Source organism: Neomonachus schauinslandi, chromosome 11 (assembly GCF_002201575.2).
Source record: "Neomonachus schauinslandi chromosome 11, ASM220157v2, whole genome shotgun sequence".
In the NCBI taxonomy this organism is placed as follows: Eukaryota; Metazoa; Chordata; class Mammalia; order Carnivora; family Phocidae; genus Neomonachus; species Neomonachus schauinslandi.
The window spans coordinates 9,321,157-9,392,815 of record NC_058413.1 but is presented as its reverse complement, the minus strand read 5'-3'; the positions used below and the strand labels follow the sequence as shown (position 1 = coordinate 9,392,815).

Genomic DNA, 71,659 nt, shown 5'->3' with positions numbered 1-71,659 from the left:
ATAAGCGATCTGGAAGACAGTATAATAGATAAAAAGGGAAAAGAGGAGGCCAGGGAAAAACAACTCAAAATCCATGAAAATAGAATCAGAGAAATAAGTGACACCATGAGGCGTTCCAATGTCAGAATAATTGGAATCCCGGAGGGAGTGGAGAGAGAGAGAGGGCTAGAAGATGTATTTGAGCAAATCGTAGCTGAGAACTTCCCTAATCTGGGGAATGAAACAAACATTTGAGTCCTAGAGGCAGAGAGGACCCCTCCTAAGATCAAGGAAAACAGGCCAACACCCCGGCATGTAATAGTAAAACTTGCAAATCTTAGAACCAAGGAAACCATCTTAAGGGCAGTTAGGGGGAAGAGATTCCTTACGTACAGAGGGAGGAACATCAGAATAACGTCAGACCTATCCACAGAGACCTGGGAAGTCAGAAAGGCCTGGCAAGACATATTCAGGGTACTAAATGAGAAGAACATGCAGCCAAGAATACTTTATCCAGCAAGGCTTTCATTTAGAATGGATGGAGAGATGCAGAGCTTCCACGACCAGCAGAAGTTGAAAGAATATGTGACCACTAAGCCGGCCCTGCAAGAAATATTAAGGGGAGTTCTATAAAAGGAGAAAGACCCCAAGAGTGATCTACAACAGAAATTTACAGGGACAATCTATAAAAACAACGTCTTCACAGGCAACATGATGACAATTAATTCATCTTTCAATAATCACTCTCAACGTGAATGGCCTAAACGCTCCCATAAAATGGCACAGGGTTGCAGATTGGATAAAAAGACAGGACCCATCCATATGCTGTCTACAAGAGACTCATTTTGAACCTAAAGAGACATCCAGACTGAAAGTGAAGGGATGGAGATCCATCTTCCATGCCAGCGGACCTCAAAAGAAAGCTGGGGTAGCAACTCTTATATCAGACAAATTAGATTTTAAACTAAAGTCTGTAATAAGAGACACGGAAGGACACTATATCATTCTTAAAGGGTCTATCCAACAAGAAGATCTAACAATTGTAAATATCTATGCCCCCAACATGGGAGCAGCCATCTACATAAGCCAACTGTTAACCAAAATAAAGAGTCATATTGATAACAATACGTTAATTGTAGGAGACCTCAATACTCCACTCTCAGCAATGAACAGATCATCGAAGCAGAAAATCAACAAGGAAACAAGAGCTTTGAATGATACATTGGACCAGATGGACCTCATAGATATGTACAGAACATTCCACCCTAAAACAACAGAATACTCATTCTTCTCAAGCGCACATGGAACTTTCTCCAGAATAGACCATATACTGGGTCACAAATCAGGTCTCAACTGATACCAAAAGATTGAGATTATTCCCTGCATATTTTCAGACCACAATGCTCTAAAACTGGAACTCAATCACAAGAAAAAATTTGGCAGAAATTCAAACACTTGGAAGCTAAAGACCACTCTGCTCAAGAATGTTTGGGTCAGGGCGCCTGGGTGGCTCAGTTGGTTAAGCGACTGCCTTCGGCTCAGGTCATGATCCTGGAGTCCCGGGATCGAGTCCCACAGCGGGCTCCCTGCTCAGCGGGGGGTCTGCTTCTCCCTCTGACCCTCCCCCCTCTCATGCTATCTCTATCTCATTCTCTCTCTCAAAAAAAAAAAAAAAAAAAACAGAAAAATCCCGAATTCACCAACTAACTCTACACCTTAAAGAACTAGAGAAAAAGCAACAAACGATGCCTAAGCCACGCATTAGAAGAGAAATAATTAAAATTAGAGCAGAGATCAATGAATTAGAAACCAGAAACGCAGTAGATCAGATCAATGAAACTAGAAGTCGGTTCTTTGAAAGAATTAATAAGATGGATAAACCACTGGCCAGACTTATCCAAAAGAAGAGAGAAAGGACCCAAATTAATAAAATTATGAATGAAAGGGGAGAGATCACAACTAACACCAAGGAAATAGAAACAATTATTAGAAATTATTATCAACAACTATATGCCAATAAACTGAGCAACCTGGATGAAATGGAGGCCTTCCTGGAAACCTATAAGCTGCCAAGACTGAAACAGGAAGAAATTGACAACCTGAATAGGCCAATAACCAGTAACGAGATTGAAGCAGTGATCAAAAACCTCCCAAAATGGCTCAGTTGGTTGAGCGACTGCCTTCGGCTCAGGTCATGATCCCGGAGTCCCGGGATCGAGTCCCGCATCGGGCTCCCTGCTCGGCAGGGAGTCTGCTTCTCCCTCTCCCACTCCCCGTTTGTGTTCCCTCTCTTGTTGTGTCTTTCTCTGTCAAATAAATAAATAAAATCTTTAAAAAAAAAAAAAAAAAAAAAAAAAAAAAACCTCCCAAAAAACAAGAATCCAGGGCCTGATGGGTTCCCTGGGGACTTCTACCAAACATTCAAAGAAGAAATAATACCTATTCTCCTGAAGCTGTTTCAAAAAAGAGAAACAGAAGGAAAACTTCCAAACTCATTCTATGAGGCCAGCATTGCCTTAATCCCCAAACCAGGCAAAGACCCCATCAAAAAGGAGAATTTCAGACCGATATCCCTGATGAATATGGATTCCAAAATCCTCAACAAAATCCTAGCTAATAGGACCCAACAATACATTAAAAGGATCATCCACCACGACCAAGTGGGATTTATCCCCAGGATGCAAGTGTGGTTCAACATTCGCAAATCAATCAATGTGATAGAACACATTAATAAGAAGGGGGAGGAGAACCATATGGTCCTCTCAATTGATGCAGAAAAAACATTTGACAAAATACAACATCCTTTCCTGATTAAAACTCTCCAGAGTATAGGGATAGAGGCAACATTCCTCAAGCTCATAAAATCCATCTATGAGAAACCCACAGCGAATATCATCCTCAATGGGGAAAAGCTGAGAGCCTTTCCCTTAAGATCAGGAACACGTCAAGGGTGCCCACTCTCACCACTGTTGTTCAACATAGTACTAGAAGTCCTAGCAACAGCAATCAGACAACAAAAAGAAATAAAAGGTATTCAAATTGGCAAAGAAGAAGTCAAACTCTCTCTTTTCGCAGACAACATGATACTTTATGTGGAAAACCCAAAAAACTCCACCCCCAAATTACTAGAACTCATACAGCAATTCAGCAATGTGGCAGGATACAAAATCAATGCACAGAAATCAGTTGCTTTCTTATACACTAACAACGCAACTGTAGAAAGAGAAATTAAAGAAACGATTCCATTTACAATAGCACCAAAACCCATAAGATACCTTGGAATAAACCTAACCAAAGAGGTAAAGGATCTATACTCTAGGAACTACAAAACACTCATGAAAGAAATTGAAGAAGACACAAAAAGATGGAAAAATATTCCATGCTCATGGATCGGAAGAATAAACATTGTTAGAATGTCTATGCTACCCAGAGCAATCTATACCTTCAGTGCCATCCCGATCAAAATTCCAATGACATTTTTCAAAGTGCTGGAACAAACAATCCTAAAATTTGTATGGAATCAGAAAAGACCCCGAATCGCCAAGGAAATGTTGAAAAAGAAAAACAAAGCTGGGGGCATCACGTTGCCCGATTCCAAGCTATATTACAAAGCAGTGATCACCAAGACAACATGGTACTGGCACAAAAACAGACATACAGACCAAGGCAACAGAATAGAGAACCCAGATATGGACCCTCAACTCTATGGTCAAATAATCTTTGACAAAGCATGAAAAAACATGCAATGGAAAAAAGACGGTCTCTTCAATAAATGGTGCTGGGAAAATTGGACAGCCACATGCAGAAGAATGAAACTCGACCATTCTCTAACACCACTCACAAAGATAAACTCAAAGTGGATGAAAGACCTCAATGTGAGACAGGAATCCATCAAAATCCTAGAGGAGAACATAGGCAGTAACCTCTTTGACATCGGCCACAGCAACTTCTTTCAAGATACATCTCCAAAAGCTAGTGAAACAAAAGCAAAACTGAACTTTTGGGACTTCATCAAGATAAAAAGCTTCTGCACAGCAAAGGAAACAGTCAACAAAACAAAGAGGCAACCCACAGAATGGGAGAAGATATTTGCAAATGACACTACAGATAAAGGGCTGGTATCCAAAATCTATAAAGAACTTCTCAAGCTCAACACCCAAAAAACAAATAATCAAGTCAAAAAGTGAGCAGAAGAGATGAACAGACACTTCTCCAAAGAAGACATACAAATGGCTAACAGACACATGAAAAAATGTTCATCATCATTAGCCATCAGGGAAATCCAAATCAAAACCACACTGAGATACCACCTTACACCAGTTGGAATGGCAAAAATGGACAAGGCAAGAAACAACAAATGTTGGAGAGGTTGTGGAGAAAGGGGAACCCTCTTACACTATTGGTGGGAATGCAAGTTGGTACAGCCACTTTGGAAAACAGTGTGGAGGTTCCTCAAAAATTTAAAAATAGAGCTACCCTATGACCCAGCAATTGCACTCCTGGGTATTTACCCCAAAGACACAGATGTAGTGAAAAGAAGGGCCATATGCACCCCAATGTTCATAGCAGCAATGTCTGCAATAGCCAAACTGTGGAAAGAGCCGAGATGCCCTTCAACAGATGAATGGATAAAGAAGATGTGGTCCATATATACAATGGAATATTACTCAGCCATCAGAAAAGATGAATACCCAACTTTTACATCAACATGGATGGGACTGGAGGAGATTATGCTAAGTGAAATAAGTCAAGCAGAGAAAGTCAATTATCCTGTGGTTTCACTTATTTGTGGAACATAAGGAATAACATGGAGGACATTAGGAGAAGGAAGGGAAAAATGGGGGGGGGGAATTGGAGGGAGAGATGAACCATGAGAGACTATGGACCTGAGAAACAAACAGGGTTTTAGAGGGGAGGGGGGAAGGGGGATTGGTTAGCCCGGTGATGGGTATTAAGGAGGGCACGTACTGCATGGAGCACTGGGTGTTATATGAAAACAATGGATCGTGGATCACTACATCAAAAACTAATGATGTATTGTATGGTGACTAACATAACATAATAAAATTTTAAAAAAATAAAAATAAAAATAAATAAATGCGCACTTCTTTCTAAATAGACCTAATAATAAAACATGAAATATAATCAGTGAAATCTTTCTATACATTCAAAATCTGTCCTGAAAAGCAGTTACAAAACAATTAAGCACCTACGGTATCACTGCCTTCACACAAAGACCAGAAGTGCACAGGTAGTACACTGTGGGACCATTAACAGGGAGAAAAGACAATGGGAACAGGATCCTGGAGATGTTAGGAGAGAGCTAACACAGAGCCAAGGAGTCTTGGCAAGGGAGATCCCTAGAGATTCAAGTGAAGGAGAGGGGACAAGAAGAGGGCTGCCTTTGATGTCCATTGGGAAGGAATAAGGAGTTTTAACCCAGTGGGACTGAGGCAAGGACAGTGGCAAGGGGAGTCCATAGGATGCAAGGGCCTCAGCAGAAAACTGGTGGGCCTACACAGAAATCAACCTGGAGTTCACATATGGCAATTCTGTGAGTCAAGATCACAAGAATCCATTTGAGCCATAAGATGAAAATCCATAATATTCAAACTAAGGAGGTCAATAGTGTTGAGAGCTATTTCTCAGCCAGAACACTTGGGTCCTTACCCTGGCTGCCACCCACAAGTGTGAGCTGATGGTCAACTTACTTGACCTCTCTTGTCACACTGTCTGAAGCTTGGGAGAAATGATATGCCCACCTCATGGGGAGGTGTTGGGGGAGAGGACATGACCTCCAGTTGACCCATAGCTGGACCCAGGCAATTGGAGGCTCCTCACCACTCTCCCTTTCCTTGGAATGCAGGTTTCACTTGCCTGCTCCACTCCCAGAAGCAGCCCCAAGCACAGTGCCTTGAAAGAGTAATCTGGTGTTGAGACCATCTGAACTGGGTATGTGACTGAACCCATTTAAGGCCTCTCTGTAAACTTTCTGATTCTGGCAGGTGGGTGTGGAGATTTACCCTTTTTGTGACTTCCCAAGACAACCTTCTTATGTAAGATCCCTTGCTCATTAAACCTGCCACATACAACCCAGAGTGGCCAGCCTTTTCTTTGGTTTCTCCCTACACTCTGTGTACTGGGGCTGCCTTCAGATTACACCTGGAAAGCTACAGAAGAGGTTGCAAACCAAGGAAGGGTGACCACACATCTCAGTTTTCTCAGAAGAATCCTGGTTTATGCTGCTCTCCTGGCATGCCATCCATTTTGGGACTTCTTTTGCACTCTAAATTACCCCCTTTGGGCCAAAAAATGTCATCATCCTCCTACGCATTAGGAGCAAAGGATGTTTGCTCCAGTGCCTTCCCTCAAGTGACCATTCTATTATTGTTTGCCATTCATGTTTTACTGAATTTTGAAAACATAAACACCCATTGCTGCTGGGCTTTGAGAAGATTAATACACCACAGTATGTGGAATATGTTTGACAGAGAAGTTCTGTGTAAATTATATCTCAATAAAACTCTTCCAAAAAGAATTCAGAAGAGTACCAAGTAAGCATGGATCAAAATACAGTGCTTTTTGTTCAAACACAGGACTTTTACCTCAGATCTCAACATGACCTTCTCTAGGTCTTTCAGAGAATGTGAAGTTCAACCAAGTTTCCAGTGGTCTTTCATGGCCCTGGTAGTCCTTCAGGGTTTATCATAAAAGCTTTCTCAATTTTATAAAATGAATCACTAGCAGCTGCCATGAACACAGCACCTGTTCTGTGCCCAGCCCTTTTCTGAGGTCTTATGACAATCCCAGGACTATTCCCTGGGTACAAAGAGATGCAGCCTTGAAATCTCCATAGCAGGCTTGGCCCATGGAAAGTAGTGGGCCTGGTCTAGGAATGGCCTAGATACTGTGAACAGCCAACATCTCACTGCCTTCAAGATGTCTCCAAGGCCAGGGCCTTTCCTAATGTTTCTGGGCTGAGTAACTCCATCCTTCCCCAAGTTCTAGACTTTGGCATGATCTTAATGAGGAAGAGGTTCACTTCCAAAGAACATGCCTGAGGTTAATGTCCCAAGCCATGCAGGTGAGGGGCAGAACCAGTTTTACAGAATGAGTGGGAAAAAAATGTGGGTATCATGTCCCCAAATACTGCTAAGTTGATCCATATCAGTAACTCACAATTGAAAAACACTTGTCTGGGCTCTCTATTCTGTTCCATTGATCTATGTGTCTGTTTTTGTTCCAGTACCATGCTGTCTTGGTGATCACAGCTTTGTAATATAGCTTAAAATCAGGCAATGTGATGCCCCCAGCTTTGGTTTTCTTTTTCAATATTTCCTTGGTGATTCAGGGTCTTTTCTGGTTCCATAAAATTGTAGGATTATTTGTGCCAGCACTTTGAAAAATGCCATTGGCATTTTGATCGGGATGGCATTGAAAGTACAGATTGCTCTGGGCAGCATAGACATTCTAACAATGTTTATTCTTCCTATCCATGAACATGGAATGTTTTTCCATCTTTTTGTGTCTTCTTCAATTTCTTTCATAAGTATTCTGTAGTTTCTAGAGTACAGATCCTTTATCTCTTTGGTTAGGTTTATTCCAAGACATCTTATGGTTTTTGGTGCTATTGTAAATGAAATCGATTCCCTAATTTCTCTTTCTACTGTTAAATTGTTAGTGTATAGGAAAGCAACTGATTTCTGTGCATTGATTTTGTATCCTGCCACATCACTGAATTGCTGGATGAGTTCTAGTAATTTGGGGGTGGAGTCTTTTGGGTTTTCCACATAAAGTATCATGTCATCTGCGAAGAGAGAGAGTTTGACTTCTTTTTTGCCCATTTGAATACCTTTTATTTCTTTTTGTTGTCTGATTACTGTTGCTAGGACTTTTAGTACTATGTTGAACAATAGTGATGAGAGTGGGCATCCTTGTTGTGTTCCTGATCTTAAGGGGAAGGCTCTCAGCTTTTCACCATTGAGAATGATATTCATTGTGGGCTTTTCATAGATGGTTTTTATGAACTTGAGGAATGTTCCCTCTATCCCTATACTATGAAGAGTTTTAATCAGGAAAGGATGCTGTATTTTGTCAAATGTTTTTTCTGCATCAATTGAGAGGACCATATGGTTCTTGTCACTTCTCTTAGTAATGTGTTCTAATCACACTGATTGATTTGTGAGTGTTGAACCACCCTTGCATCACAGGGATAAGTCCCACCTGGTCGTGATGGACAATCCTTTTAATGTACTGTTGGATTTTATTAGCTAGGATCTTGTTGAGAATTTTGGCAGACACAGAGATCAATGGAACAGAATAGAGAACCCAGACATGGACCCTCAACTCTACGGTCAACTAAGCTTCGACAAATCAGGAAAAAATATCCAGTGGAAAAAAGACAGTCTCTTCAATAAATGGTCCTGGGAAAATTGGACAGCTATATAGAGAAGAATGAAACTCAACCATTCTCTTACACCATACACAAAGATAAACTGTAAATGGATGAAAGACCTCAATGTGAGACAGGAATCCATCAAATCCTAGAGGAGAACATAGGTGGTTACCTCTTCAACATCGGCCACAGCACTTCTTTCAGCACAAGTCTCTAAAGATAAGGGAAACAAAAGCAAAAATGAACTTTTGGGACTTCATCAAGATAAAAAGCTTCTGCACAGCAAAGTAAACAGTGAACAAAACAAAGAAGAAACCAACAGAATGGGAGAAAATATTTGCAAATGACACTACAGATAAAGGGCTGATATCCAAGATCTGTAAAGAACTTCTCAAACTCAACACACAAAAAACAAATAATCAAGTCACAAAACGGGCAGGAGTCATGAACAGAAACTTCTCCAAAGAAGACATACAAATGGCTAACAGACACATGAAACAATGTTCAACATCATTAGCCATCAGGGAAATTCAAATCAAAACCACCTTATACCAGTTAGAATGGCAAAAATTGACAAGGCAAGAAACAACAAATGTTGGAGAGGTTGTGGAGAAAGGGGAACCCTCTTGCACTGTTGGTGGGAATGCAAGTTGGTACAGCCACTTTGGAAAATAGTATGGAGGTTCCTCAAGATGTTAATAATAGAGCTACCCTATGATCCAACAATTGCACTACTGAGTACTTACCCAAAGACACAGATGTGGTGAAAAGAAGGGCCATATGCACCCTAATGTTCATAGCAGCAATGTCCATGATAACCAAACTGTGGAAGGAGCCAAGATGCCTTTCAACAGATAAATGGGAAGATGTGGTCCATATATACAAGGGACTATTACTCAGCCATCAGAAAGGATGAATACCCAACTTTTGCATCAACATGGATGAAACTGGAGGAAATTATGCTGAGTGAAATAAATCAAGCAGAGAAAGACAATTATCATGTGGTTTCACTTATTTGTGGAACATAAGAAATAGCATGGAGGACATTAGGAGAAGGAAGGGAAAAATGAAGGGGGGAATCGGAGGGGGAGATGAACCATGAGAGACTATGGACTCTGGGAAACAATCTGAGGGTTTTAGAGGGGAGGAGGGTGGGGGATGGATTAGCCCAGCGATGGGTACTAAGAAGGACATGTATTGCTTGGAGCACTGGGTGTTATATGCAAACAAAGAATCATGGATCACTACATCAAAAACTAATGATGTACTGTATGGTGCCTAACATAACATCATAAAAAAATAATAAATAAATAAATAAATAAATAAATAAATAAATACACTTAAAGATCATTTAAATTTTAAGAAACCTCCTTCATAGGCTTTTGGCTGATGCATGAATAGCTGAGAAAAGATGGTTCTCACCAACTGTTATTACTTTTATGAAGTATGGCAAAGTTCAATGACTAAAATCTTGGTGTGAGTATATCTCAGGTCTTCCATGAGCCTGAGGACAGGCCAAATATAACACTCTTGCCTAATACTTTCTCTCTTTCCCATGACACAAGGTATTCAGGGTAAAATCTGTATCTGTACAAATTCACCCATACACCATGGTTTGTCATAATTAAGTGTCACACAAACACCCAAACTGAAGGCTCCTTCATTCCTTTAGTTTCTGAGCATCATTTGGTGACCTGACTTAAAGCCCCTTTTGGGAAGAGAAAACATCAGGCTAGCTACACGTGCATCCTGACCTTTTGGTTTCCTCTATTTCTCCTTGTCAACACTGACTTTCCAATGAGTCCTTTGTGGGCTGAGTTTACTGCTCGTTGATTCACCTGAGAATGATCATCACCTGCTATGGAGAAAACATGAAGGTAAAAAATATATACCTCTTATTGTTGGTACCATATACATGATGTGGGATATTATTTTATTTTATTTCATTTTATTTTATTTTATTTTTTGCTGAATAAGAAGCCTCTACAGGTTCCTGTGTCCCCACAGGTAATAGGGAAAGTCCATAGTATGTGAGGCACCAGGGAGAGTCCACATTAAGACCTAGCCAAAAAGCTTCTCTTTTCATCACTAAAGTCCTTCATTTATTTGCCTTGGAATGGAAATTGGCAGCAATGGTCTACTGGGGGAAAACACACATAAAAGAACATCACCTTCTTCCCTATTTCTAGCTTCTCCCAATTGGTATTGATCTTGGCAACTTATGCTCCAGCTGAATGATGAGAAGAAATGAGTCCCTAATAATCCAAATGGCAAATCCTGCGTTCGTGAGTAATTAATTCATCTCTCTGGCTCTCTCATCAATTTCTTTTTATTTTTGTTAACTTGAGTCTACTTTGTGTCTCTTGTTCCTATTACCCTTCTATTGTACCTGCTTAAACTGATGTGGTTTTTTTATTTCTATAGAATGAGGCTGTCCTGTGTCTCTCTTGCACCAAGAGGTACTCTGTGTTTGCTTTCCTTATCTTGCCAAATACCAAGTGCTCCGGAGCCTCTGTACGTGCTCTTCCCTCTCCTAGAACACACTTTCTCAGATCTTCCCCTTGATATCATTGTCCACTCATCCAGGCTTTAAAGTCTGTCCTCCTGTAGCTGGCCTGGACTTCTGTACAGGACGCTGCCCCTCGTGGTTGTTTTGTTGTTCTGTGCAGTAATCACTTTCTGATGTCACTCATTCGGTTATGGGCATGTTTGTTGCCTCCCTTGTAAGAAGTAAGCTCCACAGGGTCAAAGTCCTGGTCAAACACCTGAATCTGGGGCACACAGCATACGCCCCAGTCATGGGCGAAGCTCACGGTTACTGCCGAACCGTGGGTGGATGGGTGGATGGATGGATGAAATATTTTATTCATTATTACCTTGTTTGAAGCCCTGGAAAAGCTCTTTACAGAGTCTCTGTCATCCTTGCAAAACCCGGCATGGTATTATTCCTGCTCATTTTAGAGATGAGGAAAAGGAAGCTTGAAATGACCAGTAGTTTAAGTTACCCAAGGACACTTCATGATTAGTTGTTGCATCCAAGATCTGAATCCACATCTGCTTGAGCCCAGACCTGGTCACAGTTCCTCCACTCAGCACTGCCTCTGCTGAGCAACCTCTTGCTCTACTGCTTCACATCATCCTTTGAATTGATGGGAAAAAATTCCTAAACAGCTAAAAAAAAAATTCATAGATTTATAATAGACTGGATTTATGAAATTGAGTTGATTAAATGAGATATTCTCTTTTAAGATTTTATTTATTTATTTGAGAGTGAGAGAGAGAACACAAGCAAGGGGGAGAGGCAGAGGGAGAAGCAGGCTCCCCACTGAGCAGGGAGCCCAACACCGGGTTCAACCCCAGGACCCTGAGATCATGACCTGAGCTGAAGGCAGACGCTTAACCGACTGAAGCAGCCAGGTACTCCAAATGAGATATCCTTTGTAAAAACAACCTCAGTGAAAATTAGACGTTGTGAGTATTCCCAAAGGTCAAGCACCTTACTGAAGTGTCTATGGATGAGGAAAATCTGCCCTCCAGAGGAGGTATGTGGTATTCGTCTTTATACCAATGCAGTTTTAAGATACAATATTTAATTGGGTTTTTAAGGAAATTGGCCAAAAGTACCTAAGACACCCAAAAGTCGTAATGAGTCCCTCCCCCCTCCTTCTCCCAAACACCTCAGGGTCTGTGATGCCATTAGGCCCAGGCAAAAGGACCCTTGCCCAGGATCCACATCTTAAAAGATCCCCCCTATTACACACAAACACACACACACACTATTTTTTTTCTTTTATTTATTTGTTTATTTATTTTAATTTCCTTAACCTTTTTATTTTAAAATAATTATAGATTCACAGAAAGTTGCAGCAAACGTGTGCAGAGATGTTCTGTGCATCCTTCAGCCATGGTCCCTCAATGGTAAAATGTTAAATATCTATAGTACAATATCAAAGCCCAGAAATTGTCACTGATACAAAGCACTTACTCAGATTTCTGCAGTTTTACATCTGTTCATTTGTGTGTCTGTACAGTTTTATGCAACTTTATTACATGTGTCCCTTCATGGAATCACCACCATAATCAAGATACAGAGTTATTTCCTCGCCGAAAGTCCACCTTGTGCCACCCCTTTTGTAGTCACACCTGCTCTGTCACCTTCATTCTTAATCCCTGGCAAGCATTATAATGTTGTGATTTTAAGAATGTTCTAGAATCTTGGGCGCCTGGGTGGCTCAGTTGGTTGGGCGACTGCCTTTGGCTCGGGTCATGATCCTGGAGTCCCGGGATCGAGTCCCACAATCGGGCTCCCTGCTCAGCGGGGAGTCTGCTTCTCCCTCTGACCCTCTTCCCTCTCGTGCTCTCTGTCTCTCATTCTCTCTCACAAATAAATAAATAAAATCTTAAAAAAAAAAAGAATATTCTAGAATCTTTTTTTTAAGATTTTTATTTATTTATTTGACAGAGAGAGACACAGTGAGAGAGGGAACACAAGCAGGGGGAGTGGGAGAGGGAGAAGCAGGCTTCCCGCCGAGCAGGGAGCCCGATGCGGGGCTCGATCCCAGGACCCCGGGATCATGACCTGAGCCGAAGGCAGACGCTTAATGACTGAGCCACCTAGGCATCTCCAAGAATATTCTAGAATCTTATGTCGCCTTTTTATAGCATGCAATCTTTTGAAATTGTGGCTTTTTTCACTCAATAGAATTCCTCTCTTGTGTGTATCAATAGTTAGCTCCTTTTTATTACTGAATAGTAGTCCTGAATGTGTTTGCAGTTTGCTTAACTTTTTACCCATTGAAGGACACCTGGGTTATTTCCAGTGTTTGTTGAATTTGAATGAAACTGCTTTGAACATTTGTGAACAGGCTTTCACACAATTATTTAGTAAGAGTACATGGACCATCCTCAGTTCTCAGTGCTCTGGGTGCATCCTCACTGGGGAGGGAGGCTGCACCATCTCTCTCCGCCTCTCAAAAATGGGGACCTTAGTCCAGCCTCTCTCACTTTTGGACCATAAAAGGAGAGGTAAAGGAAGACATTCAGCTGCAGGAACTGGAGATGGACACACAGATATGCAAGAATTTGCATCTGTCGAGATGAGCACTGGCCCATTTGATGAAAGTGTCTACATATTGAACGGAGCAAATTTCATGGAAGAATTGGTAATAGAGGTTTTGAAGGACTGGAGCAGTAAAAAGGGAACATGAAGTATGTCCAATAATTGATTATTTGAAAAGACAGCACTGAGTCTAGAATGGAAGGGGGGAAAAGGATTGTATACTAAAGTAAAATGGAGTAACACATCAACAAAAGTGCCTATGGCTAAAGATACACAGGTGTTCTACTACACATATTATTGCATCATTTCTGTAACTTTGAAGTTATTTTCAAGTACAAAGTTAAAAACTGTATTCCTGAGGCAAAAATGTATTGGGATGAACACAGCCTCTTTGTTCATCTCCCTGGTGATGAGGATGTTGAGCATCTTTTCATGTGTGTATTGGCCATCTGAATGTCTTCTGCCCATTTTTTAATTGGATTATTTGTTTTCTGTGGTGTCCAAGAGAATATTCTCAACAACGTGTTTTCCTCCCTTTTTGTCTTTAATAGGGTTGTGGTTTTTTTTAAGAGTAGTTTTAGGCATATAGCAAAATTGAGCAGAAAGTGCAGAGTTCACACATATCTCCTACTCACACACACACAACCTCCCCCACTATCAACACTATCAACTATCAACATCTCCCACCAGGTTACACAGAATGAACTTCTATGGACACATCCTTATCACCCAAAGCCCAGAGTTTACCTTAGGGTTCATTCTTGGTGTTTTACAGTCTATGCCTTTTGTGAAATCTATAAATGATGTGCACGCCCCCTTATAGTACCGAAGAGTTTCTCTGTCCTTAAAATCATCTGAGCTCTATTCCTTCCTTCCTCTCCCAACCCCTGACAACCACTGCTTTTTTTAATGTCCCCATAGTTTTGACTTTCCCAGAATGTCTGCCACTGAATGCAGAGATCCGGCAGAGCCCTAAACTCCTTAGGGATGCCAGAGCCACTCACTGGGAGCAGCCTGAGCTCCTGAATGACTGGATTTGGTCAGGATGTGTCATGGACAGGCCACTGGGAGCACCCTGCTCCAGGTCAATGTAACAGTTATTTAGAATGTCCGGCAAGGGGGCGCCTGGGTGTCTCAATCAGTTAAACATCTGACTCTTGGTTTCAGCTCAGATCATGATCTCAGGATCGTGAGATTGAGCCCCATGGTTGGCTCCGTGCTCAGGGTGGAGTCTGCTTGTCCCTCTCCCTCCTCTTCTTCCCCTATCCCTGCTCATCGGCATGTACATCCTTGCTCGATCTGTCTCTCACTCTCTCAAATAAATAAATAAAATCTTTAAAAAAAATTCTCTCTCTGCCCCCTCCTCCCCTGCTCTCTCTCTTAAAAAAAAAAAAAAAAGTCTAGAATGTCCAGCAAGGAGGGGACGTGTTATCCATGATATTGTCTAGGAAAACTAGCTTATGATAATCAGTAAAATCAGTTGACTTTTTTTTGTTTGTTTGTTAACATATAATGTATTATTTGTTTCAGTGGTACAGGTCTGTGATTCATCAGTTTTAGACAATTCACAGCGCTCACCATAGCACATACCCCCACAATGTCCATCACCCAGCCACCCTATCCCTCTCACCACCCTCCACTCCAGCAACCCTCAGTTTGTTTCCTGAGATTAAGAGCCTCTTATGGTTTGTCTCCCTCTCTGGTTTCATCTTGTTTCATTTTTCCCTCCCTTCTCCTATGATCCTCTGTCTTGTTTCTCAAATTTCTCATATCAGTGAGATCATATAATTGTCTTTCTCTGATTGACTTATTTCGCTTAGCATAATACCCTCTAGTTCCATCCATGTCATTGCAAATGGCAAGATTTCAATTTTTTGATGGCTGCATAATATTCCATTGTATATATATATATATATATATATATATATATATATACCACATCTTCTTTATCCATTAATCTGTCAATGGAAATCTGGGCTCTTTCCATAGCTTAGCTATTGTGGACATTGCTGCTATAAATATTAGGGTGCACATGCCCCTTTGGGTCACTACATTTGTATCTTAGGGGTAAATACCCAGTAGTGCAATTGCTGAGTCATAGGGTAGCTCTATTTTTAACTTTTTGAGGAACCTCCATACTGTTTTCCAAAGTGGCTGCGCCAGCTTGCATTCCCACCAACAGTGTAAGAGGATTCCCCTTTCGGGGCACCTGGGTGGCTCAGTCGTTAAACGTCTGCCTTCAGCTCAGGTCGTGGATGTGTCCTGGGATTGAGCCCAGCATTGGGCTCCCTGCTCAGCGGGAAGTCTGCTTCTCCCTCTCCCACTCCCCCTGCTTGTGTTCCTGCTCTCGATGTCTTGCTCTCTGTCAAATAAATGAAATCTTTAAAAAAAAAGTGTTCCCCTTTCTCCACATCCTTGCCAACATCTGTCGTTTCCTGACTTGTTAATTTTAGCCATTCTGACTGGTGTGAGGTGGTATCTCATTGAGGTTTTGATTTGGATTTCCCTGATGCCGAGCGATGTTGAACTTTTTCATGTGTCTGTTGGCCATTTGGATGTCTTCTTTGGAAAAATGTCTGTTCATGTCTTCTGTCTATTTCTTGACTGGATTACTTGTTCTTTGGGTATTGACCTCAATAAGTTCTTTATAGATTTAGGATACTAGCCCTTTATCTGATAAGTCATATGCAAATATCTTCTCCCATTCTGTTGGTTGTCTTTGGTTTTGTTGACATTTCCTTTGCTGGGCAAAAGCTTTTCATCTTGATGAGGTCCCAATAGTTAATTTTTGCCCTTGCTTCCCTTGCCTTTGGTGACGTTTCTAGGAAGAAGTTGCTGCGGCTGAGGTCGAAGAGGTTGCTGCCTGTGTTCTCCTCAAGGATTTTGATGGGTTCCTGTCTCACATTAAGGTCTTTCATCCATTTTGAGTCTATTTTTGTGTGTGGTGTAAGGAAATGGTCCAGTTTCATTCTTCTGCAAATGGTGATTTGTTGAAGAGACTGTCGTTTTTCCATTGGACATTCTTTCCTGATTTGTCGAAGATTAGTTGACCATAGAGTTGAGAGTCCATTTCTGGGCTCGCTATTCTGTTCCATTGATCTATGTGTCTGTTTTTGTGCCAGTACCAAACTGTCTTGATGATTACAATTTTGTAATAGAGCTTGAAGTCCGGAATTGTGATGCCACTGGCTTTGCTTTGCCTTTTCAACATTCCTCTGGCTATTCGGGGTCTTTTCTGGTTCCAAACAAATTTTAGGATTATTTGTTTCAGTTCTGTGAAAAATGTTGATGGTATTTTGATAGGGATTGCATTAAATGTGTAGATTGCTCTAGGTAGCATAGACATTTTCACAATATTTGTTCTTCTAATCCATGAGCATGGAGTGTTTTTCCATTTCTTTGTGTCTTCCTCAATTTCTTTCATGAGTATGCTATAGTTTTCTGAGTACAGATTCTTTGCCTCTTTGGTTAGATTTATTCCTAGCTATCTTATGGTTTTGGGTGCAATTGTAAATGGGATCAACTCCTTAATTTCTCTTCCCTCTGTCTTGTTGTTGGTGTATAGAAATGCAACTGATTTCTGTGGATTGATTTTATATTCTGCTACTTTACTGAATTCCTGTATGAGTTCTAGCAGTTTTGGGGTGGAGTCTTTTGGGTTTTCCAAATAAAGTATCCTATCATCTGCAAAGTGTGAGAGTATGACTTCTTCTTTGCCGATTTGAATGCCTTTTATTTCTTTTTGCTATCTGATTGCTGAGGCTAGGACTTCTAGTACTATGAATAGCAGTGGTGATAGTGGACATCCCTGCCATGTTCCTGACCTTAGAGAAAAAGCTCTCAGTTTTTCCCCATTGAGTATGATATTCGCTGTGGGTTTTTCATAGATGGCTTTTATGATATTGAGATATGTACCCTCTATCCCTACACTCTGAAGAGTTTTAATCAAGAAAGGATGCTGTACTTTGTCAAATGCTTTTTCTGCATCTAATGAGAGGATCATATGGTTCTTGTTCTTTCTTTTATTAATGTATTGTATCACATTGATTGATTTGCAGATGTTGAACAAACCTTGTAGCCCAGGAATAAATCCCACTTTGTCATGGAATAATCCTTTTAATGTACTGTTGGATCTTATTGGCTAGTAGTTTGGTGAGAATTTTTGCATCCATATTCATCAGGGATATTGGGCTGTAGTTCTCCTTTTTGAAGGTCTTTGTCTGGTTTTTGGATCAAGGTAATGCTGGCCTCATAAAATGAGTTTGGAAGTTTTCCTTCCATTTTTATTTTTTGGGACAGTTTCAAAAGAATAGGTATTAATTCTTCTTTAAATGTTTGGTAGAATTCCCCTGGGAAGCCATCTGGCCCTGGGCTCTTGTTTCTTGGGAGATTTTTGATGACTGCTTCAATTTCCTTACCGGTTATGGATCTGTTCAGGTTTTATATTTCTTCCCAGTTCAGTTTTGGTAGTTTATACTTCTCTAGGAATGCATCCATTTCTCTTTTTTTATTGGAATGCATCCATTTCTTCCAGATTGTCTAATTTGTTGGCATATACTTGCTCATAATATGTTCTTGTCATTGTATTTCTTTGATCTTGGTTGTGATCTCTCCTCTTTCATTCGTGATTTTATTTATTTGAGTCCTTTCTCTTTTCTTTTTGATAAGTCTGGCCAGGGGTATATCAAACTTATTAATTCTTTCAGAGAACCAGCTCCTAGTTTCATTGACCTGTTCTACTGTTCTTTTGGTTTCTATTTCATTGATTTCTGCTCTGATCTTTATTATTTCTCTTCTCCTGCTGGTTTTAGGCTTTATTTGCTGTTCTTTCTCCAGTTCCTTTAGGTGTAGGGTTAGGTTGTGTATTTGAGACCTTTCCTGTTTCTTGAGAAAGACTTGTATTGCTATATACTTTCCTCTTAGGACTGCCTTTGCTGCATCCCAAAGATTTTGAACAGTTGTGTTTTCATTTTCATTTGTTTCCATGAATTTTTAAAATTCTTCCTTAATTTCCTGGTTGACCCATTCATTTTTTAGTAGGATGCTCTTTAGCCTCCATGTTTTTGAGTTCCTTCCGACTTTCCTGAGTTCAAGTTTCAAAGCATTGTGGTCCGAAAATTTGCAGGGAATGATCCCAATCTTTTGGTACTGGTTGAGACCTGATTTGTGACCCAGGATGTGATCTATTCTGGAGAATATTCCATGTGCCCTAGAGAAGAATGTGTGTTCTGTTGCTTTGGGATGGAATGTTCAGAATATATCTGTGAAGTCCATCTGGTCCAGTGTGTCATTTAAAGCCTTTATTTCCTTGTTGATCTTTTGCTTAGATGATCTGTCCATTTCACTGAGGGGGGTGTTAAAATCTCCTACTATTATTGTATTGTTGTCGATGTGTTGCTTTGATTTTGTTATTAATTGGCTTTGATTTGAATTTCCCTGATGGCTAATGATGATGAACATTTTTTCATGTGTCTGTTAGCCATTTGTATGTCTTTTTGGAGAAGTTACTGTTCATGACTTCTGCCCATTTCTTGACTTGATTATTGTTTTTTGAGTGTTGAGTTTGAGAAGTTCTTTATAGATCTTGGATATCAGCCCTTTATCTGTACTGTCATTTGCAAATATCTTCTCCCATTCTGAGGGTTTCCTCTTTGTTTTGTTATTAATTGGCTTATATAATTGGCTGCTCCCATATTAGGGGCATAGATATTTACAATTATTACATCTTCCTGTTGGATAGACCCTTTAAGTAGGATATAGTGTCCTTCCTCATCTCTTATTATAGTCTTTGGTTTAAAATCTAATTTGTCTGATATAAGGATTGCCACCCAGCTTTCTTTTGAGGTCCATTAGCATGGTAAATGATTTTCCACCCCCTCATTTGAAATCTGGAGGTGTCTTTGGGCCTAAAATGAGTCTCTTGCAGGCAGCATATTGATGGGTCTTGTTTTTTTGTCCAATCTGATACCCTGTGTCTTTTGATTGGGGCATTTAGCCCATTTACATTCAGGGTAACTTTTGAAAGATATGAATTTCATGCACTGTATTGTCTATAAGGTGACTGTTACTGTATATTATCTCTGTTCCTTTCTGGTCTATGTTACTTTTAGGCTCTCTCTTTGCTTAGAGGACCCTTTCAATATTTCTTGTAGGGCTGGTTTGATGTTCGCAAATTCTTTTTTTTTTTAATTTTACTTTATTATGTTGTTAGTCACCATATAATAGATCATTAATTTTTGATAGAGATCCACGATTCATTGTTTTCATATAACACACGGTGCTCCATGCAGTATGTGCCCTCCTTAATACCCATCACTGTGCTAACCCATCCCTCCACCCCTCTCCCCTCTAAAACCCTCAGATTGTTTCTCAGAGTCCATAGTCTCTCATGGTTCATCTCTCCCTCCGATTTCCCACCTTCAATTTTCCCATCCTTCTCCTAATGTCCTCCATGCTATTCCTTATATTCCACAAATAAGTGAATCCATATGATAATTGACATTCTCTGCTTGACTTATTTCACTTAACATAATCTTCTCCAGTCCCATCCATGTTGATGTAAAAGTTGGGTATTCATCCTTTCTGATGGCTGAGTAATATTCCATTGTATATATGGACCACATCTTCTTTATCCATTCATCTGTTGAAGGGTATCTCAGCTCTTTCCACAGTTTGGCTATTGCTGCTATGAACATTGGGGTGCATATGGCCCTTCTTTTCACTACATCTGTGTCTTTGGGGTAAATAACCCAGGAGTGCAATTGCTGGGTCATAGGGTAGCTCTATTTTTAACTTTTTGAGGAACCTCCACACTGTTTTCCCAAGTGGCCATACCAACTTGCATTCCCACCAACAGTGTAAGAGGGTTCCCCTTTCTCCACAACCTCTCCAACATTTGTTGTTTCTTGCCTTGTCAATTTTTTGCCATTCTAACTGGTGTAAGGTGGTATCTCAATGTGGCTTTGATTTGAATTTCCCTGATGGCTAATGATAATGAACACTTTTTCATGTGTCTGTTAGCCATTTGTATGTCTTCTTTGGAGAAGTGTCTTTTCATGTCTTCTGCCCAGTTTTTGACTTGATTATTTGTTTTTTGGGTGTTAAGTTTGAGAAGTTCTTTATAGATCTTGGATACCAGCCCTTTATCTGTACTGTCATTTGCAAATATCTTCTCCCATTCTGAGGGTTTCCTCTTTGTTTTGTTGATTGTTTCCTTTGCTGTGCAGAAGCTTTTTATCTTGATGAAGTCCCAAAAGTTCATTTTTGGTTTCGTTTCACTAGCCTTTGGAGATGTATCTTGAAAGAAGTTACTGCAGCTGATGTCAAAGAGGTTACTGCCTATGTTCTCCTCTAGGATTTTGATGGATTCCTGTCTCACATTGAAGTCTTTCATCCACTTGGAGTTTATCTTTGTGAGTGGTGTTAGAGAATGGTCGAGTTTCATTCTTCTGCATGTGGCTGTCCAATTTTCCCAGCACCATTTATTGAAGAGACCGTCTTTTTTCCATTGCATGTTTTTTCATGCTTTGTCAAAGATTATTTGACCATAGAGTTGAGGGTCCATATCTGGGTTCTCTATTCTGTTGCCTTGGTCTGTATGTCTGTTTTTGTGCCAGTACCATGTTGTCTTGGTGATCACTGCTTTGTAATATAGCTTGAAATCAGGCAACGTGATGCCCCCAGCTTTGTTTTTCTTTTTCAACATTTCCTTGGTGATTCGGGGTCTTTTCTGATTCCATACAAATTTTAGGATTGTTTGTTCCAGCACTTTGAAAAATGTCATTGGAATTTTGATCAGGATGGCATCAAAAGTATAGATTGCTCTGAGTAACATAGACATTTTAACAATGTTTATTCTTCCGCTCCAAGAGCATGAAATGTTTTTCCATCTTTTTCTGTCTTCTTCAATTTCTTTCATGAGTGTTCTGTAGCTCCTAAAGTATAGATCCTTTAACTCTTTGGTTAGGTTTATTCCAAGACATCTTATGGTTTTTGGTGCTATTGCAAATGGAATCGTTTCTCTAATTTATCTTTCTACAGGTGCATTCTTAGTGTATAAGAAAGCAACTGATTTCTGTGCATTGATTTTGTATCCTGCCACATTACTGAATTGCTGTATCAGTTCTAGTAATTTGGGGGTGGAGTCTTTTGGGTTTTCCACATAAGGTATTATGTCATCTGCAAAGAGAGAGAGTTCTTTTTTGCCAATTTGAATACATTTTATTTCTTTTTGTTGTCTGATTGCTGTTGCTAGGACTTCTAGTACTATGCTGAACAATAGTGGTGAGAGTGGGCATCCTTGTCGTGTTCCTGATCTTAAGGGAAAGGCTCTCGGCTTTTCCCCACTGAGGATGATATTCGCTGTGGGTTTTTCATAGATGGATTTTATGAACTTGAGGAATGTTCCCTCTATCCCTATACTCTGAAGAGTTTTAATCAGGAAAGGATGTTGTATTTTGTCAAATGCTTTTTCTGCATCAATTGAGAGGACCATATGGTTCTTCTCCCTCCTCTTATTAATGTGTTCTATCACATTGATTGATTTGTGAATGTTGAACCACCCTTGCATCCTGGGGATAAATCCCACTTGGTCGTGGCGGATGATCCCTTTAATGTATTGTTGGATCCTATTAGCTAGGATTTTGTTGAGGATTTTGGAATCCATATTCATCAGGGATATCTGTCTGAAATTCTCCTTTTTGATGGGGTCTTTGCCTGGTTTGGGAATTAAGGTAATGCTGGCTTCATAGAATGAGTTTGGAAGTTTTCCTTCTGTTTCTCTTTTTTGAAACAGCTTCAGGAGAATAGGTATTATTTCTTCTTTGAATGTTTGGTAGAAGTCCCCAGGGAACCCATCAGGCCCTGGACTCTTGTTTTTTGGGAGGTTTTGGATCACTGCTTCAATCTCACTACTTGTTATTGGCCTATTCAGGTTGTCAATTTCTTCCTGTTTCAGTCTTGGGCGTTTATAGGTTTCCAGGAAGTCATCCATTTCATCCAGGTTGTTCAGCTTCCTGGCATATAGTTGTTGATAATAATTTCTTTTTTTTTTTTTTTAGATTTTATTTATTTATTTGGTAGAGAGACAGAGCCAGAGAGCACAAGTGGAGGGAACAGCAGAGGGAGAGGGAGAAGCAGGCTCCCCACTGAGCAGAGATCCTGATGCGGGGCTTGATCCCAGTACCCTGGGATCATGACCCGAGCCGAAGGCAGATGCTTAACCATCTGAGCCACCCGGGCGACCCGTTGATAATAATTTCTAATAATTGTTTCTATTTCCTTGGTGTTAGTCGTGATCTCTCCCCTTTCATTCATAATTTTATTATTTGGGTCCTTTCTCTCTTCCTTTGGATAAGTCTGGCCAGTGGTTTATCGATCTTATTAATTCTTTCAAAGAACCAGCTTCTAGTTTTGTTGATCTGATCTACTGTGTTTCTGGTTTCTAATTCATTGATCTCTGCTCTAATTTTAATTATTTTTCTTTTAATGCATGGCTTAGGCATCGTTTGTTGCTTTTTCTCTAGTTCTTTAAGGTGTAGAGTTAGTTGGTGAATTTGGGATGTTTCTATTTTTTTAAGTGAGGCTTGGATGGCTATATATTTCCCCCTTAGGACTGCCTTTGCTGTATCCAATAGGTTTTGGACTTAAATGTGTTTTCGTACTCATTGGTTTCCATGAATTGTTTAAGTTCTTCTTTGATTTCCTGGTTGACCCAAACATTCCTGAACAGAGTGGTCTTTAGCTTCCAAGTGTTTGAATTTCTGCCAAATTTTTTCTTGTGATTGAGTTCCAGTTTTAGAGCATTGTGGTCTGAAAATATGCAGGGAATAATCTCAATCTTTTGGTATTGGTTGAGACCTGATTTGTGACCCAGTATGTGGTCTATTTTCGAGAAAGTTCCATGAGCGCTCTAGAAGAATGAGTGTTCTGTTGTTTCAGGGTGGAATGTTCTGTCTATATCTATGAGGTCCATCTGGTCCACTGCATCATTCAAAGCTCTTGTTTCTTTGTTGATTTTTGGCTTAGATGATCTGTCTATTGCTGAGAGTGGAGTATTGAGGTCTCCCACAATTAACGTATTGTTATCAATATGACTCTTTATTTTGGTTAACAGTTGGCTTATATATATGGCTGCTCCCATGTTGGGGGCGTAGATATTTACAATTCTAAATTGTAAATCTTTTTGTTGGATAGACCCTTTAAGAATGATATAGTGTCGGGGCGCCTGGGTGGCTCAGTTGGTTAAGCGACTGCCTTCGGCTCAGGTCATGATCCTGGAGTCCCGGGATCGAGTCCCGCATCGGGCTCCCTGCTCAGCAGGGAGTCTGCTTCTCCCTCTGACCCTCCCCCCTCTCATGTGCTCTCTCTCCCTCATTCTCTCTGTCTCAAATAAATAAAGAAAATCTTAAAAAAAAAAAAAGAATGATATAGTGTCCTTCTGTGTCTCTAACTACAGTCTTTAGTTTAAAATATAATTTGTCTGATATAAGAATTGCTACCCCAGCTTTCTTTTGAGGTCCATTGGCATGGAAGATGGATCTCCATCCTTTCACTTTCAGACTGGATGGTGTTTGCAAATTCTTTTAGTTTTTGTTTGTCCTGAAGCTTTTTATCTCTCCTTCTATTTTCAATGACAGCCTAGCTGGATATAGTATTCTTGGCTGCATATTTTTCTCATTTAGTGCTCTGAATATATCATGCCAGTCCTTTCTGGCCTGCCAGGTCTGTGGATAGGTCTGCTGCCAATCTAATGTTTCTACCATTGTAGGTTACAGACCTCTTGTCTTGATCTGCTTTCAGGATTTTCTTTTTGTCTCTGAGATTTGTGCATTTTACTATTAGATGTCATGGTGTTGACCTATTTTTATTGATTTTGAAGGGGGTTCTCTGTGCCTCCTAGATTTTGATGTCTGTTTCCTTCCCCAAATTAGGGAAGTTCTCCACTATAATTTGCTCCAATATACCTTCTGCCCCTCTCTCTCTTTCTTCTTCTTCTGGGATCCCAATTATTCTAATATTGTTTCGTCTTATGGTATCACTTATCTCTCGAATTCTGCCCTCGTGATCCAGTAGTTGTTTATCTCTCTTTTTCTCCTCTTCTTTATTCTCCATCATTTGGTCTTCTATATCACGAATTCTCTCTTCTGCCTCATTTATCCTAGCAGTTAGAGCCTCCATTTTTTAGTGCACCGCATTAATAGCCTTTTTGATTTTGACTTGGTTAGGTTTTAGTTCTTTTATTACTCCAGAAAGGGATTCTCTGGTATCTTCTATGCTTTTTTCAAGCCCAGCTAGTATCTTTATAGTCGTCATTCTTAACTCTAGTTCCGACATCTTACTGATGTCCGTATTGATTAGGTCTCTGGCAGTTAGTACTGCCTCTTGTTCTTTTTTTGAGGTGAGTTTTTCCATTTTGTCATTTTGTCCAGAGAAGAATAGATGAGTGAGAGAACAAAATGCTAACAGGGTAACAACAACCGCAGTGAAATATACACTAAACAAATCAGAAGAGACCTGAAACTGGTGGGAAAAGAAAGGGGCGGAAAGAAAAAGAATATCATCAGGATGGTGAATAGAACAGAGCCACACACTAGATTTTGGGTGTATATTGGTCTGTTAGAAGAAATTGCCTCCCAAAATTTTAAAGAAAGAAAAACATATATATACAAAAATAATGGTAAATACGATAAAGGGATGGAATATGACCGTAAAGATGAAACTTAAAAATGATTTTTAAGGGGCACCTGGGTGGCTCAGTTGGTTAAGCGACTGCCTTCGGCTCAGGTCATGATCCTGGAGTCCCGGGATCGAGTCCCGCATCGGGCTCCCTGCTCAGCGGGGAGTCTGCTTCTCCCTCTGACCCTCCCCCCTCTCATGCTCCATCTCATTCCCTCTCTCAAATAAATAAATAAAATCTTTTTTAAAAAATGATTTTTAGGGTGCCTGGGTGGCTCAGTTGGTTGGGCGACTGCCTTCGGCTCAGGTCATGATTCTGGAGTCCCGGGATCGAGTCCCACATCGGGCTCCCTGCTCGGCAGCGAGTCTGCTTCTCCCTCTGACCCTCCTCCCTCTCATGCTCTCTATCTCATTCTCTCTCTCAAATAAATAAATAAAATCTTTAAAAAAAAAAAAAAAAATGATTTTTAAAAAGGAATTAATAAGATAAGTTGTTGAAAAAAAGAAAGAAAACAAATTTTTTTTTAAAAAAGGGAGAGAATGTGATCAGGCGGGAGACTAGAACAAAGCCATATGCTAGATTTAGGGTATTTTGGTCTATTAGAAGAAACTTTATCCAAAAATTTTAAAGAAAGAAAACCTTACATATATACAAAAAATAAGTTTAAATACAATGAAGAGATAGAATATGACTGTAAAAATGAAAATTTAAAAAGATTTTTAAAAAGGAATTGATGTTGGTTGAAAAAGGAAAGAAGAAAATTTCAAAAAAAATAGAAAAACTTTGAAAGACTAAAGAATCATGGGGGAAAAGCCATGAATTCTATGTGCAGTATTCCCCTAGTGCTGGAGTTCTGCCGTTCTCATTGATCGGTAAACTTGGTCTTGGCTGGCTGTTCTCGCTGATCTTCTGGGGAGGGGCCTGTTGCCGTGGTTTCCAAATGTCTCTGCCGGAGGTGGAATTGCCCCACCCTTGCCCCCTCCTGGCTAAGTAATCTGCTCGGGTTTACTCTCAGGAGCTTTTGTTCCCTGCAAGCTTTCCCTACAGCTTTGGAGGCGGAGAGTGAAAATGGGGGCCTCCCAATCTCTGCCTCGGAGGAGCCGAGAACTCGGGCCCTGCTCCTCAGTGAGCCCCCAGAGAAAAGCAGTCAGTCACTCCCGTCTCCCGGTCCCCGGCCCCACTCCGTGCTCACCCAGCCTGTGACCGCGCATTTCTATCTCTGGCACCTGACCCCGGGTGGAGTCTCCAAACCCAGCAGATCCCTGCGGTGCGCTCCCGCGCCGCTCCTCCTGGGGGAGGAAGGAGAGTTTCCCCGGATCTGCCGCTTGTTGGGTCCCTGCTGGAGGAGCAGGGGCCCGACTGTGCGGCGGATCATGGTTTATGGCAACCCCGAGCTGAGAGCCCGCACCTCGGCTCTGTCTCTGCAGCCGGCTTCCCCGCTCCGATACCTGGGAGCTCTGCTGCACTCAGGCACCCCCAGTCTTTCTGTGACCCCGAGGGTCCTGAGACCACACTGTCCCGCAAGTATTCCACCCCCTGCTTAGCCACTGGAGCGATGTCCCTCAGCGGAGCCGACTTCTAAAAGTTCGGATTTTGTGCTCCGCGGTTCTATCACTTGCCAGAAGTGGCCGACGGAGGCCCCCCTGCCCCCCCCGCCGTCTATCCTCCCGAACACCTCAGATTCACTTCTCTGCACATCCTACGTTCCAGAAAGTGGTCGTTTTTCTGTCCATAGAATTGCTGATATTTTTGTCTTCAATCTCCTATTGAGTTTGTAGGTGTTCAGAATGGTTTGATCCCTATCTAGCTGAATTCCTGGGACCAGATGAAATTTAGGTCTCCTACTCCTCCACCATCTTGCTCCTCAGCAGTTGACTTTTAAATCCATTTCATTGTCATTTTTAAATCCTCCACAAACAGGTACCCATTCATTCTCCATACCCTGTGGGAACTCTCCCCCCACATCACCCTCCACCTCCAGCATGTCATGGAGCATCTCCCCTGCCCTGGCCAAGTGTATTGCACTGAGATATTCTAATAATAAGCCATTATTTTTTAATCTGCTGAGACAATAAAAAATAAGTAGAAAAATGGAGGACATATATGTATTTTGGAGGTAAAGGAAGAAGATCAGGGACTCAGAAATGGCTTCTGCAACCAAATGGAATAGATTGCTACTTGGTCCTATCTCTGAGCAGTATATTTTCCAAAAATACACAGCCCAACAACTGAATAATGGCTTTTAAAGAATTACTTTTAATTTAATTTTTAACACATAAGAATAGGCAATGTGCAGCAATTTTTTTTTTTTTTGAGAGAGAGAGAGGCGGGGGAGGGTCAAAGGGAGAGGGAGAGAGGGAATCCTAAACAGGCTCCACACCCAGCATGGAGCCCAACGTGGAGCCCAGTGTGGGGCTCAGTCTCTCAGATCATGACCTGAGCCAAAATCAAGAATCGGAGGCTTAGCTGACTGAGGGCCCAGGTGCCCTATTATGTGCAGCAATTCTTAAATCCTGTTTTCCTCTCTCTTCAGTGTCTCTCCCCTCTTTGGTCTTTACTTAAATGTCTCTTTCTCCGTGAGAAGAGTAGCATTTTTAGATTTTTCCAAGTCTCAATAGAAGAGAGCTGGTTTTACATATTTGCTTCAGTCTTAAATGTTGCACCATCCCACGTCTGGAAGCCAGATTACATAGGGGTGAGGAGTAAATGGAAGGTTAAAAAGTGAACAGTCAGTCACCCTCCAGAGTCTTGTGATAGTTGTTTCATATGTTGGTCAACAGAACCTAAATGTGCTATTTTCTGGAATGTGTTCTCTAGAATAACTGAGGACAATACATGTTTATATCAGAACTCAGAGAACTGTCTGACCAGACTCTGGAGAGTCCTTCCACCAGGAATGCTCACCTCCTAGACACCTCACACTCTCTCCCTCACCTCCTTCAGATCTGGGCTAAAACATTATGCCCTTGGTGAGTCCTTTCCAACCCACCTGCTTTGTGTTGGTCTGAGCCTATCAACAGTGATGGTATCTGCTAGCAATGCCTGGGGCACTCCCTGGGCCTGTACGACTTGTATTGATCCCCCACAGACACATTCTAACTGGAGCTTACATTGTGGCCAGACCAGGCCTGTGGTTCTTGTTATGATTGCAAGAAGCACCTCAGCAACAACCATCAGGGAACATCAAAACACAAGGTTCATTACTCACAAGTCCTGGAGGGTATATTGCATGCTGGGGGCCGCACTTGGAGGTAGCCAGTAGAGAGAGATTGAGTTCTGACCTGGGGTTCCTGCCTTTATTGGAGTTGAGGGTGGGGTTTCTAGGATTTCCTGGGTTCACTCTTTAGTGGTGAATTGAAAACATAACAGTGGCAATTAGGGCACCAGGAGGGAAAAGCAGGGTCCCTCAAGCAATTATCTTCCTTTCTGTGGCCTCAGGCTGATGCTGAATTTATCTACATGCCCTGGCTTGTGCTATCAAACCTCCCCAAGAGGTACGCCAGTAATAGGGGAATGTTGGCTGGGATTCAAAGTGGTTGCAAATAAGCCACAACATATGACATACCGATTCGACTACATGAGGAAGAGGTAGGAAAATGTTTCTAGAGTGCCTTTTGGGTACAGTAGTCCAGTGAAAAAGCCTCCGTGGTTTTCTAAGGGAAATTTCATAAATAACAATCACCAGATGTGGGGCTATGTTAGCCAGAGTGGTCAGAAATTAAATAAGACAATTTGGTTGCTGATACCTTCTGGGCTCTATCTCCATGGTCTAGTCTCTAAGAAAAGGCAGCACTGAGGAAAGAATGTGGTTCTCTCTGTGCAATGCCTGGTGCTTATTCTGTCTTCGGATTCAAAGCTTCAGGCTGGGTGAGATGAGCTTCCAACTGAAGTGAAGCAGTGCAGTGTAGCTGACCCCTGGAAAGGTAGCATGAGAAGCTTCTGTAACATCTCCCAGCTCTGTACTGACAAGGAGCCCACCTGGATCCCAAGAGTGCAGAATCAGGTGAGAGATAGGTGGCTGTGTTAGTGTCCTAGGGCTGCTGGAACCAAGTACCACAAACCAGGCAGCTCAGATCAACAGAAAGGTATTCCCTCACAGTTCTGGAGGCTAGAAGTCCAAGATCAAGATGTTGGTAGGGCCAAGCTCTCTCTGAAGACGCTAGGGGAGGACCCTTCCTTGCCTCCTCCTAGCTTCTGGATATTGCTTATAATCCTTGAGTTTCTTGGCTTGTAGATGCATCACTCCAACCTCCACCTCCACATGGTTTTCTCCCTCTCTGCATCCAAATTTCCTTTTTATAATCACATTGTTAAACCACCTGTTGGGGCCCAAGTCCCCCAGGTAAACAAAGACACTGTTATCAGATAGGATATGCCAGTGGTTTAAAGATCATCTCCCAGGAGCAAAGGGCAAAGGTCAGATCCTTCTTGCAGTAAGGTTAATCCTTTGTTGTACAGCTTTATTCTGTAAACAGACTTTCCACACGGTGGAAAAGATGACCACCAACAGCCCCAAATCAACAGTCTCTAATTAGCGACTGCAGTAGACAAAACTTCTTTCTTTTTGTGTCCAAACTTCAATTCTAGAGAAGTTATATAATTGGCCCTGCTTGGATCACACAGTCACTTTTCGAGCCAACTACTGTTGCCAAACAAATGGAATACCATGATTGACCAGGTTGGGTTTTTGTGTCCATGTCTATGGCTATTGATTGAAGGTCTATAACCAGGAAAAAAGGAGATAGAAATGGTCAGGATTCTGTCAATAAATGCCACCTTACCAACTGTTGTCCCCACTTCCAACTTAGGACCAACCAGAGAAGGCCAAATATGTCCCCCTAGCCGATCACATAGGATACCTACTTCTGGTCTGCCCGCCCCCAGCTTCCCCGCACCGATAACTTCCGGTCAGAGCACACCCTTTCCTGTCATTGAGTCTCCGCCAAACACAAGTAATGGTAGCCAATTCCTTGGCTATAGCATGTTCTGGGTTAAGAAAGGGACCCTGGAGCAGGGGCTGGCCTTCTTCAGCTCTGGAAATCAGAGCATCAGGCCAAACCTTTACCTCAGGCTTTTGCTTCTGTTGCCTGCCCTACCCCCAGGGATATGCAGTTACTTTCAGCTAGTGACAAACCTCACTTCTCTCTCTTCCTCTGAGGAACATAAAGTCAGAATGTGGGTGTTTGAGAATAACCGGACTACGGGGTGACTGAATCTGCTGTAATTTTTAAGAAAACCTTTTATTCTTTTTTTTTTAAGTAGTCTCCATGCCCAACGTGGACCTTGAACTCACAACCCTGAGATCAAGAATTGCATGCTCCACCAACTGAGCCAGCCAGGTGCCCCAAGAAAAGCTTGTATTCTTAATCTTCAATAGCAGCAACTTCCTTTTGACACAGCTCTGAAAAAAGCTTCTCTGCCTTGTGCATTCATTTCCTGTACAGTGGTTTTCAAACTTTTTCACTAAGAAATTCCTAATGATGGAAGAGAAAGAGCTAGTCACTCCCTTTCCCTGGGGAAGGGGAGGTGAGGAAATAATAGATATATTAATAATAATAATTGCAGAAACAACAGCAACCCTGTATTATGCATTTACTATGCACCAAGTTAATGCTAAGGACTTTGCCTACATTTTCTCATTTAATCTGTGCAGCAAACATGGTTTCCTGGACTGGTTGCTACAGAAGTTGTGGTTCAGAGTTCTATTTTTGTATAAGGTCTGGCCATTGCCCTTCTGAATTCAGTCTATCAGGAAGTTGTTACTGGTGGAAGAGTCTGTGTTGTGTGGATAGAGGGCTCTGTTCTTGGATTCCCCAAGAAAGATTTATGTGAGGATCCGAGCTGGAATAAAGACAAGCAGAAGGAAAGTAGCAAGCACAGAGCAGTTTATTAAGCACAGTACACTCTCAAGAAGGGAGAATGGGCAGGCCCAGAGTTGACAATTTCACCACACTTAGGGGTGTCTTTTCTTTCTATGTTTGCAGACGTAATGGGTCATAGTAGGGAGATCTCCCACTGAGGATGTTTCCAGTCATCTAAGGGACTCCTACTGGTTAGGAGGGGGAGTTTTTGGCCCTACAATGTTCTTGCCTGAATTGTCATGGCCATCTTCCTCCAGGGAGCGTGGGATGGTGGAGTGGGAGGGGTGAAACCACAATGTAAATATATTACAATGAAGCTATGGGTTACCCTGGGGCAGAGGTTGAAGAGGAGAGTGTTAAAAGCCACAATCAGAAAGGGAGCCAAACCTTGAGAGACTCTTTGACTCCAGGAAACAAACCGAGCGTTGTGGAAAGGGAGGTGGGTGGGGGGATGGGGTAACTGGGTCATGGGTATTACGGAGGGCACGTGATGTGATGAGTACTGGGTGTTATACGCAACTAATAAATCATTGAACACAACACCAAAAACTAATGATATACTATATGTTGGCTAATTGAATTTAAATTAAAAAAAAAAAAAGCCACAGTCAGGCTTCTAATGTGTCATCTATTTATCACCACCTTTGTCTCCAGCTCTTAACTAACTGCCTGCTTTATCAGAATCAGGCCCTACATTATGAGTATCTTAAATTGGGGAGGCTGTGTGGTGCTATTTGTTGGACAAAGTGAAAATTTATCTTTGACATTGGCTCATCCAACCAATAAAAAGTTTAAAGCAAATTACTAATGGAAATAAAATTATAATTCAAAAGGCTACTTTGCATATTAGAATAATGTATCCTTTGGTTCATTCCGCTAATCTAGTATCATACAGTTGTCTTATGGATAGAAATGTAAACTCCTTCTATTGGAAGGATGCTATGGCAACGGGAAGAAGGGGGCGGATACAGATGATTGGTTAAGCCATCCAGGGGGTCAGAGCCTTAAGGGAACTCTCTGGAGCAGGTTGAAGAAAATGTGTCAACAACAACAAAAAAACTAAGGGCACATGTGGTTTAAGAATTTAGAGCTGGGCTCCTGGAAGCTCAGAGGAGGGAATCCGCCTAGGGTTTCAGACTCTTCAGAGCACCTCCGGCACAGAACCATACGAATTATAGTTTATCTTTCCGTTCTTTACAAAAGGTTAAGGAGAGAGACGATTAGAAGGAAGCGATCTGAATTTAAACGAATAACAAGACTGAGAAACATTTCGAGCAGAGGAAGGGTATCAGTGCCCACTGCATTGCTTTTCAACTGTCAGTTACAAAACCTTGGCACATCACGTATTTCACCACCAACACCCCGCCCCCAGCCTCATAAGGAGGAAGTGGAGGTTCCCCCTTTCACCAGAAAGCTCGGGTGAGTGGAAGGCCAGCATTGTCCCTGTGCCGGGAGCCAGCCTGCTGGGGTCGAGCCGGAGCGGAGACGCCCGCAAAGGTGAGAGAAGCTGCGCGGCGGCCCCGGGTCGGGGCTTTACGGTAACTGAGCTGCGCGCCAGCCCCGCCCTCGTGCGCAAGCGCGAAGCCTTTGTCCGCGGAGCGGTTGCGAGCCCAGCGGTTCCCCGGACAGGCTCGCCCCGGCGCTGGACCGCGCAGGTTCGGAGGCCGGCCGGGCGGCTCGCCCCAGCCTGAAGCCCCGGCGTCTGCCTCCCGCGGCGTCCTCGGTAAGTCGACGGCGCCGCCGGAGCAGCTGCCGGAGACCGGGAAAGCGCCTTGCCCGGTGGTGGGGGACGGGAGCGGGGGCGCCGACGAACTGGCACTGCCCAAGAATGTCAAGGCTGAGGGATTCCAGTGAGATGTGGCGCATCTCTTTTTGGGGGGCGGGGAGGGGGACCTGGACCTCTGCAGCGCGGGGTGACCCCCGAAGTCCGTGTCTGTGGCCCAGTCTGTCCCTACACGGCCTGGACGGGACGATCCCAAGGAGCCTAGATGCTGGGTGTCGCTGGCAAGTGCATGCGCAGTTCACACCAGAGCACCTGCCCCTCGGTCTGCAGCCCTCTGGGCCTTTTGGATAGGGCCTGTCTTAGCCCACCAGGAATTACCTGAGGCCAGCGTTTCCTCCCACTGCAGTAGTGATGAGGAGGTTGGAATTGTGGTTACCTTCAGACCCTCATACCCTTTTTCCTTGGGGCCTGTCTGGCGTTCATGATTCCCAGCTGTCTCCCATCCCTAAACTTTGACAGTCCCAGCATGGCTTCTGAGATCCTACTGAGATCTGGCTTTAGAGGATTTAGTCATTTTGCTTTGAAGCTGGATGGCCCCCAGCAGCCTGATTTCCTTCCCAGAGGCTCCACCAGTGTCCCGGACTATCCCTACATGGTCCAGTCCCCGGACCAATACCAGGAATCCTGGATGCCTAGTCAATGTGGTACCTGCCTTCAGATATCCAGGACTTACAGGCTTGGAAAAGGGACCATCCCAGGGGAAACCCAAGACCAGAAAGAGCCCAGGAGTAGGGCTCGAGCTCAGGCCCTGAAGGCAGTCCCCACCCCTTCCCAGCAAAGACTGTGGTTCTCTGGAAAACTGAGGCCAGATGGCAGCCGGTGGGGAGGGGGCGCGGGCACTGGGTCCCAAAGCCCCACCCGAAGGCCCAAAGATGCCTGAGGTGGGGGTGGGAGAGAAACCAGGAATGTGCGAGGCCAGGGGGCACTCTGGGCATTTTGTGCAAAGTTCAAACCAAGCTGTCTCTGCCCTCCGCCCCCATCCCCTAGGTCTCAGGAAATTTCTTGAGGCTCTAAACCTTGCCTCCCTCCTGGGGTAGAAACTGGACCTAGTCTCCAGTGGAATCTCCCCCAGGAGATTATGCCCAGGGTGGTCTTCTTGGGCCTGTTCGAAGTGACACTTTCATCTTCCTGATGCTTAGGATCCGTCGACATGAATCCCGTCATCGTGGTCCATGGTGGCGGAGCCAGCAGTATCTCTAAGGACCGGAAAGAGCAGGTGCGCCAGGGCATCATCAAAGCTGCTGAGGCAGGTTACAAAATCCTGACGGATGGAGGGAGTGCAGTTGACGCTGTGGAAGTTGCTGTGGCATTCCTGGAAGATCATCCTGAGTTCAACGCAGGTATATTTACAGTGCAATTAGTAACTGATGCCAAATCAGGTTAAGCTTATCCCCCTACACAAACAGAATCTAAAGTGCCAATGAATCTGGTAAGCTTTTCAGTAAAATTTAATATGTTAAAAAGATTTAATTTTTCTCTTTTTACCTGTTGACCAGGTTACTTTAAGAATTTTTAAATCCATCAGTTCACCTTTTTTTCTTTAACTTGCTTCCGAGAATTCACATACCGAGAGGCTTTTTTATTACATCTTTTTGTGCGGGTAGACTATATACTATAAAGTGCACCCATTTTAAGTTTTGAAAAATATATACACCTGTGTAACCACACCACAAGATTTAAAACATTTCCATCGGGCGCCTGGGTGGCTCAGCCAGTTGTCTGCCTTCAGCTCAGGTCATGATCCCAGGGTGCTGGGATGGAGCCCCACATGGGGCTCCCAGCTCAGCGGGGAGCCAATGCTTCTGCTTCTCCCTCTTCCTCTGCCTGCCCCTCCCCCTACCTGTGCTCTCTCTCTCTCTCTCTCTCTGTCAAATAAATAAATAAAATCCTTTTTAAAAAAAACAAAATTAAAACATTTCCATCATACCCAGAAGTTCCTTCATGCCGCTTTGCATTTTAATCCACCCTCATCCTCACTACCAGGTATCCACTGCTCTCTTCTGTTGTTATAGATTAATTTGCGTTCTCCAGAATTCCATATAAATGAAATCATGTGGAGTGTATTCTTTTGTGTTTGGCTTCTTCCTCTCAATTGATCCCTTTTTAGAGTAATTATCATTGTAACTACTATGATTATCTACTATGTATCAAGCAATGGTCTGAGAAATTTGCATGATTAACTCATTTAATCTGCATTATGAGTTAGGTATAATTCTTATGCTCATTGATTTTAAAATAGAGAACCGAGAATCTGGGGATTAAAATACTTCTTGGGATGATACCACCCACCTAGCATCTGTCAGAGAAAAGAGTTTCAGGAAATCTGAACCAATTAGTCATGAAATATTGAGTATTTGTTCCAGCCCCTTGCTTCTGCTAAGCACTCTTTAACACTTATGCAAAATTTCATAAGTCAGGCTGACCATAGAATGAGGCCTAAGTGCATTGTTATGGCTGTTGGTTGAACCAGAATTTAGCAGATGCTCCCCCTTGCCAGCAGAAGGAGTGGCCTGCTGTTTCAGTGGGAGACTTGTTCAATTACACGCCACTAGCAGTTTTGATCCTCTGGCTGACAAACACCCTCTTATTCACAAAGGACCTTGATTTGGAACAGGTCTTCTGGTCCCCCACCCTCTCTAAGCTACTGGGATCAGTCATCTGCCTGAACTGGGGAGTATGGATTCAGAACTGGAGTGGCTAGTTCTCGTCTTTGCTCTATACCAGAGCCTGGTAGAGTGACTCACTTCTAAGTGACTCGCTTCTACTGTGCCAGGCGTCTGCTCTGCAGCACATTGAGGGAGAAGAGTAGAATCACACAATCTGTAGCTTTTCGAGTCTGGATTCTTCATTTACCGTAATGCATTGGAGGGCCGTCCATGTCGACACAACTATTAATAGTCCGTCCATTTCTACTGTTAAGTAACATTCCATTGTATGAATATACTAAGTCTTGGTCATTTACCAACCAAAGGACATGGCCAATTTGGGGCCATTACAAATCACTATTAACAATTGCATACAGGTTTTTGTGTGAACATGTTTTTCTTTCTCTTGGGTGAATACCAAGGTGTGGGATTGCTGGTCATAGGGCAAGCATATATTTAACTTTACTTGAAACTGCCAAACTGTTTTCCACAGTGACTCCCACTTTCCCTTCCCACCAGCAGTGTATGAAGGTTCTAGTCACTCCACATCCTCACCAGCACTTGGTGTTGTCAGTATTTTGTATTTTAGCCATTCTAACAGGTGTGTGGTGGGATCTCATTCTAGTGTTAATTTGCTTTTCCCTAGCAACAAATGTTTATTTTAATATCTTTTCAAGTATTTTGTCAATTTCTGTATTGTGTTTTTTATTATTATTATTATTATTATTATTTTTTTAAGATTGTATTTATTTGCGAGAGAGAGAATGAGAGACAGAGAGCATGAGAGGGAGGAGGGTCAGAGGGAGAAGCAGACTCCCTGCCGAGCAGGGAGCCCGATGTGGGACTTGATCCCGGGACTCCAGGATCATGACCTGAGCCGAAGGCAGTCGCTTAACCAACTGAGCCACCCAGGCGCCCTGTGTTTTTTATTATTATTACTGAGTTTTAAGAATTCTTCATATATTCTAGATGTTGGTCTTTTATCAGATACGTGATTTGATTTTCTTTTGGTCTGTAGCTTGTCTTTTCTTTCTCTTAACAGTGTCTTTCGAAGAACAAAAGTTCTTAATTTTGTAGGAATCCAATTTTTTAGTGCTTTTAGTGTCACAGCTTAAGAACTATCTGCCTAGGCTGGGGCATCTGGTGGCTCAGTCGGTTAAGCGTCTGCCTTCGGCTCAGGTCATGATCCCAGCGTCTGGGATCGAGCCCCGCATCGGGCTCCCTGCTCGGCAGGAAGCCTGCTTCTCCCTCTCCCACTCCCCCTGTTGTGTTCCCTCTCGCACTGTGTCTCTCTCTGTCAAATAAATAAATAAAATCTTTAAAAAAAAAAAAATCAGGTAGTAAGAGTCTTGCAGCTCTTTGTGTGCATGTTTGTGTAACTGTTTTGGCTGTCTTAGTCCCCTTTGTCCTTCCCACCAATTTGAGAATCACCTTATCAATTTCTACCAAAAAAATCCTGCTAGAATTTTGATTAGGACTGTATTAACTCTATAGAGCAGTTTGGTGAATTGAAATCTGAGCAATACTGAGCCTTTCCATCCAATACTTCCATTTGTTTAAATCTTTGATTTCTCTCATCAGTGTTTTGTAGTTTTTAGCATGCACTATCTTATACATATTTTGTTAGATGTATACTTAATTATTTCATGTCTTTTGGTGCTATTGTAAATGTTACTTATTACGATTAGAGTTACGAACCTTTGTTGCTGATATAAAAATACAATTGATCTTTTTCATACTTGCCATCTGTAGGTCTTCTTTGGTAAGATGTCTGTTCGGGTCTTTGTCTCATTTTTTTGTTGTTGTTGTTGTTTTTTCTTTCTTTGTCTCATTTTTTAATCAGATTGTTTGTTTTCTTATTGTTGAGTTTTAAGAGTTCTTTGTATATTTTGAATAGCAGTCCTCTATCAGATGTGTCTTTTATGAATACATTTTCCCAGTCTGTGGCTTATCTTCTCATTCTCTTGACAGTGTCTTTCATATGGCAGAAATTTTTTGTTTTAATGACGTCCAGCATAACAATTTTTTCTTTCATGCAGCATGCCTTTGGTGTGGTATCTAAAAAGCCAATCCCAAGGTCATCTGGATTTTCTCCTATGTTATCTTCTAGGAGTTTTATAGTTTTGCGTTTTACATTTAGGTGTGTGATCCATTTTGAGTTAATTCTATGAAGGGTGTATGGTCTGTGTCTAGATTTGGTTTTTTTTGCATATGGATGTCCAGTTGTTCAAGAACTGTTTGTTGTAAAGACTTATCTTTGTTCCACTGGATTGCCTTTGTCTGAAGATTCTGAACCCAGTTCCAGTGCGTGTGTAGATTTTCCCACACCAAGCACTTTTCCTACACTAGCTGGTGTAGGAATTTAGCATCATTTAGCTACAATTTAGCTCATTTCTGACACTGTCTACATGGAGGTATCATCAGATTTCACAGGTGAGGGCGCCTGGGTGGCTCAGTCGCTTAAGCATCTGCCTTCAGCTCAGGTCATGATCCCAGGGTCCAGGGACCAAGTCCCGCATCAGGGTTCCTGCTCGGCAGGGAGTCTCCTTCTCCCTCTACCCCTCCCCCCTGCTTATGCGTGTGTGCGCTCTCTCTCTCTCTTTTTCCTCTCTCTCAAATAAATAAAGAAAATCTTAAAGAAAATAAAAAGACGCCACAGGTGAAGGGCTCAGTCCCACGAGACTACCCTCCACTTCAGATGCCAACTGTAAATCCAGGTTGTTACTTGTGCTTCTGACCTATTAATTAATTAATTAATTAATTAAATCTTTTTTTAAAAAATATGTTGAATTTATAGTGGCACCTGGGTGGTACAGTTGGTTGAGCATCTGACTCTTGGTTTTGGCTCAGGTCTGATCTCAGGGTCCTGAGATCAAGCCCTTCTTCGGGCTCCATGCTCAGCACAGAATCTGCTTGTGTTTCTCTCTTCCTCTCCCTCTGCCGCTCTCCCCTTGCTTGTGCTCTCTCACGCACGTGAGATCTCTCTCTAAAATAAAATAAATCTTTTTTTTAAGATTTTATTTATTGATTTGAGAGTGTGCACAAGAGAGCAAGCATAAGCAGGGGGAGCAGCAGAGGGAGAGGGAGAAGCAGACTCCCCACACAGCAGGGAGCCTGACGTGGGGCTCAATCCCAGGACCCTGAGATCATGACCTGAGCCAAAGGCAGCCACTTAACCTGGGACTGAGCCACCCAGGCGCCCCTAAGATAAATCTTTAAAAAAAAAAAAGATGTTGAATTTATTGGTTTAAGAGTTATTTATAATATACTTTATTTAATTTTTTTAATGTCTATAAGGTCTGTAGAGTGGTCCCATCTTTCATTCTTGATATTTGAATTTCTGTCTTTTTTTCTTGGTTGTCTAGCTAGAGTTTATCAAGTTTGGTTTTGGGGGAATTTTTGGGGGGTTTTTTGTGTGTGTGTGTGTTTTCAAAGAACAGTAACTTTTGGTTTTAGGAGGGTTTTGTGGATTTTTTTATTGTTTTTTCTTTTACTGTTTTTCTCTTCTGAATTTCATTGATATATCTGTATTATTTCCTTTCTTCAACTTACTTTAGGAATAATTTACTATTATTTTTAGATCATTAATTTGAGACCTGTCTTTCCTAATACACGCATTTAATACTTTAAATTTTCCTCTAAGCCCTGCTTTGATTGCATCCTACAAGTTTTCACATGTTCTCTTCTCATTTTCAGTCTGTTCAAAACATGTTATAATTTCATTTGTGACTTCCTCATTGAACCATGGGTTATTTAGAAGTGCGGTAATTTCCAAATATGTATGGATTTGCCAAATATCTCTCTGACTTTTATTTTAATTCTGTTACAATCAAAGGATATACTGTGTGATTTACATTCTTTTGAACTTTGTAAGGTTTGGGTTTTGGCCCAGAATATGGTCTCTCTTGGTAAATATCCAATTTGTATTTAAAAAGAATATGTACTCTGCTATTGTTGTATGGAAAGTTCTATAAATCTCAATAAGGTTGGGGCGCCTGGGTGGCTCAGTCATTAAGCGTCTGCCTTCAGCTCAGGTCATGATCCCACAGTCCTGGGATCGAGCCCCGCATCGGGCTCCCTGCTTGGCGGGAAGCTTGCTTCTCCCTCTCCCACTCCCTCTGCTTGTGTTCCCTCTTTCACTGTGTCTCTCTCTGTCAAATAAATAAAATCTTAAAATAAATAAATAAATAAATAAATAAATCTCAATAAGGTCAAGTTAGTAGGTAATGTTGTTCAGATCTTCTATACCTTCATTTTCTATTTCTACTGATTAATGAGAGAGGAGTGTTGAAATCTTTAATTTTATTTGTGAATTTCTCTATTTCTCCTTTGACTTCTATCAGTTTTGCTTCATATATTTAGAAATTGTTGTTAGGTACATAGATTGCTGTCTTCTGTGTGAACTGACCCCTTTATCATTATGTAATGTCATTATTATTTAACGTTCCTTGTTCTGAAGTCTACTTTGCCCGATGTTAATATAGCTGCTCCTGCTTTCATTTAATTCATTTTTGCATGGTATAACTTTTCCATTCTTTTATTTTTAACCTGTTTGTATCTTTATATTTAAAGTGGATTTCTTTTAGGTAGCACATAGTTGTATCTTACCTTTTTATACAATCTGACCATCTCTGCTTTTTATTGGGGTGTTTACGCCATTTACATTTAATGTGATTATTGATATGGTCAGCTATAAGTCTGTCATCTTGCTATTTGTCTTCTATTTGTCCAATCCATTCATTGTTTCTTTTTTCCTCTTTTTCTGTCATCTTTTGGGATAATTGAGTGTTGTTTATGATTCCGTCTTACCTCTTTTGTTGGCCTAGTAGCTAGACTACTTCTTTTTAAGGGTTATTTTAGAGTTTATAGTATACATCTCTCACTTGTCACAGTTTACCTTTAAGTAATATTGTACTCCATGAATAACCTCAGAACCTTGTAATGGTATACTTGTTTCCCCTTTCCTAGCCTTTGTGCTATTGCTGTCATGTATTTTACTTCTGTGTATGTTATAAATTACCCAATACATTGTTACTATTTTTCCCTTAAACAGTTATATATGTATATACATACACACATATACATACATATATTTTTTTTTTGAGAGAGAGAGAGAAAGATTGAGTGTGAGGAGAGGGGCAGAGGGAGAGAGAGAATCTTTTTTTTTTTAAGATTTATTTATTTATATGAGAGAGAGAGCAGGGGGCGGGGCAAAGGGAGAGGGAAAGGGAAAGAATCTCAAGCAGACCCTCCTGAGTATGGAGCCCTGTGTGGGGTTTGAACTCACGACCCTGAGATCATGACCTGAACCAAAATCAAGAGTTGGACTTTAAACCAACTGAACCAGTGCTTTGGTTCAGTTGGAATGGAAATGGAAACTCCATTTCCAGTGCTTTTCCTTCGTGTGGCTTATGACTGCGGTCCACTGTCCTTTTCATTCTTCCTGAGAGACTTCCTTTAACATTTCTTGTATTTCGCATCTGCTATTGGTGATTTCGTTCAGCCCTTGTGTATCTGAAAAAGTCTTTGTTTTCAGTGTTTGAAAGATACTTTCACTGTATATTGACCTCCAACTTGACAGGCTGTTTTTGTGTGTGTGTGTTTTGTTGTTGTTGTTTTTAACTTCAGGGCTTTAAAGACATTGCTCCACTGTCTTCTGGATTGTATCATTTCTGACAAGAAACATATTCTCATTGTTTCCTCTCTTCCTAATGCATGTCTCTCTGGCTACTTTTAAGATTTTCTGTCTCATTAGCACCAAGCTATTTGATCATGATGTCCTTGCATGTAATTTTCTTCATGTTTCTTTTGCTTGGAGTTTACTGAGCTTCTCAGACCTGTAAATTTGTAGTTTTAATCAAATGTGAAAATTTATTATCCATTTTTCCTTAAATATTTTGTTGTCCCTCTTGTCTCACCTCTCCTTTTAAAGATTCCAATTACACATAGATTGGGTTGCTTGAAATTGTCCCTGAGCTCAATGATCTCTTTTAATTTTGTGTTTTTTATCCTTTTTTATTTTTCATTTTGGATAGTTTCTATTGCTACATCTTCATGTTCATTAATCTTTTGTGCTGCACTGTCTAACCTTGTTTTATTTTCTGTATGTTTTCCACTTAAGACTTTTTTTTTTCCATCTCTAGAAGTTCTGTTTGGGTCTTTTTTATGTTTTCCTCCATGTTCTGGTACATATAGAATATAGTTATAACAGCTGTTTTATTAACATCCTTGTCTACTAATTCTGTCATTTATGATCTGTTACTATTGAGTGAGGTTTTTTCCCTCCTTGTTATGGGTCATATTTTCTTGTTTCTTTGTGTGCCTGGAAGTTTCTTATTGGATACCAAACATTGTGAATTTTATCTTGTTAGATACTGGACAGTTTTATAATCCTTTAAGTATTCTCAAGCTTTGTTCTTATCCCATTTTACAGATGAGGAAACAGGCCCAAAGAGGTAAAGCATAGCTAGCCTTTTTTTTTTTTTTTTTAAAGATTTTATTTATTTATTTGACAGAGAGAGACACAGCAAGAGAGGGAACACAAGCAGGGGGAGTGGGAGAGGGAGAAGCAGGCTCCCTGCAGAGCAGGGAGCCCGATGCGGGACTCGATCCCAGGACCCTGGGATCATGACCTGAGCTGAAGGCAGTCGCTTAACCAACTGAGCCACCCAGGCGCCCAAGCATAGCTAGCCTTACAGGCATTAGCTAGGCAAAAGAAGTTGGAGGAAGGGTGGTGGTGGTAAAGAGGGCAGCATGCACAAGGGGACAGAGCAATGGGAACTTATTGTACTTTCATGGAAACCTAATATTTCAGTAAAATGCAACCAAGGAGGAGGTGGGGAGGATACAGCTGGTAAAGGAGATCAGAAGCCAGATCGGGAAGTGTTTCATACTTTTTATTTTGTAGGTCATGGGATGCCAAGCCAGATGTGGGTTTCCAAACATGTTTCTCTGGCAGTGGAGTAGAGGATGAATTAAAGCCGGCGGCTTAGAGGAAACTTGGGAGCCATCTCGAAGTTCTTAATTCTTGCTTTTCAACTTCTCTTTGGCTTTAGGTTGTGGATCTGTCTTGAATGTAAATGGTGATGTTGAAATGGATGCCAGTATCATGAATGGAAAAGACCTGTCTGCAGGAGCTGTGTCTGCAGTCCGCTGTATAGCAAATCCCATTAAACTTGCACGGCTTGTTATGGAAAAGGTATGTGACAAAAGCATCCTTTTTGTAAGAAATTGTTACCGCTGTACTCTAGCAACTAAAAGTGGTCTAACTGTAGGGAAATACTTGTGAGCACTGTTCTCCTAAAACCCTATAAAAGAACAGAAGCAATGCTACTTAAATTTCTCAAATAAGCCGAGACTCTGACTCTGTTGACAGTGGAATTTGACTAGTAATCCCTTGTCCAGTGATTACTTTGTTTTCATCTTGTCTTCTTGTATTTTCTTCAGTCTTCTCTCAACATGGATGACATAACAGATACAAATTGAACAGACCAACTGTTTAATAGCATGTGTAAAATAAAGATGAATTATGTTCTCTAAACTTAAGATCAGGGCGCCTGGGTGGCTCAGTCGTTGGGCGTCTGCCTTCGGCTCAGGTCATGATCCCAGGGTCCTGGGATCGAGTCCCACATTGGGCTCCCTGCTCTGTAGGAGGCCTCCTTCTCCCTCTCCCACTCCTTCTGTTTGTGTTCCTGCTCTCGCTGTGTCTCTCTCTGTCAAATAAATAAATAAAATCTTTAAAATAAATAAACAAACATAAGATCATACATAAGTACCTTTCTAGTAATATTCCATCACTTTGGGGGTTTTCTGAAAATACAAGATCTCAGAGTGCCAGGCTCTGTTCAACATTCGAGGAAAAGCAAGCCAGTGGAATCTGCATTTTTTGGGGCTCTATACCCAGAGAGAAGTAATTATATCCACACAGAACAGTTAAAAAGATTTTTTAACTATTTCAAAAAACTAACCATGTTTCTGTTTCTTTCTGGCTCAAGACAGCTCACTGCTTTCTGACTGATCAAGGTGCAGCAAAATTTGCAGCAGTCATGGGGGTCCCCACGATTCCTAAAGAGCAGCTGGTGACAGAAAGAAACATAAAACGTCTGGAAAAAGAGAAGCATGAGAAAGGTGCTCTGAAGTTAGACTGTCAACAGTAAGTGTCTTCTGTGGCTCGCAGTTTGGGGACTTACTCAGGCATGGAAGTGTGACAAATATCTGATTACCTACATTTCTTAAATAAGTCAAGAATCACTTGGTAGTTTCCATTTTTGTACAAAATAATTGACACTACATCATGGAAAAACTGCTCTTTTGATTCTTACATTTAGCCTCATTTATTACTCCTATAATAACAACTCAGATTTGGCCAAGAGTTCCTTCTCCAATCATAGAGTGCCTTGTGTTAGTGGATTAACTGTCGGATGTCTCTTGATCAGTTTGTTATCTTAAAAGCAGACAAAACAGGTTGTCTGTGACCTAGTGAACCCTCTGAAGTTACTTGAGCCTGCTATCCTAGTACAGAGGAATCAGAACAGTTCTTATAAGTTTGAATTAATCATTTGTTCTGAATTATGGTTTTCTGTGTTACAGAGTTCAAAATCCCAAAGAAAAGCCCCCTTATTCAAAGCAAAATTTGAAAAATAGAATTTAGATATGGCCTGGGAGTTTATAATGGAATATAATCTATTAACTCTGCGTACTCTTTAAGATTTGTCATTTTTAACCAGCAGTATACTTTAATATCACCTGCGGAGCTTTTTCAAACTATTGTCTGGTCCTCTTCTTAAAGAAACTAATTTAATAGATTTAATTTAATAATTTAATCTAATTTAATAGATCTGAGGTGAAGAGGCCAGGCAGGTGTATCAGGAAAAAGTTGCCCAGGTAATTCTGATGTGTCCCCAGCTTAAGAATCTGTTTTACAAAATTGGCCATGTACTGGTACTTTTGATAACCTCACCAAGTGTGTACCATGTACTTCTGATAACCTTACCAAGTGTGCTATTGTACCTGTAGGCTAGAGTCACCAGAATGGGGCTGCTTTATCGATGGTTCTTGGGTCTTTTAACAGATGTTGTCACATCGCTTTCCAAAAATTCTGCAACAGCACACATCTCTACCAGCCAGTATTACCCTTAGATATAAGCGAGAGGGGCTCCGCCCTGGGTCCTGCACTTTAGAGGACCCCCCATATCACAAACACACAAAACAGTTGGCTTATTACAGACACCTGGGGCACCTCTGTCACTCAGCAGTGGCATAGTATGACCCATAACCCTCATCATCCACTCTTGTGATTAACACCATTCAGCCCCCAGGGAAATGCTTCTCTGCATCTCTTGCTCTATGTCTTGGAAGCGAAGGCCACCTAAATCTAAAGATTTGTGGATTGTGCTACTGCTGATATCGGAAATGGATGCTGCTTTGGAGTGGGGGGAAGAATTGAACAGCAGAAGGACTTAGGTAAGAGAAAAAGACAAATTAATTACTTGTCGAATAAATTCTTACGTAACAAAGTAGTTGTTTGCCAGTAGTGCCAAGTATCCATTTTCTTGCCTCCTTACATGTTCTGTGCTGTGGTTCTGGCGGGATTCATGGATTAGTACAATATCTGCAAGACTTGCACATGAGGACTGATGCCCATTACTCTTAAAAGTGTATATATGTAGGTCTAGACCAGCACTGTCCAACAGAAAGACAAGAGCTGCATATGGATTTAAAATTTTCTAGTAGCCACATTAAAAAAGTAAAAAGAGACACATAGGGGTGCCTGGGTGGCTCAGTCGGTTAAGCGTCTGACTCTTGATTTTGGCTCAGGTCATGATCTCATGCTCATGAGATCGAGGCCCATGTCAGGCTCCATGCTCAGTGCAGAGTCCGCTTGAGATTCTCTCCCTCTGCCCTCCCCACCCCCACTCACACACTGTCTCTCTCTCTCTCAAAAAAAAAAAAAAAATATATATATACACACACACATGTGAAATTAATATATTTCACCCAATACATCTAAAATTTTATCACTTCAGCAGGTAATCAATATAAGAAATTACTTGAGATATTTTACATTCTTGTTTCACACTAAATCTTCAAAATCTGACCCATATGCTATGCTTGTAGCATACCTCCACCGCCCCCCCAGGGGGGTTGCCCACGCTTCCTGTGGCCAGTGGTGCAGGTAGCTCATGTCCGCCATACTGGACAGTGTGGGTCTAGACAGAACCTGCGTGAAGAACCAGCTCTTTATGTTGGCAACTAAATGGACACTGAATGTTAGTTAGGAATGGTTTTGTTTGTTAAGATATGTTAAAATTTTTAGCTTTTGAGGAATTTTATTTTAAGATGTTATATTCACTAATTATAATTCATGTTTTGACTTTAATATTAATAGATAATTTGGTATATTTTAGGAAAACACTTAACTTTTTAAAGTTATATCTATAACTCATTTATATTTATTCAGTTATATTTGCTCTTCATTTTTTTATGAAAATATATCCTAATTTTGTGCACTTTCAAGACGATTACATCTTTTTAATCCCTAGATTATTGAAAATGCATGTTAAGTCAAGATTTTGATAGAAAAAGAATACAAAAGTGGAGCTCACAAAAGAAAACAGAAAGCTGAGAGGAAAAAAGAAGGAAAATAATCTTCCAGGACATAGCCTACGCACATTTTAGAAAACAAAACAGTAAAGTAAGCAGTCTTCTTCCAGGAAGATCCACCTAACGTTCACAAGCGGGACATTCCAAATTCTTGGTCCAATGAAGATTTAATTACCTGTCAGAACAGTGAAAATTAGTAAGAATATTATTCTTGCCACAACCTCAGTTTGAACAGTTCCAATGAAATCCCCGCGATTTCCCGTTCTTTACTACAGGAAGAGTTAATTGCTCATCACGAAGAATCACACACCAAAAGGACACGTGCAGTCAGTAGGATTGGGGGAACAGGCAGTTGATAACAGCGGAAAAAGAAAAAGATGATATGAAACAGGGATGTAATGTTCTTGAAAGAATAATACAGTGTGTCCGGTATTTAGCCAGGCCTAATGAGGCTTTTCATGGCACTCCATCATCAGCACCATGTTTACAAAACACAGTGGGACATTTCTAGGCTTAATAAAAATTGTTTCAAAATTCAGTAATATATGTAATTAAGACAAAAATAATGAAACTAATAATCACTATCTAGCATAGAGAATTTAGACAGATTAATTTAGTGGGTAATAAGCAAGAGATTAAATCAAATACATAAAATGTTTTTAACAAAATATTCAGTTCAACTGGAAGGTACCATGGTCAGAAGACATGTCAAGCAACTAACACTTATTATATGTATGGCTGTACTACCCTGAGAAGAAAAACAAAGTCTGACTCACCTGCTTTTTGAAGTAAGTGTTTTGGATTTAGAGAAGTGGGGACAACTTTTCATCTTAGGCATGAATTTAAAAGACTGTCGAAGGCAATGGGGCGCCTGGGTAGCTCAGTCAGTTAAGCGACTAACTCTTGATTTTGACTCAGGTCATGATCTCAGGGCTGTGAGATCAAGCCCCTTGTCAGGCTCCACGCTCAGTGCAGAATCCGCTTGAGATTCTCTCTCTCTGCCCCTCCTCCTACCCTGCTTGCACACGCACACTTTCTCTTTCTCTAAAATAAAGCTAAAAAAAATTAAAGACTGTCAAAGGCAAGCCTGTGATAATGGAGTGAACGTGGTTGGTAAATAGAAGATATATAAGCATGAAGTTTGGCCAGGAGTCCAAAAGTATTCCATTTGACAGTTTGAATCTGTTTCGAGGAGGTGTGCCCCCACTGTGTGGCAGTAGAGGGTCCAATGGGGGATTCTCTAGATAGGCCCAAAATGGAACAGCGTGTTCAAACTCCTGTCTGACCTTAGAACAAATCTCAGACAGATGGTGGAAATGACCAACTCAGTGCTATTAAAGTAATTACATTGAATTTAGATAAAGAATTCCATGAAACCACAGAAGATTCTCAAAGAGTAAATTATGGACTTTGACAGACAGTGAAATTAATTTTGAATTGATGCTACCTACAGTCCCTTAGTGTGAACTGTTAATTTCTATTGATAAGCTTAGTAAAAGCTTTAAAAAAATATTTTTGGCTATTTCACTTTTAAAAGGATTGAAAATATATTAAGTTTAGAGAAACAAAATCATACTGCATGTGAAATGTGCAAGAAGAATAACATTTCAGGGCCATGAGATTTGAGCCCCACGTGGGGTTCCACACTGGGTGTGGAGCCTACTTGGCATTCTCCCTCTCCCTCTGTCCCTCCCCCCCCGCTTGCGCTCTCTTGCACTCTCTCTCTCAAAGAAAGAAAGGAAGGAAGGAAGGAAGAAAGAAAAGAAAATTCCAGTAAAATAAAAGGAACCTGAAAGAAGGCAACAAAAATTCTTGCCTAACTTGAAGGAGAAGATTCATGTACAAATAATCCCCAGATCAGCTCCCACAGAGGCTTTCTGTCATATATCAGAGCATAGTGCCATTTGAAGAGAGACTTGCAGAAAATCAAACAACACAATCGCTACTTTCAGTCTTCTTTGTAATACGCCAGCCGTGAAATGTGAAAGAGCTGAAGATACTCTGCTGGATCTGGGTGCTGCTGAAGAGATGGTATAAATGACTACAGGGAGCGATCGTGACTTGTATGATCAAGTTAAAGTATGTAATAGTGTCTTCCGTTACAAAAATGTATCCCGCAGTGGCGGTAGCATCTGAGTGTGGTAATGTTCAAATCAGGAGTTCTTTCCAAATCTAAGGATTGCCTTAAGAAATCTGTTGAACATTCCAGTTGCTGCTGCCTCAGCAGAGGGAAGCTTCTCCAAATTAAAATTAATAAAAAACCTGCTAAGAACTACACGGACTCAAAAAGATCTGTCTTATGTGGCAGTTTGTCAAGAGAACACATGTTGTATGGACATACGATTATAAGAGCATACTGCTTCCTGAGATGAAAGCAGGAAAATCAACCTTGTGGAGTAAACACTTAATAATTTATAGGGTGGGTGGGTGGGTGTGTGTGTGTGTGTTTGTTTCCAGCCATCAATAGCTGATCCACAAAGGACCCAGATGGGCACAATAATAATTACATTAAGTTGTCATTGGTAGTTTGTCCACTTTCGGGCATGTAAAAACCATGGCTTTACAATATTTATTTAAAGACATATTCATCACTCTAAGAGAAAAGAACGTATCTACAGCTTCTCAAAAGTAAATAGATGGCGTATGGGCCGCCATTTATATTTGCAGCTTGCCTCCACGCCTTACGAGTGTTGGGGGTGGGCCTGCCACCAGCAGAGCCTGGGAGTGCCTGCCCTCATCTGACGTGAGGAGGGAAAGGCTGTCACTCTAAGTTGTATTCCCTGGCTGTCAACAAGTTTGAGCATTTGGCGTTTGTTGGTGGGCCATTTGTTTCTATGAATTTGCCTATTTTTGTCCTATGATCATTTTTTCTCTTTCATTGTTATGTCCCTTCTTCTCAGTCTTAAGGCTGTCTGCTCTGTTTAAAAAAAAAAAAATCCCAAATCTGTTGTTTTTAGTCTTGCTTTTACTTTGCTTATGGTATTTTTGCCATACACAGGTTTTTACTTTTTTATAATCAAATACTCAGTCTACCTCTCTTGTATAGCTTGTAGGACTAGAAACGTAGAAGGTACTCCCCACCCTGAGACATCTGTAGTCACCTAGATTTTCCTGAAGAATTTTGTTTTATGTTTTATATTCAGGCCTTGAACTCTCTGGAGTTGATTTTTTTTTTTTTTTAGATTTTATTTATTTATTTGATGGAGACAGACACAGTGAGAGAGAGAACACAAGCATGGGGAGTGGGAGAGGGAGAAGTAGGCTTCCCGTGGAGCAGGGAGCCCCATGCGGGGCTCGATCCCAGGACCCTGGGATCATGACCTGAGCCGAAGACAGACGCCTAACGACTGAGCCACCTAGGCGCCCCTCTGGAGTTGATTTTTGTGAATGCTGGAAGATAGGGTTTTCTGCCAAACAGAATGCCAAATTTCTCTTTCTAGCCCCCCTGAATGCCGGCCCATATCTAGCTGCAATTTGCTCTCTCCATGTGATGCCCAACAGGTACCTCAAGCTTGTGTCCAAAACGGAACCCCGGATTTCCCCACCAGCCTTGCTCCACACCCACCAACAAAACCAAAAAACAACAAAAAACCTATTCCTGGGTGGCTCAGTCGTTAAGCGTCTGCCTTCGGCTCAGGTCATGATCTCAGGGTCCTGGGATCGAGCCCCACATCAGGCTCCCTGCTTGTCCAGAAGCCTGCTTCTCCCTCTCCCACTCCCCCTGCTTGTGTTCCCTCTCACGCTGTCTCTCTCTCTGAAATAAATAAATAAAATCTTAAAAAAAAAAAAAACCTATTCCTAATAGTCTACATTTCAATGAATGGTTCCTGTACCTTTTCCATTCTGGAAACCAAAGCCTTAGAGCCGCCCATAATCTCTCTCACACCCAGCTCCCCCACAGTCTGTCAGCTCTGCTTTCAGAATGTCCCAAGCCGAGCCCACTTCTTTCCATCCCAGGAGCACCCTAACGGAGGCCAGCGACTCTTCAAGCCTCCTGACCAGTCTCTAGTTCTACTCTTGTCTCCCTCAATCAACACACATTTGCCAGAATGATTATTCTAAGAGAAACTTTTTGTACACGTGTGGCATACATACAGGAGTGCACAAGTCTTATGTTGCCTCTGATGAGTTTTCACAGAGTGGACCCATATAACCAGCCCCCAGGTGGGGAAATCGCTCATCGCCCGACGCTCCCCACCATGCTCCCTTCCATTCCCAGCCCTGCCGTAAAGGCAACCACTTAACCTGGCTTCTAACACTGTAGACGACTATTGCCAGTTTTCGAACTTTATTTAAGTGGAAACATAGTATGTGCTTTATTTGGTGCCTTCTTCCCTCATTATATTTCTGAGATCCGTCCATGTGCTGCATACCGCAGTAGCTCATTTTCACGGCAATAGACGATTCTGTTCCATGACTGTATCTCAGTCCACCTACTCTGCCTTTGGTGGACATTTATGTCACTTTGTTTTCTGTTATTACAAACAGTCCTGCTGTGAACATTTTGGTATATGTTTTTTGGTGAACGTAGCTCCGCATTCCTGTTGGAAGAATGCAGAAATGTAGGAGTGTGATTGCCAAGTCAGCGTTGGTAGATTCTGCCAGATGGTTTTCCAAAGGAATACCGAGTCATCTTCATTTTAGCCATCCTGGTGGATGGGTGTAGGGTAAGAATGGTATTTTTAGAACAACTCATCTAGTGACACATCTTGGCTCAGGTTCTGCAGGGTCTTCCCATCTCACTCAGGACCTATACGTCAGAGGACCATATGATTTAGTGTTCAAATCAGAACTTGACTTTGAGAGTGAAAGGGGAACTGTTACATGGGGATAAATCAGGACTGTCCTGGGTCACCAGGGTGTACAGCACCCCCACCCGTCAGAGCCTCCATGGTCTGGCTGCTGGCCATTCCCTGACCCCCCACCCTCTCTCCCTTGCTTTATTCTCTGCAACCACAGTGACCTCCAAATTCCATGAGCTTCACAACCATGTTCCAGCTTCCCAGCAAACTGTGCGGGCTGCCCTCACCTTCAGAGAGGCCCCGTATAAAGCCCTCTCCATGCTGCTGGAGTCACCATTTTTACTGTTGTTCCGTAAAACAAATTTTTATCGCTCTGTTGCCCTCTGCCCCCAAATGCAAGCTGCACAGAAGGGACTTTGTCCGTTCACTGCTGTGCCCGGCACTTACCATGTGCCTCAAATATAGTTCATCATAGAATCTGGGTGGTGGGTATTACAGCTGTTGTACAATTTCTTCCAGCTCTTTTACTTGAAAATATATGTTAGGGAAAACAATAGCTTGTTTCATCTTTACAGCAAGCCCCGGGAAACAGGCAAAGTGGGGTGTGACAGGCAGCATCGGCATCACCTGGGAGGTTGTGAGAAATGCAGGGTCTTGGGTCCCACCCTGTACCCGCCAACTCAGGATCTCTGGGGTGGGCCCGGGGATCCAAGGGGTTTGTATGCACACAACGTTTGAAATGCACTCAATCATTTTTATCCCCGTTTTATAGGTGGGGAGAATGAGACACAGAGAAGAAAACTTTAAGTCCCACAGCTAGAGGACAGTGGTATGGGATGGGATGTGCTCTTAAAGCTGAGGTCTAAAGGAATGTCTAGCAATCTGTCTGACCTGCAGAATAAAAAGCTCATGTGAGGCGCGAGTGTTAGAATGGAAGCGTGTCCCATTTGCCATTAGCATCTAACGCGGGGATTTAAGTGCTGTTCAGCTACGAGGTTACTTGTGACAGTGTCTCTCGTCTCAGTCTGTCACTTTTCTCTTTATTCTTGGCAGAGACTTGGGAACCGTGGGTGCCGTTGCCTTGGACTGCAAAGGAAACGTAGCCTACGCAACCTCGACGGGCGGCATCGTTAATAAAATGGTCGGCCGCGTTGGGGACACCCCGTGCATAGGTAGGCCCCGTGGCTGGCTGCTGCCCCGCCCCTTCCGCTGCCATGCACCTGTCGCCCTCTCCTCTTCACTCCCCGCCTCTTCCGGCCGCTCTGGGAGCGTGGGGGGCGGCACCGCCTGGAGAGGGCGCCTGTAAGTAGCAGGCGCGAGGCTTTTCCGAGGCAGGTGGCTCCGGCGATGACTTGGGGAGGCTCAGGGGGCCCCCAGCGAGCCCCCAAGGGCCTCTTTCTTCTCTCTAGTCCCAGCTTCAGGATCTGCAGACTTAGCCCCGAAGAGTTACATACACAAAGCCTCTTCCCAGGCATGGGCCCAAATTAACAAACAGAAAAAGCTGAGAATATAGGTTGGCAGCTACCAGATTTGAGTGGCACGAAAGCGACGCGGTGCTGCTATGGAAACGTTTGTGTTGACACTGAAGTACGTCCTCTGGCTCCCGGGCGTGGGTCAGTGGCGGGGCTGGGACTGGCTACATGGGCTTCGCAAAGGAGGAGCGGTCCTGGAGGAGCTGCTCCGTGAGAGCTCGGGCCAACCCCTCCGCCCCAACCACCGCTGATTTCAGGGTCATCACCTGGCACGCACCACTCCACCTCTGCATCTCAAGGTCACAGCTACTGACCTTTGTTCACACTTTGGCACTCTTTGGGATTTAACATTTATGTAGCATTAGACTTGTTACGTGTTTGCATTTCTTCACTGTTGCTGCTCAGTCAGAACCAGTCCACCTTTTTTGAGCAGGATCTGGAGGTTATGCTGACAACGACGTTGGCGCCATTTCAACAACGGGGCACGGGGAGAGCATCCTGAAGGTGAATCTGGCCAGACTGACTCTCTTCCACGTAGAACAAGGTACACAGAACAAGTTCATACTGTCTGAAGACAAGTGAATGGAAGCTCTTTATAAATAGGCTGTAAAGTATATGAAACCCTTTCTCATTTGCTTCAGATGTTCCTTTCAGGTTAACGCTCCTTTGACTTCTTCCCACCTCCTGTTAGGATCTGGAAAGAAGTGCACTTAGGCTATTGTCCGTGTTGGACATCTCGGGGGCAGTAGAGAGACTTTGAGCCTGGGTGTGGGAGAGAAAGCAGCTCTGCTCAGGCTGATGCGAGGCATCATCTCGTGCAGAGAGGGCCTTTTATGGTGAGGATCCTTCTTTGAAGCGTTCATAGAAATCATTTGCCCAAAGTCTTTGTTAACTCACTTGGGTTGTTCATACTGCAACTGATTTTCCCATCATATTCGTTTCATTATAATGTGTGTTTTTTCTCAACCTTTCCTCGTTTTCAGGAAAGACATTGGAAGAGGCAGCCAACATGTCGTTGGGTTATATGAAGTCAAAGCTGAAGGGTTTAGGCGGCGTCATCTTGGTCAGCAAAGCAGGAGACTGGGCAGTGAAGTGGACCTCCACCTCCATGCCCTGGGCAGCCGCCAAGGATGGCAAGCTGCACTCTGGAATCGATCTCGACGAGACCAATATCACTGACCTGGCCTAGGACCCTGAAGATTGTGTTCTAGATGCTAGCTTGGAGGGAAAGTCCAGTTTCCTGGTGTGGAGACTTGGCTTAATCAATTAGATCTAGAAATGGAAAATTCTGCAGTCTGTCACTCGTTTTGTTGCCTTGATCAATGAGTATCTGAGTGTTTGGTTGAGGGGAGGATCTGGAAGTGCCAAGAGAAACGCTCCTATTAAGGTCAAAATAAGACCAGTGCAGATGACCAGGTCCTGAGTCTTTCTTATGAGTCGTCCCCAGTGTCTTAGATTAGAAAGAAGAAATGACATGATCTGAACAGGACAACAGCCACTTCGGTGCAGGGAGTGCCATCTGGGATCAGGAGACCTGCAGCGGAGAAAGAAGAGGCAGGCTCGAAAGGTGGGGGGACCCAGACCAACACCTCCCGGGGCTCTCTTGGTTGTGGAGTTCACGTTAAGTCAGAAGAATGTCAGGGAAAAGAACCCATGAGAGGAGAAGCTGATTTTTCTAAGAAGGTTCAGATCTCTGACTTACTGATGTGGACATGTTTCCAGATACTTTAGAAGTAGCCTCTGATAACCCATAGTCCCCATTCTGGAGGTGAAGGGTCTAATGGAGACTTTGCGGAGCTCCCACATGAGTCTGCTGGCCTAGCATTTTCCCACCAGCTTCCACCTACTGCAGGCCCTCCTGGTGCTCATGCCGAGTAAGGGGGCTCATGATCTCTCCGCCCCTACTATAACTAGCGCGCCGATCCGTGGGGATGCACTGTGATCTACTGCACTCTCCCGATGTCCAGGGCTGTGGGCCCCCACGACTGCAGGGGGCATGTGTACAGCATGGTCAGCATCATGAAAAAAAGTCATTTCCTTGGTGGAAACTATTCCTATTCATCTCGCTTTACACTGGAAATGGTATTTCTGCTGTGACAGTTTTTTAGTCTGTCAGGTCTTACCTTCTCACTGGAAAGAAATTGCTTAACTTTAAATTCCTTGTGCCACTAATAAAATTTATTTTGAAAGAATAACAGTGTGGTTAGGAGTCACTGTTGACCAAGACCAGAATGTCCACAAGCTCCCATTGTTTCTGTGTTCAGACAGGCGTACTAACTCAAGAGGACTTTCAAGAGGAGGGTGGTACGGGGATGTGTCGGTTACGTCCTGCCTCGTGGAGTATATTGGAGAGTTTTTTCAGAGGAATGGAACTTTTTCTCAGTGGATTAAGGGAGAAACCAGACCACCATTTGCAAGGATCAGCAGGGCGAATGAGCAACATTCTTGCGGTTTGCCAGCCACCTCCTTCCAGATCCCTGCCCATGACCTTCCCGGGCCAGCCGGCTGCTCCGAGCCACGGAGGGGGAGGTGGCACTCGGAGGCACAACTGAGTTTGAATCCTGACTGTCGCCACTACCTGGGTGACCCAAGTTAACTTCTAGGAATGTTTTCATCTATAAAATGGATTACCATGAAGATTAAATGCAATTAAAGGAAAACTCCTCTGTGTTTATCTTAAGGATCTTCTGGACAGATAGAGAAACCGTGGTGGGGCCCAGGAGGGAGTGGGTGTGTTTGTATCCTTGAAAACCTCAAAATGTTGGGGCGCCTGGGTGGCTCAGTCAGTTAAGCGTCCAACTCTTGATTTCGGCTCAGGTCATGATCTCAGGGTTATGAGATTGAGCCCTGCATTGGACTCGACACTCAGCAGGGAGTCTCCTTGAGATTCTCCCTCCCTCCCTCTCCCTCTGCCCCTCTTCCGCGCTCGCCTGCTCTCCCTCTTTCTCTCTCTCTCAATCTCTCTCTCTCTCCCCCTAAATTAAAAAAAAAAAAAAAAACTCAAAATGCAACCACTGCCCTGTAGAAATAAGTATTATGTTAGGGTTATATTCATTTGCTAGGGCTGCCAACAAGAAAACACCACAGACATGGGCTTCAACAATGGAAAGTTATGTTCTCACAGCTCTGGAGGCTGGAAGTCCAAAATCAAGGTGTCAGCAGGCTCAGTGTCTTCTGAGGCCTCTCCTTGGCTGGCAGATGGCCTCCTTCTCGCTGTGTCCTCACGTGGTCTTTATACACATCTGTAGCCAACTTTCCTCTTCTGATGGGGACACCAGTCAGATTGGGTGAGGACTCACCCTAATGGCCCCATTAACTCAACCACCTCTTCCAAGGCCCTGTCTCCAAATACATTCATGTGTTGAAGAACTGGGGGTTAGGGTTTCCACAAACCAATTTTGAGGGGACACAATTCAGCCCAAAAAGGAGGCAAAGCAGAATTACATGAGAGGTTGGGAAAGGAGAGACTGAAGAAGAGAGCCATCACTAAGTGGATAAGGGAGGCGGAGGTAGGAGGAAGGCCAGCTGAAACATCTCATTTTGTGCTTACCAGTTCCACCATTCAAAAGGAAAGCAACTCTAGTCGTCAAAGACTGCCGAAGGCTCTGGAGGCTCAGCTTGGAGGCCACCTGACCGCTTTGGCTGGGCAGCCCAGTTAGGTAAGGGTACGTACGTCGGCCCCCTTGTACAGCCCAAGGCGTGGATTGTTACCCTCAGACCCTGATTCGGTGAAAAGTCAGTGGCCTCCACTAGCCTGGGAATGCCCTCAGCAGAGACCGGGTATGGCCCTCTGTTCTGTCCCACACGTTCTCCCGAGAGCGAGATGCTACGTGAAAGAGGAGACTCATCACTTCTGTGCCACTAGAGGGCAGCAAACTATAAAACGTCCAGCATTCCCGGGACCCGCAAGGGAGACTGATCTATCTTGACTGCCTCAGAATAATCTACTCAGAAAATCTGGGACCCGGGAAACAGACTGAGGGTTTCAGAGGGGAGGGGGGTGGGGGGATGGGTATTAAAGAGGGCACTATTACAATGAGCACTTGGGTGTTATATGCAAACAATGATTCATGGAACAATATATCAAAAACTAATGAAGTACTGCATGGTGACTAACATAATAAAAATAAAATAATTTTTAAAAATTAAAAAAAATAGGGGCGCCTGGGTGGCTCAGTCGTTAAGTGTCTGCCTTCGGCTCAGGTCATGATCCCAGGGTCCTGGGATTGAGCCCCGCATCGGGCTCCCTGCTCGGTGGGAAGCCTGCTTCTCCCTCTCCCACTCCCCCTGCTTGTGTTCCCTCTCTCGCTGTGTCTCTCTCTGTCAAATAAATAAATAAAATCTTTAAAAAAAAGAAAAATAAATAAATAAAAAGAAAATTTGGGTTCCTGTTCCTGACCTTCATTTTCATCTAAACACTACAGTTTATTTTAGAGCAGATTTGTCCCAAAAACAGTGCTAGCAAATGCCCCAAAAGACTCATGAAAATTGACCATGTCTCGGACTCTTAAACCATATCTCTGACTCTTAAAACAACAGAAACTTATTCCACGTGTGACGCCAAATGCCAGGGCCCCCAGGGTGAGCATGCTCAGACAGCCCCGGCCTCGGCCCTCGGTTGCTCCTTCCAGCCAGAAAGACAGATAAACTGTATTCGGCCTAAACTCGCCAAAACGGTGAGATGAGAAAGAGCACAAGAGGGCCCCAGAGCCAAGAGTCGGTGTCCGCCCCAGAAGATGCTGCGGTCAGCCGTGGGCTGGAAGGGGCCTTGGCTGTTGCACAATAAACTGTTTATTCAAATAATGTCCTTCCTGGATGTGTTCCTTTCTGGCATGGGAGAGTGCAAACCCTGAGGGCAAAGGAAGGTGGAATGGGATGTGTGCTTTGGTCCTTGTCAGGGTCCCTCTCATCAGAGTGGGTGGTGTTCTGGGAAGCTGACAGGGGACACGGCCCTTCAGCCCCATGCCCGCTCTGTGGTCCTCTGGGCAGCCTTCATCTTTGCACAGACCAGCTCTGCCTTCAGACTTTGCAGCAACCAGGGAGTAAGGACGTGCCCACAAAAGCTTGTGCAGCTCGGAGAAACCCACTTGTCCTCTTCCTCCTCCCTGTGTGGCCCCCAAGGGAACAGGGGCCGGGCTGAAGGACGAGGCGAACCAGGCCCGGGAAAGGGGTTCGGGGATTTGGGCCTGGACCACAGGTAGGCTTGGGGCCGGGAGTGGGTGTGGGTGCCCAGAGTGGTCCCATGCAGAGTGCAGGTACCATTCAGTGGGCAAGCGACTTTCTCCCGTACCCCACCCCACTTCCATACACCCCAAAACAACTGAGCTGAGCCACAGTCTCCTGCAGGGAGTTAAAGATGGGTGGGGCCCCACAGGGAGCCCTTTTGAAAGATGAAAAAAGGCCCAGAGAAACTGGAGTTTCCCTGGGGCATTCGTTCCCCTCAGATTAAACTGAGGTTTAGCTCAGCCTCTCTATTCCCTGCACCATCCTCATCACCTCTCGCACGGCTCCCAGCGCCTTCTAAGACCTGCGTAGGGCGTAGGGACGGTCCCAAGAATGCTACAGGTGAGAAGCAGGAAAGAACACCACATCTTAACAACTTTATCCTCCAAACTCTGCTTTTTTTTTTTTTTTTTTTTTTTTTTAAGATTTTATTTGTCAGAGAGCACAAGCAGGGGAAGCAGCAGAGGGAGAAGCGGGCTGCCTGCTGAGCAAGGAGCCTGATTCAGGACTCGATCTCAGGACCCTGGGATCATGACCTGAGCCAAAGGCAGACACTTAACCAACTGAGCCACCCAGGCATCCCCAAACTCTGCTTTCTTTTCCCAACCCACTATTAAAGTGAAGTTGGGGGGCGCCTGGGTGGCTCAGTCATTAAGCATCGTCTGCCTTAGGCTCAGGTCATGATCCCAGGGTCCTGGGATCGAGCCCCACATCGGGCTCCCTGCTCAGCAGGAGGCCTGCTTCTCCCTCTCCCACTCCCCCTGCTTGTGTTCCCTCTTCCGCTGTCTCTCTCTCTCAAATAAAATCTTTAAAAAAAATAAAATAAAGTGAAGTTGGATCTTCAGACAGTGAGCAAGAAGGGGCAGGCATGGATGAGGTTGACAGAGGAAAGCAGACTGGGATTCTCTCACTCCCTTTTTTTCTTTTTTTCTTTTTTTTCGGTCACTGATCATCTCAAGAGTTAACTGTTTTTTGCTCTACAAAATATCAGCACTTTCTGGATTCTGTGCAGAACTTGGATGGGGTTTTGGCTCTAAACTACAGCTAGCAGAAAAGAGGTCGGTTCTTCCCAACCTCTGAGATGGGACTGAGGGTCCACCACCCAATGCTCTGGTTCAAGCATCCCCTGGATTGTTCCCTTCCAGGGTAGCAATTTTTTAGTCAGCATTTTTAAGTTAAAAATAACCTTGTAATTAAGTAAAAGGGACATATGTGCATTGTAGAAGTTGGAAGAAATAATTTTTAAATAAGTTACGAGAAAACATAGATCCACAAAAACAAGAAAAAAATAGGGGAAACATTTCCTACCACCCAGTGACTCCTGCTATGAACATCTACTGTATATTCGTGAGTCTGTTTTCCAAAATGAAATCATACTATCCATGCTTTTTAAAACCTTTTTCAGTTAACAATCCACCTTTCCATCCAATCCATACATTCCTATGTAATAGCCAATATCCGAATGAATATCTGCAGTTTCTTCAAAAAAAAAAAACAAAAAAAACCACCCCCAACGACAGGTATGTCCGAATCCTGCGGCTGGTCTGGATGAGTGACAGTGCCCCTTGGCTCTTCTCCCCAGTTCAGCCCTTGTGACTTGGCGAGGCCGTCAAGACCTGGGGCCAGGCAGGGTCACACCGCCACCTCACGCCTCCTCACACCTCCTCCCAGGTGAGCGTTTGGCTAGAACGCGTGGCAGGGATGCTGGGGGCCAGGCCGGCCACTCCGAACACAAACGTGGCTGTCCCTTCTGCTGCAGAAGCCTCCAGAGCCGGGCTGTGGGAACAGGACTGAGCTCAAGGTTTTGGAAAGGGAAATGTGGGTTGTACCAAGAGCACAAGGCCCCACCCAGAAGTTTGGCAAAGAGTGACTTGGCGTCAGAAGAGCAGGTGGGGATCGAGTTCACCCTGTGTGGCCACCAGGAACAGTGGCCCCTTCCCAGGTCACTTTCCCTTCCTGGCTCTGCTCACCCTTCAATCTTTCCCGAGGCCAGCCCTACCAGACAATAAACAAGAGCTACCCCAAGTGCCTCTCAGGCAAAGGGCAGTTTTCCCAAGTATTTACCGCCTAATTAGCACAGGTGAATGCCGGCCTCACCCCAAATCCGGGAATATTTACTGTGGAAGTGGAGTGAGAACAAAGGCTGCGGTTCCCTCGCCTTCCAGAACAATGTCCCACTGTCGTCCAGTGCCAGATCCCTGGGGGGGCTGAACTCCTGAACTCTCTCTCCCCATGCTCCATTCAGACACCAAGTACTTCATCTTTTACAAAGTAAGAAAGGCCAAGTTCTTCCTTTCCTCCCTTCCATCTGTTCCCCTCCCTACCCCTGGGCCTACTCAGCCCACAGCTCACTGTGGCTCCACATGCTTCCCTGGTGACCTCACCCCGGATCTGGCCTTTCTGCCCCAGGCCTCCCCAATCTTCCTGGCCATCTCTGTTCAAATCTCATCTCTGGCTTTCGCACAGATAGCACACCCTGGATGCCTCATGACTAAAAAACTCTGCCCCTTCCCTCAAGCCTTTTCTTATCCTGTCCCTGTCTTGGGTAGGAATTCCAGCATGCTTGTCCACTGCCTCCAAGCAGAAATGGTCAGGACACAGGGTGGGGCGCCCTGCAGAACGGAATCCCCCCCCACGCACACCCAACATTCCCAGCCCGCAGTCCTCCCTCGGAGGTGCTGCAGAAACGCAGGCCGCCCGTCCCCGGGAGGGCCACACACCTGCCTTTACTTCACCGCAGACCTCAGAGCCCTATCGGCATGCAGGCACCCGAAGCTTCAGACTGCAAGGCCTCCGCCGTGACCAACTTGGCGGTGGCCTCCCCGAACTTCATTTTATTTGGGAGAAGAGGTTCCAGCCCTGCTTCCTCTTTCTAATCACTGAGGCCCCATCACCCTACCACCCCGTCCCCAGCTGGGCCAGCCCCCCTGACCAGGCTGTGCAGGGGGCTCAGACCAGGAAGGCGCCATTGTCCTTCCAGTGCGGGCAGAAAGCTCTAGGCAAGCAAGGCTGTCCTGCCTTCCTGGGGTCAGCCCCACGATGGGGTGCAGGCTGGCACATGGAGGACCCCCTTCAAGCCACTTGGCTGCAAGCCTAGCCTCCCAGGACTCTGAGAGCCCCAGCCCCCGGGCCACACACAGCCCAGCTTCAGAGCCCGTCTCAAAGTCAAGGCTCCCCATGGGGGCTCCCTGGGTGGCAGCTGGGCCAGAATGAACACAGAGGAATGAGGAACCCCTCTCCTTGTTCTGTGGACTCTGCAGCCCCGAAGTCAGCCCATCAAGGCCCCTGCCCTCCTCCCAGGAGCCCCATCCCACCCACCCTCAAGGATTAGGTCACACAAGAGCCTCCAACAGTTCCTGGGCTGACTCTCTCAAACCTCCAGCCCGTGGCTGGCTGCCAAGGCCCAACCAGGCCAAGGCCTCCTGGCCGCAGGCAGGGCGGCCCACTGCCTCCAGGATGGGAGAGGCTCCCCAGGCCTCTCCACATCTTACTCCTTCTCCCGAAATGCCTTTCCACCCTTAAAAACATGTTTTAAAGGGGAGATAACAGTAACCTCCCTCAGAGGGCTGTTGTCAACTACTTAATACGTGAACAGTTCTTAGCCGCGGGCCTGGCATGTAGTAAGCTCTCAACACGGCTAGCTACTGCTATTCTGCTATTTTGCTCCCAAGCCACACCAGGCGGAGTGAACTCTTCCTTTTCTGAGCCCCTGCCACTCTTCAGGGTCACCAGCCGGCACCTCCTGAAATGGGCTTCTGCTCCACGGACCCAAAAGTTGGCTTTGACCATTCCGGACGAGGGGCCAGGCACTGGGCCTGCGGGCCCGTCTGTTCCTGTGTGGGGCGAAGTCCCTTGGCAGAGGACCCCCCACCCCTCCACGGCAATGCCAGCACAAAGAGGGGCCCCCATTTCATATTTTACATGGCTTACCAAGTACTTTCACGTGGATTTCTGCTTTGGGGGGCGGGGGTAGGCAGAGCAGAAATAATTACTCCCGTGTTCCAATGGGCCCCTCGGTGCTCAGAGGCAATGGGTGCCCTACGCGGGTCTCACAACCAGTAAGTGGCCCAGTCAGCCTTCAAAGCCTTCTGCTGGATTCCAAGCCCAGCGCTCTTTCCTCAGCACCAAGCTGGGCCACAACCGGTTAAGTGCGTCTCCCTCCTCCTGACGAGCTGAGATGCCAAAGGGATTAGAGGCAGCCGATGAAAAGCAGACGCCCTCCCGCTGGTCTCTGGGCCAGCTCCCAGGAAAGAGAGAACAACAGATAAGTGGCCCCTGAGGCCCACCCCGCCCCGTGAGCTCAGCTCCTGGCAGAAAGACCTCACTGAGGAGAGCCTCTTGCCAGAGCTGGGGCCAGACCGCAGGGCTCAGAACAAGAAGTGGCCAAGGCAACCGTGTTGCCACGAACCCCCTCGAGCCCTGACAACCTAGCCACCAGGTGCGACTCTCGTTTTTCAGACAGGAAAGGCTTGGAGAGATGTGACTTCCCCAGCTAGCAACCAGTAACCACCCGAGAACAGCTGGGCTACAGCCTGTGTCTCAGCCCCGCTCACAACCCCCTTCCCACCCACAGCCGGAGGCTGGGCCCACCGGGACGGCCCCAGACCCCATTATCAGGTCCCCCGGGGTTCAGGGTCCCCTTGCTGTTGGGGGAGAGGGATCACCTCCTAGCCACGGTGAAGGCCCTCTTGGCAGAGGCTCCAGGGGAGGTTGGGGCCTCCAGATGGGAGTGGGGCAGGGTGGAGGCCGGACGGGAGTGGTGATTCACTGAGGAGGGGGAAAGGCAGCACCGGGAGTCTAGGGCGCTCCCACTCAGCAGCCCAGGATTCCCCACTGGGGGCCATCCCTCTAGCCGCCTCTCCCACATCAATGATACCAGGGCCTGTGGGGCCCAGGGCAGAGCCGGGCTCAGGCCAAGCGAGGGTGTGAGTGTGGGGTGGCATCCATCTGAACAAGCCCAAGCTCAGGAGTCCAGTCAGAGGGATCTTTCACATTCATTCAACGAATGTAACTGGAAAACAGCATGGAGGTTACTCAAAAAAACTTAAAAATAGAATTGCCATATATGGTCCAGCAATCCCATTTCTGGGTATATTCGAAGAAACTGAAAACATTAACTCGAAGAGATAGCCGGACTCCGTGGTCACTGCAGCATTATTCACAGTATGGAAATAACTGGCCGAGTGGATAGAGGAGGATTTATAGACACGCTGGAATATCACTCAGCCAAAGAAAAGTATGAGCTCCTGCCATCTATGTCAATGTGGATGGACCTTGAGGGCATTATGCTGAGTGAAATAAGTCAGGCAGAGAAAGGCAAATACTGTAGGATCTCACTTACATCTTTTTAAAAAAGGGGGGATCTAAAAAAGCAGACTCTTTGGGCGCCTGGGTGGCTCAGTTGGTTAAGCGACTGCCTTCGGCTCAGGTCGTGATCCTGGAGTCCCGGGATCGAGTCCCGCATCGGGCTCCCTGCTCGGCGGGGAGCCTGCTTCTCCCTCTGCCTCTCTCTCTCTCTCTCTGTCTCTCATGAATAAATAAATAAAATCTTAAAAAAAAAAAAGATTTCATTTATGGGCGCCTGGGTGGCTCAGTCGGTTAAGCGACTGCCTTCGGCTCAGGTCATGATCCTGGAGTCCCGGGATCGAGTCCCGCATCGGGCTCCCTGCTCGGCAGGGAGCCTGCTTCTCCCTCGGACCCTCCCCCCTCTCATGTGCTCTCTCTCTCTCATTCTCTCTGTCTCAAATAAATAAATAAAATCTTTAAAAAAAAATAAATAAAAAATAAAAAATAAAAAAGCAGACTCTTTAAAAAAAAAAGCAGTTCATAAATAGAGCAAACAGATGAGTGGTGGGGATCAGGGGTGGGTGGAATGTATGAAGGGACCCAAAGGTACAAACTTTGAGTTATAACATCAGTAAATCATGGGGAAGTAGTATACAGCATGCTAATACAGTTAATAACACTGGACTGCACATTTGAAAGTCGCTGAGAGAGTGGATCTTAAAAGTTTTCATCACAAGAAAAAAATGTTTTAACTCTGTGCCGTGACAGACGTTACCTAGACTTCTTGGGGGAGGGGGGGACATGTCATTTCACAATAGATACAAATATCGAATCATTATGTTGTACATCTGAATATAATGTTGTAAGTCAGTTGTACATAAATAATCCACGTATATAATAAAAGATGAAGAGGGCGCCTGGGTGGCTCAGTTGGTTAAGCGACTGCCTTCGGCTCAGGTCATGATCCCGGAGTCCCTGGATCGAGTCCCGCATCGGGCTCCCTGCTCGGCAGGGAGTCTGCTTCTCCCTCTGACCCTCCCCCCTCTCATGTGCTCTCTCTCTCATTCTCTCTCTCTCAAATAAATAAATTAAAAATCTTAAAAAAAAAAAAAAAAGAAAATTTAAAAAAAAAAAAAATAAAAGATGAAGAAAATCATGGCGCTTCCTCCACCTCCGCCCCAGGAAAGAGGCCAAAAGAGCAGGTGCTTGGGGTGGGGTAAGAAGGGCCAGAATTAGGTTCGATCCCACCAGCGACGTTGTTGAGACTCACAGTGTGCTGAGGGTCCAGGAACAGCAAGGAGGATGCAGAGCCTGGAGGTGAGGACGGTCCGTGAGGTCTCGGGTCCCTGCAGGCAGATGACAGACACCAGCCCGGCAAGCAAGGGGAGAGGCCGCTGGGCCGGCGTCAGCAGAGGGGGTGTAGATCAGGCTGGGGTCAACCTCCCTGGGTGGAGATCTTAGCTCCCTCCACTGGCTGACTAGGGGACTGAGGGCGACTCTCTGAGCCTCAGTGTCCCCATCTGTGAAATGGGGACCAGATTAGCACCTACCTGGTGAGAGAGAGAGAGAACTGAGCTCACGCTGCCTGCAGAAGGGACCTATTCTCCCCGAAGGGGCGAGGGGAGACAGCGGGAGGTCGCCCTTCGCCTGGTCTTGAAGGGAAGCAAGGAGTACAGCTTAGCGGGATTGTAAGCGGAGAGATTCCAGGACGCGGAGATGGGGGAAGACAGCTGAGCGCATTCCAAGAACGGGAGAAGTTACTGAGGCTAGGCTTCTGGGTGAGCCTGGGGTGCAAAAATTGTCACAGAAAACAGTGAATATTTTCGGGTTTAGGATGGGCCGGCCTCCATGTGCTACACACATCCTCCCCGCCAGTGCTCGCAGAACACCTGGACATGGGGCTGCAGGGTGAAAGGCTCAGAGTCCCATTCATTCGGCCACCAAATACTTAAAAAGCACCTACTATGTGCTGGGCCCCAGAGAATCACCGCTGAGCACGGAGCCTACGTTCTAGGGAGAGACAGATAATAAGCACAAGCCCACAGATGGTGGTGACGGCTCAGAAGGAAAGAAAACTAGATGCCGGGACCCACAGGTGATCAGGAAGGCTCATCCGCAGAAGAGCTGTGTGGGTTGACACCTCTGACAATGAGAAGGTGCGATCAAGAAATAATCCGGCAGAGGAAACGCCAGAGCAAAGGTCCGGCAGCGAGGGTTCCCACGTGCCCTAGGGATAAGGAGGTCAGGGTGCCACCAGGGGCTGAGTCACAGGGAGGGGGAGTGACCCAAGCTGGAACTGGAGGGACACGTGGGGACCATCACTCTGGGTCGTGTGGTCCAGGGGAGATTTGGGATTTCGTTCTAAGTGTTGTGTGAAACCAAGAGGGGTTTACACAGAGAAGTGACAAGATCTCTGATTGACATTTTTAAAAGGTCACTCTGGCTGCTCTGGGGAGAATGGGGCAGGCCGCTCACAAATGTCCCCTTGCCCGACCTGCACCTCTCCGACTCCAGCCTCCGGGACCGAGGGATGCGTGCTCTCTAGTTATATTTCCTGGCATTCTGGATCTACCTGGAAAAGACCCACCAGTGATTTTAGAGGAAAGTCAATTACAGCCAGCCAAGCTTGTTTTTCAGCGTTTTTACAGGCCCCGAGGGTCCGTGAGATTCAGAGCATAAACGCATAGACCCGTGTTTGCCCGTAGGAGCCTGGGTGCATTTACGACTGGAGCAATAAACCGCAGGGGCCAAACTCTGCTCTCTGGTTCGGCACAGCAGGGCACCCCCCGCCCCACCCCCTGGCAGAGCATCACAGGGCCTGGGTTCAAGTGCCGTCTCTGCCCCTCACTTTGGCAACCTCTCCTAACTTAACAGCATCTCTCCTGTCCGGAGACCACCTTCTCCAGAACATCGAAGGCGGAGCACATGTTCCCTGTGTCCCTTCCAGATCACAGAGGCAAGAACAAGCCAGAGGCAGCTGCGGAGAACCACCTGGAACCTCTGAGTCCGGGGCCTCGGCAGCCTGCCTTGGGCTGAAGAGGCAGCCAGGACCTCACCCGGGGGCTCACCACCAGGGCAGGGATGCAGCAGCCCTGTGCCACCCCACTGCCCCAAGGCTCAAGCCAGCGATCCTCAGTGGAGAGTTCCTGAAACATTCACCTCTGTTATTTTTCTTCTTATTTTCCTTTCCTCTTTTTACTTTTCCCCTGACTCAGGCGGCCCCAGGAAGGGCTGAGGCAGAGGAAGGCAGAGGAAGGGGAAGTCTTTTTCCTGGCTTTTGAAGTTCAAAAGCCTAGGCCTTGGGAGGAGAGGAAAGACCTCCAGGCACTGGTTTTGTGTAAAGAGCCAGGCTTCCAGAGCCCTCACCCAGAAAAGGATTGGCTGAGAAGAGCAAGCATTACCAAGCATTGGTGGCCCCTGCTGAAACCAGAGGCTGCAGCCCACTCCAGGTGCAGGCAGGAAGAGGATTTAGGGGCGCCTAGGTGTCTCAGTCCCTTAAGTGTCTGCCTTCAGCTCCGGTCATGATCCCAGGGTCATGGGATCGAGTCCCATGGTCACGGGATCAAGTCCCGAGTGGGGCTCCCTGCTCAGCGGGGAGTCTGTTTCTCCCTCTGCCCCTCCCCCTGCTCGTGCTCTCTCTCTCCCTCAAATAAATAAATAAAATCTTTAAAAATAAAACAAAAACAAAAACAACAATAAGACCACTACAAACAACAGTACTATCACGGGCTAGGGATGGGGGACATCAAGCTCCAGATGCCCTCACCGACACAAATCCCCCCGACTCTCAGTCCCGCACAAGCGCCTGGAAGTTAGGCATGACCCTGGGGAGGTTGTGGGAGGGAATGACCGTGACTAAGTTTCCATCCCCTTAACAGAATGAAAGCTGAATAAATTACATGTTATTCTAGTTACAATATAAATATTATATATTATGAATTATATGCAATACATATGTTATATACGTCTATGAGATAAATATGCATTGCATAATATATATTACATAAAATATATAAACATAAATATAAAAGGTAACTATTTTAGTTATAAAAATAGATAGAGGGACACCTGGGTGGCTCAGTCAGTTAAGCGTCTGCCTTCGGCTCAGGTCATGGTCCCAGGGTCCTGGAATCGAGTCCCACGTCGGGCTCCCTGCTCCATGGGAAGTCTGCTTCTCCCTCGCCCACTCCCCCCTGCTTGGGTTCCCTCTCTCGCTGTGTCTCTCTCTGTCAAATAAATAAAATCTTTAAAAAATAATAATAATATTAAAATAAGGGCGCCTGGGTGGCTCAGATGGTTAAGCGACTGCCTTCGGCTCAGGTCGTGATCTCAGGGGCCTGGGATCGAGTCCCGCATCGGGCTCCCTGCTCAGCGGGGAGCCTGCTTCTCCCTCTGCCTTTCTCTCTCGCTCTGTCTCTCATGAATAGAAAAAAAAAAAAATTAAAATTAAAATAGATCAAAAAAGACGGTGATGATAGATAAATAAGGGAAGCCCCAGTGCACTGTGTGAACACCTCTGCTTGAGAGCAGGCCTTACCCCGCTGGAGCCGAAGTGATGTGGTGCCCAGAGGGGACATCACAGGTGGTTGTCTGGGGGACAGAGAGCCAGGGGCCCACCAGGCTCCTCTTGGGTGGGACGCCCCTTGCCTCAGACTAAGAGCCAGAGGGAGCTCGAGGTGGTCTTCTCCCCGCCCCCCGCCCCCGACCCTGTGCATCTAGGACAGCTGCAGCCCTGCAGAGCCACGCGGCCGACCAACCCATGTCTGCTGACCAAGGTGGCTCATGTCCCCCAGGACGGCCGAGAGCAGGGCCGTACAACCCACCCAGAGGGGCCTGAGTGGTGAACTGCCACGTCTGTGGGTGGGAACAGGCCCAAGGCAGGGAAGGGGAGAGAGGACAGACACAAAAGGTAGGACCTGGGTGACTCACCACCAAACAAAGAACCTGCAGAATTAAGCAAGCTTCCTGGGAAAGGGCAAGAAGTGAATCGTATTGTGTGTTATGTCAACCCCCCAGCCAGCCCAAATCCCCAGAGTTGGGCTGTAAAATGGAGGGGAAACAGTTTCCACCCACAGAACAGGGACTTCCATCAACTCCATTGTCCCCACCCCTCAAGAGGGCTTGTCCCAGAGCAAAGAACCGGCCGGCTCTGCCAGGCTCCACGGGGAACAGCCCTAGGTCCCAGGCCTGCTCCACCCTCCCACCCTCCAGGTTTCAGCTCATCTGCTTGCCTGGCTGGGGAGCCAAGAAAGGGCTCTGATCCCCCACAGGTCACCGCCTGACTCACCGCCACCCCTCCCTGAAACTCTCAGGTTCAGCCTCCAGAAACAGCTAACACCAGGTCACCTCGCGCCTGGGTCCGACTCCCAGCTGGGGTAGGCAATGGGTACCCAGAGGATGCTCTCAGCAGCCCCAGCAGCATCTCTGCCGACTCCTGCCCTGGTCTGGGGCTGAGGAACAACTTGCCCCGGGAAAATGCCCAAGGCTCCCGTGGGAAATCAGAGCAATTGCCATCAACACGCGCCCTCCTGCTCCCAATCTCCCAGCCCCGACCTCTGCAGCAGGAACAGACAGACTTCAGCCTGGAGAGTCAGCACCATCCGACAGCGGCAGCGGGTCTGAATCCAGGCATCTCTGTTACAGGGCAAGTCCCCAGAGCAAGTGGCACCGGGTGCGGCTTGTAATGGCAGAAAAACTGGGAAAAATACAGACATCCATCTATAAGGTACCGGGAACTCAAATTATATGACATCCTACAAAGGGATATTCTGTAATTTGAAAAAAGTCAAGTATATCTATAAGAGCCAAAGTTTCAAAAGATATCCAAGACATAACATGAAGTGAAAAAAGCAAGATCCAGAACTATATGTCTAGAATGATACCACTATTCTATATTTGACCCTCACCCTACCTGTCCGTTCTCTGCCTTTCTCTGATCTTCTCTGTGCCCCCAGGAAGCTTGCCCCTATGGACTACAAAAGTGGGGCTCCCTCGCTGGCTGAATATCAGTTGGTTAGGCCAATGGAACGTTCTAGCGATAGATCAGAGGATGGGACCAGAGACAAAGTGGGGCGTTTCTTCGCTCTGATCCCTCTCTTCCTGTTCTGATGGTGGCTTGTGCTCTACAAGGCCCACAGCGTCAAACATTGGGAGAGCGGGACGTGAGACTTTCCTAGTTTTGATGTTCCCACCCCACATCATATCAAACACATTAAAATATACACACTTCTCACACTATGCATAATTTTGGTTATAAACTTTTGAAGGGGCTTGTATAAATTTAATAATTCTGAGCCTGAGAATACATTATGCATTTTGTTCATACCAGTTAAACTTTATTGCTTCTACATAAAGCTAGGTCATAGTTGAACCGAGTTGCAGTAAGCTAGTTGAAATGATGTTACCTAAATAAATACTTATTAATTATAATTTTGAGGATTTCTTTTTCTATTTTGGAGCCAGTAGATACATGATCATTGCGGGGGGGGGGGCACTCTAAAAAATTCACAGGTCCTAGGCATCATGGCTGGCAGCCAAAATGGCTGGAATGTCCAGAATTTGCCAGGCCCTCCTGGGTCCATGCAGGGATCAGCCCGAAGAGACGCCAAGGTGGAAGAGAATAAACCAAACCCACAAGGGGAAATCTGCTCTGCTCAGAGGCTGCATCCAGAGCTAGCACAGAGCCAGAAGGTGGAAGGAGCCTGAATTCTGCAGCTTGCCCAATGAGCTGACCCCACGAGCTGATCTCATGAACCTGTGGCCTGACCAGTCCCCTTTCAGCAACCCAGCCAGATGGATAGGATCAGAATGGCCCACCCAGGCCTCCAACCTGTTTTCTGGGCCATGCTGGGACTTGCAGCCAGCCGAATGCCGGAACAGGCGGCACCCCAACTTCCTGCTCATTAGGATACACCAAGCACTGGGCCCAGGGGCTGAACATCTGGTCCCAGTCCATACCTGCTGGCCCAAGCCTTCCCACCCACCATTGCTACCAGACCCTTAAATGGGGCCTGCAGAGGCTCCCCAAGGGGCATTGAACATGACTCACCAACCCGGCACCACGTGCACACACACACCCTGGATATCGGGAGGAGAACCAGCAGGCCTAAGGTTTTATAGTCCAAGTCTCCAGGGGGGACTCCGGATCCCCCGGGACCCTCAGGCTCTGGCTGAGGCTCCTTCTCCTGCTCCTCTCATGGGCCAGAACCAGGCATACCCTCCAAGGCAGACTCCCTGGCCACTCCCCCAGCCCTGCCCCTGAAGCTCCAGCAAACCTGGGGTCAGGGCTCACACAGACACAAGCACAGCCAACCCAGGGTACAGTTCTGGCTGGGGGGGGCGGCCTCTGGCAGGAACCATGCACATTCACTGCCATGTCTACAGCGCTAATAACCAAGGAGCTTGTCTTCCCTCAAACTGGTTTCCTTGTACAGTGACCGGGTCACGGCTCCCTGCCCTCCCCCTGTGCTAAGGCAGGCTCGAGGGTTTTGGCCTGGAGCTCACAGTGTGTGGGGTTTAAGGATTTGAGGAGCAGGTGTTAGAGTCTAAGAAACTCTGAGCCTTGACTAACACTTTTTACCTAACTGCTGCACACAGCAAATCAAAGTGGCTATTCTGTAGGCTCCCTGGCAGGGGAGAGAAACACCCCCCACCGCCAAGCAGGGCTCTCCCAAGGACCAGGATGGAAGAGCCTGCCTTAAGACACTTGGTGGTGGCCCTCCAGGTCCCACCCAGAACTGAGACAAACCCCCAGCCTCATACCTGGAAGGCCACTGCCCCGAGAACAGCAGGGGCTGACTGTCCAAGGGCCACGGCAGACCCTCCTAATGGCAGGAGAGATGTTAGACGTCAGGTTCCTCAGCGACCCAGGAGCCAGTTCTTCTGTTCCCAGGGCCTTGAACCATGAAGGTGAGATGTAGAGAACAGAGTCCAAGGCTGTGGGTGATGTGCTGGGAGACGCGCAGGCCCCAGCCACTCCTTCCACCAGCTCACAGAGGGTCTGACCCACTAGGGGCAGCACTGGGGGGCTTCGGGGTGCCCCAGCGAGTCCAGCATGTGACTCACACACCTGAAACTGAGCCCGAAAGATGGGCTGGCCTCAAGAGAGCAGATCACGGGATCATGGAGTCAGACCCAGGAGGAAGGCGGTATTTCATATTGTGGAGGTTTTGTTTTCTTTTCTTTTGATAATGAACAGCTTTTTATTTTCAGCTTTCAGAGGGCTGTTTTGTTGTTGTTGTTGTTTTGTCTTTTTACCTCTTAGATAAGGAGCCCTTCAAATAAACCTATCATGAATCTGTGATATTCCCAAAGCTGAATTCTGCAGCTTGACGATAGGGCCTTATAGTCCAAGGAAATAAACTAAAAGGAAATAAATTAAGCCTCAGGACCCCACTGTGATGCCCAGAGCTGACGGCCCCAGAAGGAGTTGGATGAGAAAGAGAAGGACCTGGGTGGTCGATTGACAGATCTGGAAGGGCCCTCAGAGAACAGCAAGGGGGGCACTCTCAGAGTTGTGTCCAAGCCCATGCCCTTGGTGGTGGATATGGGGCTGGGTCAAGATGACCCCAGGGAGGGTGAGGCATCAAAGACGTGTCTCCAGGGTATGTGACCAATTGGGTGGTGAGGTGTTTTGCTGAGATATGGAATCCTGGGGAAAAATCTACCAGTCTTAGATCATGAGTTTGACTTCGTACAAAGTGAGTTTGAAAGCCTTTGAAAAATTTAGGTGAGGATGTCTAGCGGGCATTGGATGGTCAAAGCTGCAGTTCTAAGAACGCTGAGATGGAGATAAAAATTAGGGAATTGTCTTAACGTAGGAAGTAACTGAAACTATGAGCAGGGATGAGTGCCCAGGGAGAGAATACAGAGGAGGGGAGGGAGGGGAAGGAAGAAGGAACATGGAGGAACAGAGGAACCAGAAAAGGAGCCTCCA

The 71,659-nt window shown here is 44.7% G+C and overlaps 1 protein-coding gene across 2 annotated transcripts; it reads left to right on the top strand.

Annotated features, from left to right (window-relative positions):
* Positions 1-32,395: 32,395 nt before the first annotated feature.
* Positions 32,396-54,372, top strand: ASRGL1 (asparaginase and isoaspartyl peptidase 1). 2 transcript variants are annotated; one of them, XM_021684921.2, is made up of 7 exons: positions 32,396-32,468; positions 33,894-34,094; positions 42,455-42,597; positions 43,394-43,551; positions 51,797-51,915; positions 52,649-52,759; positions 53,199-54,372. In XM_021684921.2, exons 2-7 carry the CDS (start codon positions 33,905-33,907, stop codon positions 53,402-53,404), a joined length of 927 nt encoding a protein of 308 aa, XP_021540596.1. In that variant the 5' UTR covers positions 32,396-32,468; positions 33,894-33,904; the 3' UTR covers positions 53,405-54,372. The 2 variants fall into 2 exon arrangements, with proteins under 2 accessions (XP_021540596.1, XP_021540597.1); XM_021684922.2 differs by lacking the exon at positions 32,396-32,468 and adding an exon at positions 32,578-32,694.
* The last annotated feature ends 17,287 nt before the right edge of the window (positions 54,373-71,659 follow it).

What these genes read in the sequence shown, in the direction of transcription:
- ASRGL1 (XM_021684921.2), top strand. Translation starts at nt 33,905, where the DNA reads ATGAATCCCGTCATCGTGGTCCATGGTGGCGGAGCCAGCAGTATCTCT. An exon ending in TGGGGACACCCCGTGCATAG is followed by an intron (nt 51,916 to 52,648) that starts GTAGGCCCCGTG and finishes TTTTTTGAGCAG; the next exon opens with GATCTGGAGGTTATGCTGAC. An exon ending in TCTCTTCCACGTAGAACAAG is followed by an intron (nt 52,760 to 53,198) that starts GTACACAGAACA and finishes CCTCGTTTTCAG; the next exon opens with GAAAGACATTGGAAGAGGCA.